We start from the raw sequence: 60,948 nt of genomic DNA, 5'->3' as shown, positions 1-60,948 counted from the left end.
CCTCGCCTGGTGTTGTGCTTACCTTGCCTATAACACCTTGCATTTGGTGCCCGAAACCCAGGAGGAGATTTGAGCCCCCACCCTGGTGGGGAGGCTCTCTCCTCTCCCTCGCCTGACCTGGACCTGCCTTTCCGAACGCTACTTCTGAAGCCGTGGTGAGTTTCCCCGATTCCGCGCCTCCCTCCAGAAAGCCCTGCCCTAATCGTGGCCACGTCAGCGTGGACCCCACCTGTCACCAGGTGACCTCCATGACTCCAAGAGGCTGGGAGATGTCCTAACCTCTATGGCAGTCGACACAGTGGTGGACGAGGGGATGCCTTCCTCCAGCCCTCGGGTTGCCTGGCAACGAATCATGGGGACCTCCCAATCCAAATTTGACCCTAAAACATCCCTAGGGTGTTTTAGGCCTGTTGGCCAATCTTAAAACCCTGGAACTGGACCAGGACCTGTGAAAGCGACATTATTGTACTGTCGCTTGGCCATAATACCGATTAGACAATCAGTCCCAATGGCCTCCAGAAGGCACGTTTAATTATCAGATTCTCATGGACCTAAATAACCTCAGCAGACACCAAGGCAGATGGGCCAAGGTCCCTTATGTTCAGGATTTCTGAACGGGCACCCTCATGTACCCGTCCCCGTCCCTACTCCAATCCCAACTCCTGACAAAGTTATTAGCAGTAAATGTGAAACTTCAATCAAAGGTTACTGAAGGTCAAATAAGCTCATGCTATTTATTAAAATTTGTTAGCAAAGAGATGACTAAACTGATGGTTAATTGTCTGTCTCAAAGTTTTAATGGGTAATTGCTGAGATAGCTTTCAAAGTCCTTGGTAACCTGAAAGTTTAAAGTTTTGCTTGGATAACAAATAAAATTAAATTTGTTGGACATATAGGTCTTTTTCCAGATAAGATAAAGTGCTAAAGCATTGAGTGCTGGATGTAGGTTTGTGCTTTTGACTTCTTACCGCAAAGAAACTAAGAATATTTAAATCTGTTGGTAAACATGGTTTGTGCTTAACTGATTCATAATTTGGCATCTAAAGAATTCTGTTATAACTGTTAACAATTGATTAATAACTAACTGGAGGTTAATAACTAAAAGTGTTTCTAAGAGTACAAAATTCTGCTAACTGTAAAACTGATGGAAATAAAGCAACTCTGTATGTAGGAAAGTAGAAGATATGTAAGAAAGATTTAAGGAATGGGAGTACATTTTGTTGAAAGTAAAAGAAGGTAATTTTGTCCTAAGTGAGATGGTTGTTTGGAAGGAAATGACTTGAGATAAAACCTCAATGCAAAGGAAAGTTGTAGAAGGTTCATGAAGGGAAATCATTCAGGAACCCAATGAAAACCTGGCCATGTTTCTTAACCGACTTACTGAGGCGCTGACTCAATACACTCACCTAGACCTGGCTTCTCCAGCAGGGGTGACTGTTTTAGCTACCCACTTTATTTCTCAGTCAGCCGCCAACTTTCGGAAAAAATTAAAGAAAGCGGAGGAGGGCCCTCAAACTCCCATTTCTGATCTGGCAAAAATGGCATTTAAAGTCCTTAAGTCCCGAGAGGAGGCAGCAGAACTTAAGCGCCAAGCCAGACTCCAACAGAAGGTCCAACTGCAGACCCAAGCCCTGGTAGCAGCCCTGAGGCCGGCATGTTCTGGGGGTCAACAGAAGGGAGCACCTAACTGCGTCCCTCTGGGGGCCTGTTTCAAGTGCAGAGCCGAGGGACACTGGGCCCGTCAATGCCCCAATCCAAAAGCACCTACTAGGCCATACCCTCAATGCCGCATCATGGGCCACTGGAAACCGGACTGCCCCAGCCTCGGGGGATTCTTGGCGCCTCCACTTGGGGGAGACCCTGAGACGGTAAGTCCTGCCTTCCAACGTCTTGGATTGGAGGATGACTGACGGAGTCCAGACTTGGACACCCCTTTCACCCATGCTGAGCCCAGGGTGACATTCCAGGTAGTGGGTAAGTCCATTTCCTTTCTGTTGGACACGGGGGCTACCTATTCTGTCCTGCCTTCCTACTCGGGTCCTACTCGTCCCTCCCCAGTTGCAGTTATGGGAATTGATGGTACTTCCTCCACTCCAAAGGTCACCCCAGCCCTAATGTACAGCCAGGGTGGGTTCCCCTTCTCACACTCCTTCCTCATCATCCCTTCCTGCCCTGTTACCCTACTAGGCAGGGACATCCTCCATAAACTTCAGGCCACCATTCGTCTCTCTCCCTCTCCCTAGACTTCTGCTCACCTCATCCTCCCTCTACCCCCTTCTGACTCGTCCTCTATCCCGGACTGTCTCACCTCCGTAGACCCGCAGGTATGGGACATTTCCAGACCTATACTAGCAACCCATCAGCTAAGACTTAAGCCCATCATCGACCACCTCCGGCAGCAGGGTCTCCTTATCCTCATTAACTCTCCAAGCAAATAGATGTCACCGCCCAGGGATGGCAGCCCTGCCTCAGGGCCCTAGCAGCAGCCTCTTCTCTTACAAAAGAGGCCCTCAAACTTACCTTAGGACAGCCCATCATGGTCTTCTCCCCCCATCGACTGATGGACTTAGTCAGCCACAAAACCTTGGCACAACTCACTCCTTCCCGTCTCCAACTCCACCACCTGCTGTACATAGAAACCCCTAGGTCACAGTCTCTGTCTCTCCTCACCTAAATCCCGCCACTCTCTTGCTGACACCTTCGTCTACCCCAACTCCTTCCCACTCCTGCTCTCAACTCCTGGAAGAACTCTCTCCCTCCCAGCCAGGACTTTCGGACCAGCCGCTGCCTGACCCCGATCGCACTCTGTTCGTGGATGGGGCTTCCTCATAGTGCCAGATGGACGGCCACACGCGGCCTATGCAGTGGTCACCCTGGACGCAGTCATAGAAGCACCCCCCCTTCCCATTGGGACTACTTCTCAAAAGGCAGAACTCATGGCTCTCACCAGGACCCTTCACTTATCTGAGGGCCAACAGGTCACTATTTCTACTGACTCCAAATATACTTTCCTTATTACCCACACTCACTCTGTCCTCTGGCGAGAAAGGGGATTTCTCATGACCAAGGGAACCCCCATAGTCAACGGGCTTCTTATTGCCAAACTCCTCGAGGCTCTCAATTACCCTACCTAGGTGGCTATTGTCCACTGCCATGGTCATCAGGCCTCCAAGGACCCCATCTCTTTGGGGAACAACAAGGCCAACTCTATTGCCCGACAGATGGCCTTAAACTCTTCCCCAGCCCCTCTCCTGTTTCTCAACACTACACACAGTCCCTTGTACACTGATGAGGAGACTCGGGCCCTCAAAACATTAGGTGGCAGGTTAGGAGACAAGGGATGGTATTATGTCCAGGACAAAATTGCCCTCCAGAACGGCCTAATCCACACCCTCATTACTGACATCCACCAGTCTCTCCACATCGGTTCAAAGGCCCTATACCAATTTCTCCGACCTCTCTTTCACCACTCCCTCCTCCAAAAGTCCATTAAGGAGGTACACCAGGCCTGCAGAACCTGTTCTGTGGTCAACGCCCAAGGCGGCCTCCACAGACCGGGGACCCACCCACTGTCTCCGCAGGCATCAGCCAGGCGAGGACTGACAACTTGACTTCACTCACATGCCTGGACACAAAATCTTCAGATACCTACTAACTCTCGTGGACACCTTCACAGGCTGGATCGAGGCATTCCCCACCACTATCAAAGCAGCAGACATGGTCGCCACGGTTCCCATTGAGCACATCATCCCGAGATGTGGACTCCCTCGAACCCTACAATCGGACAATGGACTGGCCTTCATCTCCAGCATCACACAACAAATCTCTGAGAGTCTCAACATCACCTGGAACCTCCATAACCCCTATCACCCCCAATCCTCGGGTAAGGTCGAGAGGGCCAATGGCCTCCTCAAAGAACAACTCACCAAACTCACTCTTGAAACCCGCCCCCTTGGCCAACCCTTCTCCCACTATCACTCACCCGCCTTAGGGCCTCTCCTTGGGGCCTGTCAGGACTCAGCCCCTTTGAGCTCCTGAGTGGCAGGCCCTTCCTACTCAATCACAACCTGCCTGCCTCTCCTCCACCCCTCCTATCTTATCTGCCCTATCTGACCCTCTTACAAGCCCTCCTATGGGCTCAGGCAGATGCAACCATCCCTGCCCCCCGACAGCCCTGGTGGAGACTTCCCCCAGGCCCTAAATCCTGGGGACCAAGTTCTCCTACGAGAACTTCACCCAAAGTCCTTACAGCCCAGGTGGACCGGCCCCCATACTGTTATTCTTACAACTCCCACCGTGGCAAAACTTCTGGAACACCACCCATGACTACACATCTCCAGCATAAGGCAAACTCCAGCACAGGATGGCTGGACTTCCCAGGTCCTGGGGCCTATGCGGTTGTGGATTTCCTGCACTTCTTCTCCTTACTCTCCCCGTCCTCCTAACCCTCCCTAGCTACTCATCCATCACACCCAGGTTCAGGTGGCGCTTCTTCCTAGTGGAAACTTGGACCCATGGGGACACCACACGATTTAGTCAGCTGGTCACCACAGATTGCCAGCTTGGAAAGTGCCAGCCCTAGCAGAAATGGCCGTCCTCTCCACCCCCCTTATGAGACGGAAAAGGGCTGTTCTTCCCCTGGTTATTGGTGTCTCCTTGGTGTCTTCCCTAGTGGCCACCGGGCTGGGCGCCGGGGCCCTAGTTCACTCCATAGACGCTACCCGAGATTTATCCAAATAGCTCTGAAAAGCCGTGGCGGCCTTAGCTGAGTCCTTGACATCCCTACAATGACAGATTACCTCAGTGGCCCAGGTAGCCCTACAAAACCGGTGAGCCCTGGACCTGCTCACCGCAGACAAGGGAGGAATCTGTGTATTCCTCAATGAAGAATGCTGCTATTACATCAATGAATCCAGTATAGTCGAAACCAGTATCAACGCCCTGGCAAAAATCCGCGACTCCCTCTGTGGCCAGCACAGCCCTGAAACAACCCCCTCTCGATGGTGGCTCTCTCCCTTAATGACCCGGCTCCTCCTGATCCTAAGTCCTCTCATTCTCCTTTGCCTCTCATTACTAATCGCCCCTTGTGTTCTTCACTTCATTCAGGATCACATCCATGAGGTTTCCAGGGTCACTGTCAACCAACTCCTGCATCCCTATACCCGCCTACCGGCATCCGAAGGACCATAAAACGATGAACCTTCGCCAGCAGGAAGTAGCCAGATCTGAATCGCCGCCTCTATTACACCAAAAAGGTCTGAATGTTGGGTTGGTGGCTCTGGGAATGCAGGAGAAATAATAGAAATGACTGCCAGGCTGCCATCTTCCAGGCCCTCCGCCCCCGCCCTTTCCTAACCCTTGACTCTCCCGCCATAAGGATGTATGCCCAGGTCACGTCTCCACAAGTAACCCAATACCTATGCAAGAAACTGGAACATCAGGACCCCCCCAACCCTCCAATCCCCGAATACCATACCATATATGGCTGTGAACCTATTCCCTGTCTTAACCAAGATAAAAGACCCACTCGACCCCCTACCGGCGCAACGTCCCTGACTCCTCTCCAGAGTCGTGGAACCTCGCCCGAGGGCACCTTTAATAAATCTTGCCTTGTGCCTACCTTGCCTGGTGTCATGTTTATCTCACCTATAAAACCTTACAATCTCAGCCTGCTACTTCTCGGCCATCTTCTCTGTTTCTATTTTTTAAACAGCTTCAGAAAAATAGGTATTATTTCTTCTTTGAATGTTTGGTAGAATTCCCCAGAGAATCCATCAGGCCCCAGACTCTTGTTTTTTGGGAGGCTTTGATCACTGCTTCAATCTCTGGATTCCATTAGGCGATGCTGTTTTGGTCCCTGAGGCTTTCAGCTCTGGTCAGTGGGGTGAATATGGCTGCACCTTGCTCTCTAGCCCTGGATCTGAAAATTCACACTCCCCACTCTTTAGTGAGCCTGCACAGAAAAGCAATCAATCAGTCTGGTCTCCCCGGTTTCCCTATGAACTCTGTGTACACGCAGCCTGTAACCAAGCGTTTTTATATCAGGAACATGACTGAGTCTCAAAACTAAAACTTGATGGACTCCTGCAGCAGGGACCAGTGCGGTTCCACCCAGGGGAGGTGGGGGTCTGCCTGGGCTTCTGCTGCTTACTGGGCCCCTGCTCAGAGAGTGGTTCGCTGAATAGTGCAGCGGTTCCCGCTTAATGGCAACACGGAGCAGAAAGCCAGCACCTAGACTCTCAGCATGCAGCCGGCTTCCCCGCTCTGATACCTGGGAACTTTGCACACTCAGACACCCCTGTTCTTTCTGTGACCCTGGGGATCCTGAGACCATGCTGTCCCACCTCGGATTCTGCCCAACTCCGACACCTCAGTACCTTTAATCCAGGGACCTCCCACACTGGAAATTTCCTAAAGTCCCAATTTCGTGCTCTGCTGTTAATAATACTTGGCAGCTGCCTCCTGAAGCAACTGTCTCCACTCTGCTGTATCCTCCGATAGTTCACCCTGGATTTATGTCTCCGCACCTCCTACCTCCCAAACAGTGGTCGCTTTCCTACTTGTAGACTTGCGGCATTTCTTTCTTCACATCTCCCATTGATTCCTATGTGTTCAGAATGGTTTGATAACTATCTAGCTGATTCCAGGGGCCAAATGAAATTCGGGTCTCCTACTCCTCCATCATTCTAACTCTTCCCTAAATTCCTGAATTTTCTGACCTTTCTCTTCGGATGCCCTGAAGACACATCACCTACCATCCCATCTCTGACCATGAGGTCACGTTGAGGTGCAGGACCCTGGGCTTCTACCCTGCTGAGATCACCCTGACCTGGCAGCGTGATGAGAAGGACCTGACCCAGGACACAAAGCTTGTGGAGACCAGGCCTACAGGAGATGGAACCTTCCAGAAGTGTGTAGCTGTTGTGGTGCCTTCTGGACAGGAGCAGAGATACACATGCCATGTACAGCATGAGGGGCTCCCCGAGCACATTACCTTGAGATGGGGTAAGGAGGGAAACCTGGGCACAGAGCCTCCTGTCAGGGACATCAGGAGCTGTTGTGGAGATCTTCAGTAGGGTCTGGGCTGAGACCTAGGGGTCAAGACTCTCACCTTATCCTCTCTTCCCAGAGTCCCCTCCATAGCCCCCCATTCCCATCGTGGGCATCGTGCTGGTCTGACTGTTGTTGTGGTCACGGGTACTGTGGTGGTTGGAGCTGTCATGTGGAGGAAGGAGAGCTCAGGTAGGGAAGGGAGGTGCTCTGAGTTTTCTTGTCCTTCTGCAGTGTCTCAAGCTAGGGTGGAAGTCTGTCCTGCCTTGTGTATGGGCAGTGCCTTCTGCACACATGTGCCCATCCACCGTGTGCTCATTGCTACATTCACTGTAGTAAAGCACATGTGAGAGGAAGGGACATATTAATCACCCTGATGAATGTGGTGACGGACCCAATTCCCAGAAGTCACAGGTTAGAGAGCCAGGTCCTTGCTGAGGACACACTTCAGGAAGAGGGTTAGTCTCACCCTGCTGTCTCTTTCCTTCAAGTACCTGATCCTGCCCAAAGTCTGTAGTGACCGTTCTGGAAACTTTCCTGTGGTCCAGGCTATCTATTTCATCTAGAATCTAGGTCCCTGCCTCCTGCATGTCATCTCATGGGATGTTTTCTTTCACCAGGTGGAAAAGGAAGGAGTTAAGCTCAGGCTGAAAGTACGTATGGTGGGGGTGATCCATTGGCCATGTGCCAAATAGTCGGAGTCTGTGGGTCTGGGGAGAGGCCCGTGTGTTCTGAGAAGCCCCACAAGTGAGCCTGGTGCTCAGCTGGATCTGGAGCCGCTGAGGTCAGAGAGGAGAGCAGGCCAGGGTGGGAGGGGCATTAAAATCACATTTACTATGTTTTTTTCCCTCGTAAAGTTAGAGGGAGGACGTTTGTTGTCACGAGGTGTGATGTGTGAGATTTACGGCATTGTTTCATCACAGGGTGTCATCAGGGGGAGGGTTAGGGAGCGCTTCACAGCTGGGATGACGAGCATCTCTGAACACTTGCTCTCTGCAGCTGTTCCTCTGAGCAAAGCCTGGAACCCAGCCCTGCTCGAACTTGGACAGGAGGTAGTGCACACACACATGTATGCACGTGCATCTTCTGTGGACTTAATGTGTTTCTGGGGGACGGTCATGGAACAGGCTGGGCTGTGCAGCTCGGAGCACACCTGTAGTGGCCGGTCCAGCTACGTCTCACCCGGGAACCCTGGCCTCTGCCGCGGGTACAGAGATCACTGCTCACACCGCTGACTCGGTTGGGTCAGGACACTGGCCACTGTGGCCGCTCGTGGGCCTGGGAGACACATGCCACTCATGCCCCTGTCACATGCATCATGCACAGTGGCAGCCTCTCTCTATCCCCGGGTTGTGAGTCAGGTCCAGCGTGTGCTCCCCTGTCTGGTGGAGCCTCATGCTGGGTCCTGTGGAAGGATGTGGGGGAAACAGGTCTTCCTCTGCTGTGGAGAGAGGTGGTCTCTTCCAAAGCCCTGACCACGGAATTCTCATGTTGGAAGGCAACTGGAGTGCTGGCAGTGAGGAATGGAGAAAGGAGGACTAACTATCCTTCTCGGAGCACAGATCTGAGGCTGCAGGTTGACCTGGTGCTCTGCAGGCGCTCAGGTTGGCCGAGGGAACAAGTGGGTAATAACTGACAGCTGTCCTCTCGTTCCCCTGACACTATGTGATCAGTCCCAGCTGTCGTCCACTGCAGTTCTCGCTCACAAACACGGGCAGTGGCGAGGTGGGCTGATGGCCTGATGGCTCGGGGCAGATTTGCCCTCCTTTGTTCTTGCAAGGACGGGAAGCCCCCGGTCTGCAAGACATGAGTTCTTTCTGTGTACTGATGTCTCGTGTGACTGTGTCTATTTCCCCGTGTGTGGCAATGTTCTGGGGAGAGACTCTCTAGCATCTGTCAGCGTTTATGTGACCGCTGCCCAACTTGAACAACAGTACCAGGGATATGGGAACCTGAGAGCTGAAGCCGTGGTAGGTTAAGTATGATGTTCTCGGTGGTGTGTGGCATCCATGACTTCATGCTGGGCCCCCTGTCTCCTTTCTCAATAGGACCCTGAACAGCTGGTCGCAGATGGACTGACATGATAGACAGGCTTCTGTTCTGCTTATCCTTTGCTCCTGGACGACAGCTGGGTCTGATCATGAGATGAGACGCAGGTTACTTGCTTACTCTAACTCTCAATTTCTCTTTGTGAAGCGGAGAGGGTTTCTTCCCCCAACGGACCAGCTCTCTGATTCCCGTCACCACATGGGTGTCCTCTGATTTGTTCATTTCAAACCTGACCCTGTTGACCTGGGGTGAGCATGGGAAGCACAGGTGGGAGGACTCATCCTGCATGTTGCCCTCAGCTCACGGGCAAGTCTCAACTCTCAGGTTCCCAAATGCCCGGCACTGTTGTTCAAGTTGGCTACAAAGTTGGGGGTACCCCGGACATTCAATAGTTTGCTAGAAGGACTCCTAGGTCTCAGGAGAACTCCATGCTGACTATTATGGTTTATTATAAGGACACGCACGAGCAGCCAGATGAAGAGGCTCAGGAGTGTGGGAGTGTGCAGGTCCCGGTGCGGGAGCCTCTGTCCCTGGGGACTCAGAATGTGCCCCCCTTGGAGCATGTGGACGTGTTCACCATTTCAGAAGCTCTGTGAACCCCACTGTGGAGCAGTCTTTGTGGAAGCTTCATGACATAGGCACGCTTAATTCAGTCACTGGATGTTGGGGACGGAGGTCATTCCCCAGATCCTCTCCATAGAGGTCAGGGAGTGAGGCTGATAGCTCCAACTCTTTAGTCATGTCTTGGGCCTCCTGGTCACCAGCCCCAACCTGAACTGTCTGAGACACTCAGCCAAGTCATCTCATTAGAGTACCAGCGACAGTCTTATCACTCAGGAGATCCCAAGGGCTGGGGAGCTGGGTGCCAGGAACTGGGGACAAAGACCACATATTTTTCTTATCCCACAGCCAACACTGTGGTCTTAGAGCACAGATCCCTTGTAGCAGAGTCTGGGATGACGGAGCGAAGAGACGGTGTCATTTCTTTCTCACACTTCTTCTGAGGCGCTAATGTACTATGGATTTCCCTCATTATATATCGAATTTATCTCCTCTTTTACCCTCAGTTACTATTTCTACTTCACTGCATTTATACCTCACTTTCTGCCATTGGAAGGGACATTTTGTGTGGCTGCTGTGTTGGTCCAAACTGTGGCAGCAACACAAGTCTGACAGTCCCCTCCACCCCAGTCCACTCTTGATCATAGAGGGGAGGGAAACACAGGGACGGAACTGGTGGGTAAGGGACCACCAAGGGATGTAGCTGTGCTCGTCGACAGCCCCCGCTTTGTCGGATGGGGTGAAGGCACAGCCCTCCCCTTGAGGCCCTGTGGAATGCCCACATCAGGGTTTCACAAAGTACTTACAGTGTCTTAGGATCCTTCCCATTTCTGGCACTCACACTTGCATCCCTGTCCTGAGACTCTGCATCGGGTAGGATGAGAGAATGTTGAGGTGAACCATAGTCATACTGAGGTGCTCTCCCTTGGGAAGGACTGTAGAGTCACACTGGCACCTGTCCCCTCCCCCTCCTCCTCAGATTCCCCAGGAAAAAGTGTGTGGTGGGGACTGTCCTGTAGCTCCCCTCATGCTGGGTGGGAGCGCACACTTGTGAAGGGGTGTAAACCAGCACTTCATGCCTCTGTGGCTCCGACATCCATTTTCCACAATGTTTCTGTTGCCTGTTCCCAGTCTCCATGAAGCTGCTACTCTGTCAGCATGTGTGTATGCCCGTTGTGGGACGTAATTGTTTGTCGTGTGTTTGTGGTGTGAGGAACTGTGACCGAGCATTCTTCGCTGGTTTAGTAGTACTTTTTTCCCACATGTGCATCAAGAGCCGTGTACGAGAATGTCTCTGCAGTACTGTGTATGATGGCCCCAATGCGAAACAGCATAGATGTGTATGACAGGAAAAAACATACATAAGTTGTAGCTTATCCGTACAATGGGATACCGTGCAGTCCTGAGGAAGACTGGACTGGGGTTACACCCTACAGTGTGGAGGAATCTCACGGACACGGTGCCGAGTGAATAAAGCCACACACAGCAGTATGACCCTTTGTATGCGAAGTTGAAGACCAGGACTAATTTATAATGTCAGAAGTCGGAGAGTGGTTACCTTTTGTGGTGACGTATTGACTGGGGATTTCTGTGAAGCTCAGCGTGTTCTGCATCTTGCTCTGGGGGTAGTGCGTGGAGGTGTGCACATGTAAAATCTCCTGAGCTGTCTTCACAGGACCAGTCCTTTCTGTGCATTTTATTTTTTTAGATTTTTAATTGAAGCATAGCTATGCTCTGTTTTTTGCTTGTTTGTTTTAATAGGAATCTGAGTATTTGCATCTACCGCTGAATGAGCAAAGCCCAATCCAGAATATGCATTCCTGTCAAGGCCCTTTCATCGCCCCTTGGGGTTACCCTTATGGCTCTGACTTGCCAGCTATGTTCAAGGATTTCCACCTGGGGGGGTCAACATCCTAGCTCTCTGTGGTGTTTGGTTGGCAACCAGAACAGTTCTTTTTGGTATTTTGGGCCACAGAGGTTGCAAGTGGATTGTAGAATTTCAGCCTTTCCCTGAATTGCCACAGCCCCCTCTGTCCCCTTTTTCCCCGACCTAGGTGGCTACCCCAAGAAAGGAGACCAGGAAACCCATGAATCCGTTCCAATCCACTTCCAAACTCAGAAGGTGGTTCTTGTGATGGGCATCAACATGTCCTCCTTTGATGCATGCCTCAAATTCCCATAATGAGCAAGGGCCCAGCCCCTGTGTGACTATTAATTTAATAGACCATGCTCCCATTGTCCTTCTGCCTGACCATGTGGCCTGGCTGTTGGCCACTGGCCATAAGTTGGTATTTCCAAAACACGGGGCTTTTCCCATTGTTCCATTTTTTCACTGCTATGCATCAACATAAACATTAGAACTACACTATGAACAAAAGACAAAATAATCCTGAGCCTGATACAGCCATGGGGTTTTGGATAATGTTGGAAAAACACTCTAATGGAGAGGACAGTGCCCAGAAAGATTCCATTAAAAAGTGGTAACAGATAAAAAATACCTTTACACACTTCTTAAAAAACAGTATGACAAAATTAATAGCACATCCTATATAGTCTTCTGTAACCTTGACTTTAAGAACACAGAAGTGAACAGCTCAGTGAGCTGACTTGAGGGCAGTGATCTAACAGTTTTCCTGTAGTAAAAGCTGTTTTTATTTTTTTTAAAGATTTTATTTATTTATTTGACAGACAGAGATCACAAGTAGGCAGAGAGGCAGGCAGAGAGAGAGGGGGAAGCGGGCTCCCTGCTGAGCCGAAAGTCTGATGCAGGGCTCAACCCCAGGACTCTGGGATCATGACCTGAGCCAAAGGCAGAGGCTTTAACTCAGTGAGCCACCCAGGTGCCCCAGTAAAAACTGTTTTTAAAAAACTAGTATTGGAATCCTTAATACAATGATTTTAATCATTAGTGGCTTCACTTTCAGCTGGACCCCTCGTAAGTTTTTTAATTCTTCGTTTTGCTGCAGGACCTTTCAGTTTTGCAAAACTTTGCTATGTACCTGCTGCTTTGGGTGTCCTTCTTCATAAAGGAAGTCCACTGTCAACTCATGCCCGTTTTCTCTCTTGATTTTTTTTTTTTAAGATTTTATTTATTTGAGGGGCACCTGGGTTGCTCAGTGGGTTAAGCCTGTGCCTTTGGCTCAGGTGATGATCTCAGGGTCCTGGGGTTGAGCCCTGCATCGGGCTCTATGTTCAGTGGGGAGCCTTCTTCCCCCCTTCTCTGCCTGCCTCTCTGCCTACTTGTGATCTCTGTCTGTCAAATAAATAAATAAAATCTTTTAAAAAATTTTATTTCTTTGAGAGAGAGAGCCTACACAAGCAGAGGGGAGGGGCAGAGGGAGAGGGAGAAGCAGGCTACCTACCAAGCAGGGAGCAAGATGTGGGACTTGATGCCAGGTCTCTGAGATCATGACCTGAGATGAAGGCAGCCACTTAACTGACTGAGCCACCCAAGCACCCCTATCTCAATCTTTCTAAGGACATCCATTTGTAGTTGTCTTTCAAAAGTTTCTAGCAGAGGGCTCTCACAGCTAGAATACAGTATCCATTCTCTTTACTGCATGTGTATCCGGGCATTGAATAAATAAAAACTATGGACTTCAAATCGTCTCCCTCATAGGAATTTTCCCACAGGAAGAAATGGTAGCGTGCTGTATCCTTGGGAATCCTCCTTAGCAAGTCTTTCAGTCCTGTCTTTGTTGTGTTAGCCAAAATTATGATTTCATCTCTTGTATCTATTTCCAATTGCAAATAGTTGAGCTGTCTGTTACTTAATGTTTACAAAGCTTGAAAAGCTTCTCGAGAAATAGAAAATGCTACTCCTTGTAGTGTTTGAAGATTCATGTCCACAAGGCACATCAGATTAATTTTAATCTGTTGTGATTCTTCCTCAGCTGCGGTCAGTGGGGCAGGAGAAGATTGTGACAGATTGTGTTTTTTGTATCCGTGTAATGATGCATCTTCCTGTACTGTTCCAAACACTTCATCTGTAATGTGGCCCCCTCCAAACTCCCTTTTCAGAGTTGCACTTGTTCCTGCCTACAACATTGTTTGATGATCACAAGAATGTTCTGGAGACCAGACAGTGAATATCCAGTCATATCTCTGGGCATTCTGAGAGTCTAACCTGAACAATATGTAGCTCGGCTGTCTGTCCTCCAGGAAAGGTAAAACAAAGGAATCATAATCCTTACCCCAGGAACCGGAAGGCAGACTACAGAATCCAATCACAAGTGTCTCATTTTCAATAGATATTATTAGAAGTCTGTACTTTCCATTTCTCCTCTGGCAAAGGTATCTTTAACATCTTCACTGGCTTGGAGGCGGATCTGATGGGACGTGGCAGCCGTGGGCTCCCGGCTCTGGCGCCAAGTCTCTGCAGAGACACTTTGGCCCAAGTGGTATGAGTGTCACCCGGGTGCCAGGAGCAGCAGAGACTGCCGAGGGTCAGGTGTCCTGCGTCAGAGGAGTCATGATATCTGTACCTTCAGCTTGCAACTTCCCCAGGGTGTTGTTCAGGGAGACGCTGCTTTGGGAAATATCCCCAGTGTTCTCCTTTATGTGTCAGTAAAACCCTTCCTTTCCCTATTCTTTGGTTTCATTGAGTCTTTTGCCTTGAGCCCATCAAGAGGCAAACCCAGTTTTCAGAAACAAAACTGCCAACCTGACAACCTCACTTGGCATTTCCCTTTTTTAAAATTTAATTTAACTTTATTTATTTATTTGAGAGCGAGAGAGCCCAAGCAGGGGAAGCACAGGCAAAGGGAGAGGGAGAAGCATTCTCCCCGTGGAGCTGAAAGTCCATGCAGGCTCCATCCCAGGACCCTGGGACCATGATCCTTGGGTCATGACCTCAGCCAAAGGCTGACTATTAACTGACTGAACCCCCAGGCGCCCCTCCAGCACAATGTGTAATAGAAGCCGTGAGTAAACATTATTTTCGTATTGCGGATCTTAGGAGGAAAACAATCAGTCTTTCACCATTAGGTAAGATGTTAGCTTAAGGGTTTTCATAAATGCCTTTAATCAGACTGAGGAAAGTCCCTCTATTAGTAGCTGAGTTTTTTTTTATCATGAGAAGGTGTCCTATTTTGTCAAATGCTTCTTATCCATCTGTTGAGATAAGCATGTGGCTTTTGTTTTCTAATATATTAGTATATCTAGTATATTAATATGATGTTTTACCTTGATTGATATGGATGTTTAATCAATCTTGCATTCCCAGAATAAATTTCATTAGGTTTGTTTAACTCTATATGTTGCTAGATTTGATTTGCTACATTTTGCTGAGATCTTTATGTGTATGTGTGTGTACATTGATGAGAGATATTGGTCTGTAGTTGTCCTGTGATATCTTTGTCTGTTTTGGTATCTATAATCTTAGCCTCATAGAATGAGTTGGGTTCCCTCCTCTTTTTGGGGGGGCAGGGTTTGTAAAGAATTGTTATTAATTCTTTCAGTATATGATATAATTTGCAAGTGAAGCCATTTGGAACTGGGCTTTTATGTGGAATAGTTTTTGACAATTGACTCTATCTTCTACCTTATTATAGGTACATTCAGATGGTCTATTTCTTCTTCAGTCAGCTTTAGTCATTTGTGTCTTTCTGTAATTTTTTCTATTTTATAGAAGCAAGTTGATATTTTGGCATATAATTGTGCATCATAATCTCCTAATTCTCTTTATTTCTCTGTGGTCAGTCCTAATATAACCTCTTTCACTGCTGATCCCAGTATGTGGGTCATTTCTCTTTCTCTCTCTCTCTCTCTCTCTCTTTTAATGAGTGTAGTTAAAGATTTGTCAGTTTGGTTGATCTTTCAAAGGATCACATTTGATTCAGTTAGTTTCCTATATTGTTATTTTATTCTCTTTTCTCTATTTCATTAACTTCTGCTCTAATCTTTATTTTTTCCTTCCTTTTGCCTGCTTTTGGTTTTGTTCGCTGCTCTTTCTCCTTTGACTTAAAGTGGAAGTTCAGTAATTGTTTGGAGAGGTTTCTTTTTCATACAGGCAGTTCCAACTATATATTTCTTTTTTTTTTTTTTTAAGATTTTATTTATTTATTTGACAGAGAGAGATCACAAGTAGACAGAGAGGCAGGCAGAGAGAGAGAGAGAAGCAGGCTCCCTGATGAGCAGAGAGCCTGATGCGGGACTCGATCCCAGGACCCTGAGATCATGACCCGAGCTGAAGGCAGTGGCTTAACCCACTGAGCCACCCAGGCGCCCCCAACTATATATTTCCTCTCGGCACTGCTTTAGTTGGACCCCCTTGGTGTTGGTATGCTCTGTCTTCATTTCTATTAATCTCGAAGTATTTTCTGATTCCATTTTGGTATCTTTGACCCTTTGATTATGTAGGAATGTGTTAATTCTGCATATTGTGAGTTTCCCAAATTTATTCCAGTTATTTATTTCTGGTGTCATGCCACTGTGATATTTGCATTATTTTTACCCCTTTAAATTCATTGAGTTTTTTTTTTTTAATGGCCTAGCATATGGCTTATCTTCTAGAAAGCTCCATGTGCATTTGAAATGAATGTATATTCTGTTCATTGCTGGAATGTTCTTTACATGTCAGACTTACACTGTTGTTTTATAGTATGGTTCAATTCTTCATCTTCATTATCTCTGCATAGTTGTCCTATCCATTATTGAATGTGATATATTGAGTTATATTATTGTCATATTGTCTGTTTCTCAGTTTCTGTCAGTTTTGCTACAAGCAGTTGTGTGTTGAGTTATTATGTGAATATATGTTTAGACTTGTTTCACTTTCAGATGACTTGACCATTTTATTATTACAAAATAATCCTGTTTATCTTACTAGCATTTTTATTTTTTATTTTTTAGAAAAAGATTTTATTTATTAGACAGCTAGAGACACAGTGAGAGAGTGAACATAAGCAGGGGGAGAGGGAGAAGCAGGCTTCCTACTGATCTGGGAGCCTGATGCAGGGGCTCAATGGACCATGACCTGAGCCAAAGGCAGACTCTTAACAACTGAGTCACCCAGGTGCCCCCTTACTATAAAGTCCCTTTTAGCACATGAGTGTATCCACTCCAGCTTTCTTATGATTGTTTGCCTGAGGTAACTTTTTCCATCCCTTTGAGTTTAATCTGTTTGTAACTGAGATCAAGTGCGTCTGCTGTAGACAGCATAGGTGGATCTTGTTTTGTGTTCAGGTGAACAATCAGCACTTTGACTTATTTAAGCCACTCACTTGCAATGTTAATATTGACACTGTTGGTTTATGTCACTGTTCTTTTGCTTTTTGTTTTCCATGACTCACTCATTTCTCTCTCTCTCTCTTTTTAAAGATTTTATTTCTATAGGGGAGAGAGAGAGAGTGCCCAGGAGCAGGGGAGCAGCGGAGGGATGGGGAAGAGAAGCAAGACTTCCTGGCTGAACAGGGAGCCAGGAGCTGGGCTTGATCCCATGACCCTGGGATCATGACATGAGCAGGAGGCAGGTGTTTAACAAGCTGAGCCACCTGGGTGCCCCTCCACTCCTTTCTTTTTTACTGACAGCTTCTTATTCAGTGAATAAACTGTAATATTTTCATTCTTTAATCATTAATCACTTTATTTTGTAGTTAATTTCTTAAGATGTTCTTTTGCTTTTGCCAAATTTTCTACATTTTAAATTTTGTGATTTTTTTCCTGTGGGTCTCGCCCCCACTGACCTGATCTCTGCTGAAGGCTCTAATCATCATGTATATGCTGTCACCTCCCAAATCTGTTTCTCTAATCCGGATATTTCTCCTCCCCTGTGCTCTGTATCCAACTGCTAACCTCACTGCATTTCTAATAGTTGTCTCAGATTCCACATGCCCAAACTGGTTTCTGTGATGCTGCTTCCCCCAATGTCCTGCTTCCAGAATCTTCCCCATATCCAAGGAAAGCACTCCCCATTTCTACTTGCAGTCTGAAATACTGGATGCCCTCCTTGATTCCTCCTCCTCACCACCCAGATTTGGTGGTTAGGAAATGCTGCAAAGTCCATCTGTAAATATCCGACACCCAACCATTTCCTATATCTTCCCTCCTCACACCCCAGACGTACAGCCCACATCCCCCTCCTGGGACACAGCACTGGTTTCCTACAGTTTGCCTACTGGTGGCTCACCACGCTCCTCTCGATTCTCACAGCAGCAAACAGGTGCTGCTTAGAAAGTCAATCCCATTCATCTGTTCATTCTTGTAACTCCACACCTCACTCAGAGAAAACTCAAAAGCCTTCTAATACCCTCAGACCTGATGAGGTCACCTTCTCAGTGAGGCTCCCCTGATCCGTGGAGTAAAGGAGCCATCGTCCCTGTCTCAGCACAGGTGCTCTCTGGGTCTCCTTCCTCACAGCTCCTGCCAACTTCCAACTTAAACACTTCCCTTATTACTACATTTACACAATACACAGTTCACGTCTGAATGACCCTGGTGCACGGTGCATGGTAACCTGTGTGCGAACTTCTTTACAGTAGGTACTATCCATGCATTTTCTCTTCTTTGTGATTTCTGACTAATTTTTGCAGCTTCATTCATTGTTAGAAGACTGTTTTCTACATGTAACATAAACATGTGTTAAGTGACTCTTCACATTATCAATGAGGCTTCCAGCAACAGTAGGCTATTAGTTATGCTTTGAGGGAGTCAAAAGCTATATTTGCATTCCTGACTTCATGGGGTAGGGGTCACTGCCCCAGTCCCCACATTGTTCGTCATGTGCAATCTGCCCCTTACACTAGAACATACTCTCCATAAGATCAGCACATTTTCTTTCTTCTTAGTCTCACTCAGGTGCCCAGATGTAAACATAGCATTTCCCGCATGTAGCACACAATTATCAGTTGAATGAATGAGCAGCTAGAGGACTCCCTCTTCTAGATGCCCCTGAGGCACAGCTGTTCTGTGGAAGCTCCCATCCCCGTATGTCCACCTCCCCATCAGTGCTGCCTCTCTCTTCTCACAGGGCTCCCCTCCCCTCCCTCTCTCTGCTCAGCCCCTCCTCCCACACCATCTCTCCTGCACAGCACAGCACACAGAATTCTCTCTCCAGAAACACTGTACTCAGGCTTTTGGGTCCTTTTCTCCAACCACAAAGAGATCTACATTAGACTCTGCTTTATAAATCCACGAACTTGGATCCAAGCCAGCACTAGGATCACTGAACTAAGGGTAGGGGAGAGAGGGCAGAGCAGCTGGAGAGAGAAACTAACTGATGTTTATTAAGGCTGAGAAACATTCAGATTCCTCCTCCTTCTCCAGAATCCAAAGAATAATCTAGAAAACAAGTCTAGAGTGAGGGGAAGAGATGGATGAATCTGAAAGTCTCTGTAGTACAGAGACTCCTGTGTGTCAGGGACAACCTAGGCCTATGGGAACATATACCAAAGGCCACCCACTGCTCTAACTGATGAGGTCACCCAAGGGAGAATGGACAAGAACTCGTACACAAGAGCAAGAACAGGCCTGATGCTCTAGAGATACAGTGAAAAAAACCCATCCCCAAATGGAGGCTATGACCCAAGCCAGGCCTGATGCGAGGCTGATGCAGTCACAGGAAGCTCTTGTTGCACAAAGTGGCAGGTGACCTCCATGTTCCTATGATCACAGGTCCTAGTAGATAAGCTTCCACAGAAGGGGCAAGAACATGGAGCAGAGAGATGACCCAGCTGAGGGGTGAGCACATCACGCCTATGATGCACTAAGCACACACTGGGCACCGACCCCATCGCTGCTCAGCTTCTCACAGCCTACTCCTACCCCTACCTGCAAACAGACTCAACACAGCAAACACAGATTCTGGAAGGTTCTCAGAGTTTCCATTTATTTGCTATCTCAATTTTAGAAATCTCCTTTTATTACCTCATCAACCCCACATGCGAAGAATTAGGAAACACAACTTATATCTGGATTCTCATTTTCAACAGGGAAGTTAGTCATTTGTACTCAGCCCAACATGAAATAAGGACATGGATGGAGATGGTCCAACCCTGCCTCTGCTGGAACAGGAAAGCACATCAGAGAAGAGAATTCAGATCAGAATAGGGAGGGGTCTGGTGGGCAGGATGGGCAAATCTCTTCACGTCCTCATGTTATGTTCATAAGAACACAGACACATTCTGACACCTTCTGCACAAAGTCAGGGGTTGTTGGTGTCACAAGTGAGGGTGTGAAGAGATCTTCCATCTCTTAGTCCCCACAAGGCAGCTGGTCTCACACTGTGAAAAAAAATCATGTACAAAATGAGATCAGTCCCATAAGTGGGGACATTCTCAACAGACCCCTCATGCTCAAAGTGTCCCTAGTGCCCCAACCCTTCCCCACATCAGGGACTCTGGAGTCTCACCTTTAGGAGCCATGAGAGACACATCAGAGCCCTGGGCACTGTCATCACCTAGGGGAGAACAAACAGGACATGGTCAGAGCCCACAGGAGAGGAGACTAAAGGAGGAGTTATAGGGTGAGTGAGCTCCCCATGGGGTCCTGTCTATGCTATCCCAGGGTCTCAGGGATCACCCCCTCCACACTTACCTGCAGCATGATAGTAGCCTGGTCCTTTTCTTCCTGTGGGAAAAAAATATGTCAAAGGCTGGAGGCATGGCTGGGCCCTAAGATCCTAGAAGAAGTTCCCAATCCTGGTTCTAAATGAAGTTTGCATAATTCTGGCTGAACACCCAGGACATGATCAGGAAACAGGACGAATGAGGTGTGGTGTCCCTGGGCCACCTAACTTGCTGGAGGTCTGTTCTCAGCAGGGACCTTCCTCTCTGCTGGGAATCAGGTCCCCATCACCAGAATTACCAAGATGAAAATGTGTCCTCCTTCATTTTCACAAGTGTTTGCTACCAAGTGAGTGTAGTAATCAGCTCCAGAGTGGACACATCCATGTGCAAGGATGGTACTTTCCAGTAACAAGACAGGACATTCTCCTACCTAGGAAACCCCCCAGAGGGACAAGAGACCTCAGATCCCCCCACTCCATTCCGTACCTGAGCGCTTCTTCCTCCAGATGACAGCGCCAATCACCACAGTGACCGCCAGGAGCACCAGGCCAGCAATGATCCATGTGATGGGGATGGTAGGAGGAGGTGGCTCTGGAAAGAGAAGGGACGGTGAGGAGTCCAGGCCTCTGGTTTGAATTCTGACCCTGCTGAAGTTCTTGAGAAGGATTTTACTTTGCCCGAGAAGAGGTTCTACCCGAAAACCCTCCTTACTCCATCTCAAGGTGATGGGCTCAGGCAGCCCCTCATGCTGCACATGGCATGTGTATCTCAGCTCCTCTCCAGAGGGCACCACCACAGCCGCCCACTTCTGGAAGGTTCCATTCCCTGTAGGCCTGGTCTCCACAAGCTCTGTGTCCTGGGTCAGGTCCTCACCATCATGGTGCCAGGTCAGGGTGATCTCCGCAGGGTAGAAGTCCAAGGCCCAGCACCTCAGCGTGACAGCACGGTCAGAGATAGGGTGGTGGGTCACGCGTGTGTTGGGTGGTTCTGAGGAAGAGAATCAGAAAAACCACACTTGGGCTTATCTTTATGGGCCACTGAAGGAACAGTCATGTGACCACCCTGAGGTGGACCAGGTATTGGTTCGGATGGAAGAAGCACAAAACCGAGTCACCAACCCAGCCTTTGGGAATTTCTAATCCTGGAAAGTTCTAGAATCAGGCAGAGAGCCCAGGGTAAGAGGCTGCAGGTCTAAGGGGAGTGCGCACTAGTGGTCCTGACTGCGGTGGAGAGTGAATGACTCAAAAAAACCCAGTCAGACCTCCAAAGATGTTTGTATTGGAGAAAAAGGCCTTGAGAGGTTAAGTCACGGTTCTCAAGGTGGCTGCCAGGGTCAAAGGGAACCGGGTTATTGCAGGGATGGTCTCCACCTGCCTCCTGGGAGAGACTGGATTCCTCCATTGTCCTTTAGAGAAAAGCGGCCCTCTGGCTGAGTCACTCTCTAGCAGGAACTTGAACACCCAGGCGGACCTCCCTCTCCCCACCCGTGGGAGGTCGGTGTTTTGCCACTGAGTCCACTTTCCCTTCCTGGTGGGAAGCCAGCCCCAGGGGAGGGGAGATCAGGGAGGCCCCGCGGCCCCTAGTACCTGCGCGCAGCAGCGTCTGGTTCCCCATCTCCAGGTACCTTTGGAGCCACTCCACGCACCTGCCCTCCAGGTAGCTCCTCCAGCGCTCTGCATCACCCGCCGCCTCTAACTTGCGCCGGGAGATCTGCGCTGCCGTGTCCGCCGCGGTCCAGGAGCTCAGGTCCTCGTTCAGGGCGAGATAATCCGCGCCGTCGTAGGAGTATTGACGGTACCCGCGGAGGAGGCGCCCGTCGGGCCCCACGTCACAGCCGTACATGTTCTGGATGGTGTGAGACCCTGGCCCCGCCCCGACAGGCAGGGGGTTAAACAGAAAGTAAAACCGCCTAAAAGTTCCCGCGGGTTCTTTCGGCTTAAGGATAGGGGACAGGGGTGGGGGTGCGGGAGGGTCCCTCACACTCGGGTGACGCTCAGACCCGGATATCGGAGAATGAGGGTCGTGACCTGGCCTTGGGCCCTGTCGCTCACCGGCCTCGCTCTGGTTGTAGTAGCCCCGCAGGGTGTTCAGGCTCAGTCGGTAAGTCTGTGCGGCGTCCTTGAGGTTCCGGGTCTGCCGGTCCCAATACTCCGGCCCCTCCTGCTCCACCCACCGCGCCCGCGGCTCCAGCCTCCGACTGGCAGAGTCGCTGTCGAACCGCACGAACTGCGTGTCGTCCACGTAGCCGACGGCGATGAAGCGGGGCTCCCCGCGGCCGGGCCGGGACACCGCGGTGTAGAAATACCTCAGGGAGTGGGAGCCTGCGGGCGCGGAGGGGCTGAGAACCCGCCCGACCCTCCTCCCGGCGCGGGGCCCGGGGCCCAGGTGGAGGCGTCCGGGAGGGCAAGGGGAGGGGGCACCAAGTGGGGGAGAGCAGGGCGCAGGCGGGGAGGGACGGGGGAGCACAGGCCCGGGCGGGCCGGGGCGGCTGGGTGTCTGGGGCGGGGGCGGCGGAGAGGCGCCTTCCCCGGGGGTCCCCTCGTTCCCGCCTCGCAGAGGCCCTTTCCTCCCGCCCTGCACTCACCCGCCCAGCTCTCGGCCACGGCCAGGGCGCCGGACAGCAGCAGGAGGAGGTTTCCGGGCATCACAACCTGATTGTTCAGGGTCTGCAGAGTCGGTGAGCCGCAGCTAAACTCGGAGACGGTGAGAAGACTTCATAATCCGGGACCGTGGTGCCGCTGATTGGCTTCTCCAGAAACCTGTCACCCAATGGGAGTGGTAACCGGTATCGCGTCAGGAGTATCCCGGCAGGAGAACCTCACACAGGTTGGGAGAGGGGGACGTGAACCCTACAGAGATCCGGACTCCCCAACACTGAGCTTCCCCACCCGGGACAGAGGCCTGAGGCCTGAGAGGCGACCCAGGGACCTGAGCCTTTGCCCGAATCCCTCACCTACTGCACAGAGCGCTCTTTGTCCCCCTGTCCCCCTGAGCCGTGGCCCAGGAGCTGTATGAGTCAGTGATTCTCAAACATTCTGTTCACAGGGTATCAACACAGTCTCACAGGATCATTTTGTGTCTGTGGGTTATCTCTATCAGTATTTACTGTAGTAGGGATAAAACAGGTTCAAAAATTCATTAGTTCATTTAGAATCATATTAATACTGTATGGCATGAAAATAAAAATATTGTTTTTATGCAAAATATTTCTACAAATAAAAACCATAGCGAGAAAAGAGATGTTCTAGCATTTTACATTTTTGCAAGTCTATGTTGCATTAATATCCACAGGCCATCTGGCACAGGAAACAGACCTTGTACTAATGCATGATTTTTTAAAAAGTAATGTGCTGAATGGCCAAAATTAACAAGACACTAAACAACATGTGTTGGAGAGGATATGGAAAAAGGGGAACCCTCTGACACTGTTGGTGGGAATGCAAGTTGGTGCAGCCACTTTGGAAAACAGTGTGGACATTCCTTAAGAAATTAAAAATAGAGCTTTCCTATGACCCTGCAATTGCACTACTGGGTATTTACCCCAAAGATACAGATGTCGTGAAAAGAAGGGCCATCTGTACCCTAATGTTCATAGCAGCAATGGCCACAGTGTCCAAGCTGTGGAAAGAACCAAGATGCCCTTCAACGGACGAATGGATAAGGAAGATGTGGTCCATGTATACAATGGAGTATTATGCCTCCATCAGAAAGGATGAATACCCAACTTTTGTATCAACATGGATGGGAGAAGATTATGCTGAGGGAAATTAGTCAGGCAGAGAGAGTCAATTATCATATGGTTTCGCTTATCTGTAGAGCATAAGGAATAACACGGAGGACATGGGGAGATGGAGAGGAGAAGTGAGTTGGGGGAAATTGGAGGGAGAGACTGTGGACTCTGAGAAACAAACTGAGGGTTTTGGAGGGGAGAGGAGTGGGAGGTTGGGTGAGCCTGGTGATGTGTACTATGGAGGGCACGTATTGCATGGAGCACTGGGTGTGGTACGTAAACAATGAATTCTGGAACACTGAAAAGAAATAAAAAAAATAAAAAATTTTAAAAAGTAATGTGTTGTTTAAGTTATGTACATGTACCAGTGTTGATGAGATTGATATTGAATTATCAAAAAGTCATATTTTGGGGGCTCTTGGTGACTCAGTGGGTTAAACTTCTGCCTTAGGCTTGGGTCATGATCTCAGGGTCTTGGGATGGAGCCCTGCATTAGGCTCTCTACTCAGCAGGGAGCCTGCTTCCCACCCCCGCCCCCCGCCTGCTTCTCTGCCTACTTGTGATCCTTCTCTCTCTGTCAAATTAATAAATAAAATCTAAAAAAACAATATGCCTTTTTAAAGAGATTTTATTTATTTATTTGACAGAGAGATAGAGAGCACAAGTAGGCATAGCAGCAGGCAGAGGAAGAGGGAGAAGCTCTCTGGTGAGCAGAGAATCTGATGTGGGGCTCTATCCCAGGACACTGGGATCATGACCTGAGCCAAAGGCAGACATTTAACTGACTGAGCTGCCCAGGCACCCCCATATTTGTTTTAATATTACCACAGATCCCAATAGAAAAGTTTGTCAGTAATGGGAGGCTGTCAAGTTTATTGGTACATCACAAGTTTCTGATTTTCTCTTGAAAGCTTACATTTGATCAAGGCAACAGGTACTCTCAACTGTCCTATGTGAGTTGATTTTCATGAAAGCTTATGTTCATGTTCATTTTCCAGAAACTGGATATGTACTATCTGAATACTAACTATGAGCCACCTATGGCAACTTCCAGAAACTGTCTTGCTAAATGTCCTAGTCTAAATAATCCAAGTTTTTGTGTCATTCATTTGTCAGGTAAAAAAGGAATTCTGTTAAAAAAGGGGGGGGCGGCCAGTTCATTTTACGCAAATTATTTTCCTTGGGGTTTATGCATGCAGAAGGGCTGTACACCCCACATCGTTATATATGACATGTTTGAATGTGGATTTGAGAATGATTAATAAAGATAATATTTTTAATGCTTCAATCAGAGTGTTTTAATGTGATTCTAGTTTTGTTTTGTCCTACTTTTGTTTTGAGGTATTTTACTTGCACGTAGGCATTACCTCCCTAGAGAAAGAATCCCAGGATTTCCCCTTGTGTGGGTTTTCATCTTGCTTCTTCATGGTGCCAGCTGAGGTTCTCAGGACAATGAAACCAACCTGGAGGGATGGGTGTGGATTCTTCTGCCATTTTTCTAGATCTTTGAGTTGTACATCAAATCTGCGGCTGCTCACTTCACTCAGGTTTAACCTGCGCATAAGGTTCACAGCAATGTTTCCAGCTCGGTGGTCATCAGTGATTTCAAATTCCCAATGTAACCCTGCTTCGTCATCACAGTTAGAAACGGGATGATGACTTTGGAGCATGGCCTAATAAGATCTGCCTTTGCTTCTCTTCTAGGCATTAATACTCTTGAGAGCATCTGCTGCGACATTCATGGGACCATTATGGTGGCTTGGAAAAATGGTGGAAAGAGTGGTTTTGTTTTTTTATGGAAGTGAGTAGTGATGAAGAATAACAATTGCCCTGTGGACCCATCACCTCCATTCTTGCTAAGTTTTACCTCAGTGCGAATGTCAACACAGTGAAAAGGCAAATAATGTCTAAGTGATTTTATGAAAATAGTGTTAACTTCATGGATTCTGTGCAAGGGCCTCAGTGACATCAGGTGTTTCCCAGACCACACTTTGAGAACGGCTGCTCTGAAAACCGTGGGAGAGTCTCCCGCTGGTCCTGCCCTGGCCTCCTCCTCACTCAGCAGAATCCCTCTCCCTGATCTACACTTCCTGCTCTGAAAACTCAGCTATGACTCTAGCCCCTGAGTGCATCTAGAAGAGACCTCACCTCCTGGAAATGAGATAGCAGAGAGGGTCCCCAGTCTGGAAAGGAAGGTGGAGGGACAGGGATTTCCCTTTTGTAACTGGGGACAGTTTGTACCTGTAGGCACGAGATTCATGCATAACCGACTTTAATTTTGTGACACATCGGCTTCATATGTATTCACATCCCAGACAGAAATCCGATGTCGTCTGTAAGAGAAATCATGTTGGTCTTTTCACTCTACATGTGTCTGATATGTTTGACTCAAGACCCACAAAGCATGAAGCACAGCACCTACCAATACAACAGTCTGTGCGGAAGGAATTGTTCTGTATCTGCGCTGTCCAGTATGGTGGCCACGAGATGCGTGTGGCTCTTGAGATGCAGGTGGCACTTGAAATAGGGCTGGTGTGCTGAGCAGTTGCATTTTTAATTGTTTTAAATGAATAGGAGTTTAAGTAGCCATGGGTGGCTCATAGCTACTATTCAGACAGTACATATCTAGAACGCTCTTAGTTGTCAGGATCCTCCTCAAAGAAGAGACTGTGTGACTCATGGGTGTATGTGTATTAAATTTACCTTTAAATGGAAGTCGTAGATTTGTCTATGTGGATCTGAAACATATGCCTAAAATACAGCATGAAAGTGTAATTACCATGCATTGAGACAGCTGAAGTGTACAGACATGAACCAAAACGTGATTATCACATCTAGGTCATGAGTGCTCAAGATGCCCATCCCTGGAGCTCACTGTTGTCTCTATTGCTTTGGATGTCTTGGTGTTGGTTGAGTTCACCTGGTGAACATAGGAGGTTCATAAGTCCTCACTGAGCCCAGGTGAAAGGGTATATTGGCTACAGCATGTACCTTGTAGGCTCTGTACATACTTGTAAACGTCATAAGACAGAAGACAGACATCTTAGATTCCACCACCTTATCATCCTTTACCTCTTGCTCCTCCCCACACTTTTGCCCAAGTTCAGACAATTCTCCGTGTTTCCCTTCAACCTTGTGAAACCCTCTGCTCCTCATTTCTACCGAGGTGAAAATATACACGAAATGTTTACAACCGTAGGATGAAGAAATTCTCTAAGCACAGTCTAGTGTCGAAAACCTATAGGAAAAGTATGAAATATCTGCATGTCAATCACACTCTCACAAAGATACAAACTCATGTCCATGAGCAAATTAAAAGACACAAAAACAATTGTGACAGACAAAAGGGTAACATGGTTCAATGCTCTTCAGCCCAAGACCACCGGAGCAGTTGTGGGGCATTCAAGTTGGATCTATCACCTGTTGCAGTGAGAGAGAACGCACATCTTTGGGGGCCACAGGGCAACTTAATATGAAGGTGTTGGAACCTATGGGACATGGACTTTGAATGGGAGTTTTTGAGAGGACCCATGGAATTTGGGGCCCACTCCCGACTGCGTGTTGTCAGGAGGTGTGGGCAATCCCATGGTTGAGCATCTCAGTGAGTCCGCTCTCCAGCAGGCCAGACCAGAGCGAGGAGAGAGCAGTCATGGTGAAGAAGCAGTGATTGCTCACATTGGCTGACACAGGGAGATCCGTGTTATTATGTTGGTTCTTCAGCGCCTTATTTTGTCTGTATGGACACAGAGTGATGTCGTGGTTTCAGAATGTCCTTGTCTGATGCTGATGTTCTGTGAGGCTCATGTCCCACAGGAGAGGAATATGGCCAAGTGGTGAACATTTGGCAGCTTCTGACCACACTGAGCCCAAAGGTCAGTGTCAGACCAGACCCCAATGTTGGGGGCTGCTGGCTCTTCTCTGTTAAATTTCAGATTTTAAAATAGCTGCACCCCATTCAAAACATAATCATAGAATTGGTGTTTTCATTTCCTTTGGGTAAACACCCAAAAGTGGAATTGTTGGATTATATGGTGAAATATTATGTTGTACGTCTGAAATGAAAGGAACCCTGTGTATCAAGTGTGCTCAAATATTAAAAAAAGAAAGAGAAGGAAAAAGAGAAATAAAAAATATTAGAAAAGAATTTGGAAAGGAGGAAGTGAAATATCAAACAAATTTGTACAAATTTGTAAACAAATTTATAAAAACAAAATGTATTTGTAATAAATAAAAAACAAACATGAGAATGTGGAATAAGTAATGTGAATAAAACTTAAAATCGATGAACTTGGCAAAGATGAAAGTAAGGGATGAGAGCATCCATCAGAAGGTTGGGAAAACACCGTCATAAAGGTTGATGAGAGTGAACACTGGGGTACAATTTTTTATAGGTGCTTTAGAAAAATGTCTCCATAAATGCTATGTACTTATATTGTGACACAGATATTTTCTTCGAGCAGTTTGTCCTAAGTAGAAAATCACACATGTTCTCAAGGATGTTTCTTGACTTGTGGTTTATAAAAACAAAGAAGGGAACTTATCTAAGCACTATAATCAATATGATGAAGGTAAGTATAAAGAATGGGACAATTAACATGTCTCAGGGATTATCATCATGTGATTTGCACAGAGGGTCACAGTTCATCATGAAAGCAAACCCAGGAGGCACCGCCTAGGGAATCCCTTTGTACAGACAGGGAAAGGGAGACTCAGAGACAAGGAGGTGGTGGAGTCAGGGTTCAGCCCAGAAGGTTTGCTCCCAGAGACCTTGTTGACTTTTTCATTGTCCCCTGTCCATCAGGGGGTGGGTATTATGTGCACTCCATGCAAGTGAGCTGTTACAATGTTCCAGAATGTTCTGTGATGGGAGGCTGCTGGGCTCCGAGCCTAGGAGGACATTAAGGATCAATGTAACTCACCTGCTCAAATCACACTAAAGTCCATCATCCAGTGGACATCTCAAGGCTTCCAGGGGCTCAGGATCAGCTGGCCTCTGGAGCTATAGCTCAGAGCAAGAGTGACACTCTGGTGACAGGACATAGGCAGTGTCATGTGGGAGATGGGCATGGAGCAGAAATGACAGAGGAAAACGTTAAGTCGCTTCTGAGATGAGTGCTGTGTGGAGAAAGGTCATGATATCATGAAAGCAGAAACCAGGAGACCTAGCAAGGCCCTTACCACTAGGATCAGTCACATCTACAGGATGCAACAGGCATATGGATGTGAAACAAAAACACATCTACACACAGTGCTGTATGATCATAGTATAGGAAAGAGCTCTGGGAAACTAACAATACGACAACAGAAACGAATAATTGAGGGGATACACTGGATGATTATAGTTGTCCTTCCCCAAAATCATACAATCAGGAGGGTGATGGCAGCAGGAGAGAAGACCTGTTTGTTTCTTAATCAAGTGATTCCCAAAAGTTAATAATAATTGTTTTTAAAAGGAGGGTGAATAGGAAACGATGGAAAACAATTTCAGGAAAGTTTCTCCGAGTTCACAGGGATAAGCACACATGTTGAGAGACCCACCCAAATTCTCACCTAGAGCAGAGGAGAGGAGACCCACACCAGGACACGTCACCGTGAAATGTCAGAAAGAGGGTGGGAGGGCAGACACGCTGAAGACTCCAAGAGGCAACAACACAGGCCTGGGGACTTGAAGACATGATGCAAGGCCCCGAAATCCCGAGGTCAACTCTGTCCGGCACAGAATCTCTGTCACATCACCATGTGCCTCAGGGCGAGGGCAGCCTAAAATCTCAGATGTGAGAGTTTCTGTTCTACTTTCCGTGACAACTTCCACAGGACACCAGGAGACAGGGTGGGACAAATGATGGAGAAAACCAACAAGGGGAGCACATGGGATTCCTGGCCACAGGGAACCAGAAGGAGAGAGGCCAAGGGCCCCCAGGAGGAGCTGCAGAGATTCTGGGTGTCAGCCCTGCCCCAGGGGCACAGGCATCCTGTCCCTGCAGGGCACGACTGAGGGCTGCAGGCCAGGCAGCTGCACAGACATGAAGAAGGGAGAAGATTGGGTGGACTTGAATATGTTCATGAAGGTTTACCCAGGGGGATCTAGGGGAGGAATTAAAGGAGCACAACAGAAAAAATAAATGAAGGGATAAGACATTTATTTACTCCAGGGAAAATAAAGTTGATTCAGGAAAGGGCACAATCATAGTCTAGAAAATATTCAGTTGTGACTAATATGTCCTAATAATGCAAGCACTGCACACTGAGCTCATCAAAATCATCAAATTATATGGGGCAGATGGGAGAGTGTGAAAGAGGAGCAAGTTCAGTAAAGTTGCATAAACTGGAAGACCAGAGAAGGAGTCTGAGAAGCAGGGAGTCTGAGAAGCAATAATCAGAGAATCAGCTAGAAGAACTAATGCAGGTGGTCTCTGAGATACAGGAAATGGGGACATGGAAGCTTGAGGACATCTCCCTTGATATAAAGTATTGCAGAAGGACTTGACTTTTAAATCTCTGTGTCTATCCATTTGCTGCAAAGACAACATCGGGGGTGAGATGATGGGTCAGGATGAGTTCTGCACGGAGGCCATAGAGATGGGACAGTAGTTGGAGGAGTCATGGGATCAAGTGTTGTTTTTATGGGATGATTTTACTTTGGTTTATTTAGTTTTGCTTTGTGTGGCTGCATGGGAGTCATCCCAGCATGTTTGTAGGAGGAATGGCTGAGCCAGGAGGGAGGGGAAGTACATGATGCAAGTGAGTGAGGGGCCAGGTGTGGCCACATGGAGGGACAGCCTGAGACAGGAGGGCCCCTCCCCCATCACTGCTTAGTAGCTGAGGACACAGGTGCAGACCTGGGATGGGGTAGAAGGGAGTGTGCAGTATTCTGTGAGTCCTTCTTTTATGAGTAAGGGAAAAATGAGCTCATCACCTCAGAGAGGGGAGCAGGGAGGGAGTGGAGGAGGAAGTGAGAGGCAGCCCCCTCAGGAGGGTGACAGGAGCTGAGTGGGGAAATGGCATCTGGAGAGAGCAGGGCTGGGGCCCCTGAGCTCTGTGCTCTTCACCTTAGAGAGAGAGACTTCCAGCAGCAGGAGGATAGATAAGAGACCAGAAGCAAATGCAACAGAACGGCTCAGGTGTGAGAATCATATTCTGTTCACTTTGTCTTTTATCACTTTTCCCATTTTATAATTTTTCTGCAGTGAATATAGATGACATCATATATATTGTACATCATACATACACATCAAAACCAGAATGTGAAGGCTTTATTTACACTTCCAAAGGGAAGGAGATAGTAGGAAAGTCAGCCTCTCAGGGCACAGAGCTCGAACGGCTGGGCCTGCCTCTCTGTGCTCTGGGCAGGGGACTCACAGAGCCTTTGCTCCATGTCTCAGGACCCTGCTCTGTGGGGGGCCAGGCAGGGCCTTTCCCTTCTTTTTAGAGTCTGCTCATTGTTTTATTTAATAGTAGCATGCCAGTTTTAATGCTTTCAGTCTGGTGGGTTTTCTACTTTACATGGCATTTCAAGCTATTTCAGTGGGAGGATTTGCCCATACAATATAACCCCCCTGTTTCAGAAATAGAAGTTCAAAGGCAAAATAGTTCAGTGAAAAAATGATTGGTCCCAAAGTAGAAGATCAAAACCTGATTCTCCAGTCATGGTCTGAGGATGATCTATCAGGTGTTAGGGATTTTAAAGAAGTGTATTTTTTGAAAACATTTTTCACGTGTGTACAAGAGAATTCCAGAGATACAGATACACAAAAGAAGTCACATGGTAACCCCTCATCCACCCCTCACCCAAGTTCTTTACCCCTAACCCAGCACAGTCAGCCATTTGTCATGTCTCTTACCAGAAAAATACACCTGTGTCCTGATGTGCACTGTTATATCAGGAAACAAGCTCAGGCCACAGCCTGGGAGAAAATATTTGCAAATCACATATCTGATGAAGGACTTGCTGTAGACCACTCATAAAACCCTTACAAAGGGGACCAATAAGAAAAGCACTTGTTTAAAAAGTGAGCAAAAATGGGGGTCGGGCTGGCAGGTGGGAGGGGCCCTAGAACCTCGGGGGAGGAGCTTGAGCATCAGCCCCTAGCCTGGTTCTGCCAACATCCGTGTCCATTTCTGGGCTCTGGTTATTGTCATTCAGCCGGCCGGCGGTTCCCTGCACCACCCCGGAGACCAGCGCTCGCGGGCCGGGCAGGAGCAGCCCTCCCTGGAGTGGCCGCGGGGAATGGAAGCGGAGAACGGGCACAGCTCTTCCCTTCAGCCGCTCAAGCTGTTATACATTCCGGTGTCCACGAATGATGGCTGGAGCTCCTGATAGCGCCGAGGGGGAAGGAACAGCAAATGCAGCAGAAGTTCCACTCCCCGCTCCTGCTGGAGCCCGATGGAGCCATGATGGGTCTCAAGAGGTAACTTGGATGGGATCTTGGGAGAGAAAAAAAAAACAAAAACAAAAAAAACCGTGAATGCAAATCCCGTGTGGAGATCAGTAGTAATGTGTGAATATTGTGTCATTAGCTGTGACAAATGCACGACGGTGAGATTGGGGTTAACAACAGAACAACTGAGTGTGGGGTCCACAGGCACTCCGCACCAACGTTGTCACTTCTCTGTAAATCCCCAACTATTCTAAGATAAAAGAGTGTCGTTTGTAAAATAGCCCTCAGAGAGGGAGTAAGTCCAGGAAGATCAAGGATCTACTTTTCAGTTTTCCTGGGCTTGTCATCCAGGGTCTGGAGAAAGGGTTGTGGGCAGGACAGATGTAAACTCAGACATGGGACAGGACTTCCAGCGCTCTCTCCTCGGATCCCTGCCCCACCCCTGCACCTGGCCCCAGGGCTGCTCCGAAGGCACCTCCTCCCCTCTTGACACAGCCTGCCTATCCTCCCTCTGGACCTAACTCAGCTCAGCATCGTGCGCCCCCTGGCGGTGCAGCATGGGAGCGCGGCAGCACCTCCCTGTGGCCACAGGGCTGAAGACAGAAGACCTGAGCACCCTTTGGGTTTCTCTCCAGGTCTCGCCCCCACCCAGGGACTCCTTGGGCTCCCAGCAGGGCACAGGGCTGTGCCCACAAGGAGAATAGCCCACACAGTGCCAATTCCTCAGTCTGAATTGTCTCCCAAAATACACGCTGGCACAGGTACTTTGCCTTCATTGAATGAACATGGACTCTGGCCTCATGGAGGACAGATCTTCAGGCATAACAGCTGGCTCCCAGGTCCGCAGTGGAGCCCACACACATACTGGGTGCCCTCAGTCTCCTCCAGGGACGTCGACCCCGGAGTCCTTGTCACTTGTTCCTGCTGCTGCTTTTTCAAAAATGGGTCGTCCTCCAAGGAACCCGCTCTGGAGTCTCAGTCCCTAAGAGCAGGAGAAGGAGGGAAGGAGGAGGGGATGAGCTCCCTGGGTGATGGCCTGGATCCTGGGGATGCTCCTGGAGGAGTGAGCACAGGAAGGAAGTAGTGACATTAGGGGGTGGAGGCCAACAAGAGTGCAGGAGGAGGAACCAGGGATGAGAGGGTCAGAGGAAGAGTTCATCTTAGGGCACTGTTGTGGGAGGAGGATGAGTTCTGTCTGGAAGAGGCACAGGGGTTTCTGGCTGGGGCTCTGGGGCATCAGGGGCCTGAGAGGAGGCGAGAGCAAGGCCCATGCACCCTGAAGGGCCAGCCCTGGTTTCTGATTCTGGAGTTTCCAGATTCCCACTCCCTGGACTATGGTTTTACAGATGCCTACCATCCACCCATTTCACAGCCTCTGCCACCTGGGAACATTCTCTGCTTGTGAAGACAGTGGAAACCCTGCTCCAGGAAGAGCAGCCCCAGGGCCTCCAACAGGGAAGGGCCAGCAGCTGGAGCCATGGAGATGCGATCCTGGAGCGTGGGGGCAGCACATGGGATGGAGGCTGGACAGGGCCATGGTACAAGGAGATCAACCAGGACTCAGGGCCCAGGCTTCTGTCTCACATTTCCCCTGGGGATCCAGATGTGTCCCCTCCTGTCTCCCCAGGCCTGCAGGACCCAGGCGTCTGAGCACCATGCCCAAGATGGCCAAGGGGGGAAGCTCCTGGTGCAGGGTCAGACCCCGCCTTTTGGAACCTGGTAGGTGGCCCCCTTCCCCTGCCTGGAGAGCCCAGGACCCTGGTGTGTGGCCTCTTCTACTCCTTGCTGGCCCTTGGACACAGGGACCTGCTGTCTGCCTCCCTCAGGCCTGGCTCCCTGCCCCTGCAAGCTGCGAAATGACAACCTCTGCTCTTGTTGCTTCTGCAGATCCCACATTCTCATTTCTGTACATGGTTACTCAGGTGAAGAGAATTCTGACGTCCCTCGTGATCGCTTCACTCAGCCATGATGACACATACTTTTGAAGTGTGCAACGAATCTCCACATATTTAGGGATTTTCCAGATATCTTCATGTTATGGATTTTTATTTACAGTCACAGAGTATAGCCTGTAATTTTGCTGCCTTTCCATTTATAGAGAGTCATTTTATGGTCAGTCTGTGGTCTATTTTGGCTCATGGTATGGCTTAATTCCTCTAATCCTTATTTGTTCCATTAATGAGAGAGGAGCATGGGTGTCTAAATATGATAATTTGTCTCTTATACCACATGTGTTAGAAATCCTAATTAGGTTCTTCTCCATTCATTACCTTGGTCTTGCTGTGATGCTGACCTGTTATCTTCACAGAAAGTCCTTCTGTGTCTCTAGTGATGCTCCTGGTGTGAAAGCCTATTTTGCTTCAGAATAATGCAACATTCTAGATCCCTTATGCTTTTTATTCCCATGGGATATTCTTTAACCCTTTAACTTCTGACTTATTTTGGTTTCTTATTTCAAGTTTTCTACTCTGCATTGCGTTGGTTTATCTTCACCAACCCGATAATCCAAACTTTTTTCTGGGAATTTTAGTTGGTTTTTATTTAATATGATTTCCAGACATGGTTGGATTTGCATCTATCATTTTATTTGTTTCTGAACTGTCCCTTCTATTTTCCATTCTCTTGCCTCTTTTTGTACCCCTGTTGGTTTCAAGCAATTTTTTGTTTGTTTGTTTATGGTCTGATTCTTCTAGTGGCTCTTTAGCTATATTTATTTCCATTAATTTTTATTTAAGATGTAGGAATTGAAATCTGAATCTTTGGGGTGCCTGGATGGCTCAGCTGATTAAGCAGATTGTTGATTCCAGAGCCTGAGGCGGGGCCTGATCCCGGGACCCTGAGATCATGATCTGAGCAGAAGGCAGAGGCTTAAACCACTAAAGCACCCAGGTGCCCCTCTTTTACTTCTGGTGTTAATAGAGCCGCTCAGCTCGTCAGGGGACAGTTGCCTGGCAGAGCTGTTCTGTCAGGTCACGGTGCACCTGTGTCTCCATACTAAAAGCGCACGTGGTGTACGAGCACCTGGTTCGGCGTATTTCTTGGCCTCTCTGCGCAGGCGCTGACACATCTTTCCAGGACATCGAGCTGTGTTTGCAGTGACTAAGTCTTCAGCTGCTTGTACCCAGGAGAACTGTAGGGCTCTGGAGGCCTCTTTTCCTTTCCTACTATCTCTGCCCCTCTCCTGGAAAATGTCAGGCAGTCCTGCTGATCTGTTTCTCCTAAACTCTGACCTCAAAGTCCTTCCAACTGCACCCCTGCCCCCGCTCCACAGCACCTGCTTGGTGCACAGTGCGTGTGCTGCCAGTACACTGTGTCTGGGCTCTGGTGTCTGTGAGAGTTTCTGTTGCGGAGTAACCAAGTGTAACACGATTCAGCAGCTCCAAGTGACATCATCATGGCAATAAATTCCGGAGGGTCTGACATGTGACGATAGGGGAGCCGGCCAGCTCCCGCCGAGGCTGCTCATTAGGTTGCAGTCAGTATGGGACTAGACTCCCCGTGATGCACAGATATGACGGTGGGGAGGGTCTGTGCTCCCGTTCCCACGTGTGGCTGTGGCAGGAGCGTCAGTCCCTCGCTGGCTTTCAGGGGAAGCCTCAGCTCCTCCCTCTGTGGGGCTCTCCACAGTGAGGGTCTTTCTCACATGGCCCCTGGCTTCTCCCAAACCCACGATCTGAGAGAGGGAGAAACAAGAGGAGAGAGCAGAGCACCACCGTCCCTTTGAGACTTAATCTCTGATGTCACACAGCTTCAGGTCCCCCTTACTCTGTCCTTGAGAAGGGAGTCACTGAGCCCAGTCCACACACAAGAGGAGGAAAATTGGTTCTACTGCTTCATGGGAGGAGAGTCAGTGAATACGTGAACATTTTCAAACCACCACGCCCTGTGCACAAGGTGTCCTGAACTCTTGTTGAAGATTGTCTTCTCCTTGATTCTCACGCAGACGCGGCTGAGCCTTGCTGTGTGCGCTCTTGCTGCTCTTCTGGGGTGAGTGACTCAGATCTGTATGCTCAAGGGTTTTGCACCAAATTGGAGGAATTTTGACACAAGATTTCCTGATTTAGCTGCTCTTTTTTTTCTCCTTCTCATTTTTTGGACTCTATTTGTCTTTTTTAATTCTCCTGTGGATTATGGAGTTTATGCCTGAGTTTTCGCGTCTGAGAGACCACCAAGGAGCCAACATCGATGTAATCACATGAGGGTTTATTTGACAAGCTTAAGCTTGGGCCCAAGTATACCCGACACAGTGGAGTAGGGACTTGGACCCTGAGGTGACATGCTTAAGCTTGGACCCAAGAATACCCGATGCAGTGGAGTAGGGACTTGGACCCCGAACCAGATTACAGTCAGAGTTTTTAAAGAGAGAGTAGGGGTGGATTTGGCAGTAAGTGATTGGGCCACGATCGCATCCCTATGTTCTTGTGATTTATTACAGTGTTAAGCTGTCCTATTTCTGACATGATTTATTACAATGTCAAGCTATCCTACTCCTGACATGAATCATTACATCATTAAGCTATCCTATTTCTAATTGGTTTTTGGTGTTTTGTTTTTAAAACTTCTGGTCAGTCTTCTGGAGCCAGGGGTCATTTACTGGTCACGGAGGCCTAAGATGGCTGCCAGGGCCAAGATGGCTGTACTTATGTCAAGGCTAGACCTGGCTAGACCTGAGGTGGGTTCAGTCTTGTTTTTCTTGGCCTCCACACTTAGTTTCTCTTTAATCATTCTTCCGTGTCTTTTGGATTGGGTAGGTTTTTTTAAAAAATTAATTTCTATTTCTATTCAACCTCATTGAGTCTTCATTCTGCCTTCCCAGGCATTCAATGCTGTTTACCTGTTGAACTTCACTATATACAGATATATATAAAGTAAGTATATAATATAATATATATATTTCTTAGTTTATTCTGCTTCTTTCTTCAGATTTTCTTTCTGTTCGCCATTTAATAACAAGATTTTCTCACATTCCTTCAACACGTATTCATTCAGTTCTTTGAACATAGATCCTGAAGCTGCCTGGGAGCCTGCGGTGCTGACCCCACATCTGGGTGCTCTGGGAATACAGTTCTGTTGACTTTCTCATTAGAGTCACACATTTGTTTCTTTGAATGCCTGCTAATGTGTCCTTTAAAAGTGGATTGTGCATTTTATGTTTTAGCGAATCTGGAATCCATTTTATTTTTCTGAAGATTGTTCTTTTTTTAGAAGTGTTTAACCCTCAGGGACCCCACTATGACCTGAGCCCCTGCAGGGCTTGCCAAGGGATCAGCCTTGACTGAATGGAGAAGCCTGAGTTGGGGGTGGGAATGAGAAAGAAAGAGACAGAAAGGATGGGATCCAGAAGGTCACAGCCAATGCTGCTAAGAGGACATTTGTTGGTTTAGAGCAGTTTCATAGGACTCAAGCACAATACAGTCAGGTGGGAGGCACCCTGATCATTACATTTACAGTTCAATAGAACAACCAGTATAAGGGTCAGTAAGTTTTCGTTCAGTGCTGATACACTACACTGTATCAGATCAGCTAGCTTAAGGGCAAATCTGCTTTTCTGCACCTGCTCCCTGCTGAGTGGCTTTCCCGCTTCTGCAAGCTGCTCTTCTGACAGCTCTTCAGGGCTGAACCCTGGGGGGTGGAGCTGGTCTCTGACCTGGCCCTAGGACCCCAAGGACCCTGTCAGCTTCCTGTCTGGTGACCACAGTTTCCCCCTTTTTCATTTTTTTATTTAATTTTTTTACTTTTTTATTATTTTTTTTAAAGATTTTATTTATTCATTTGACAGACAGATATGACAAGTTGGCAGAGAGAGGCAGGCAGAGAGAGAGAGGAGGAAGCAGGCTCCCCGCGGAGCAGAGAGCCCGATGTGGGGCTCGATCCCAGGACACTGGGATCATGACCTGAGCCAAAGGCAGAGGCTTTAACCCACTGAGCCACCCAGGCGCCCTGCCCTTTTTCATTTTTTAAATGAAGCTCATGGAGGCCGGATTGGAGGGGCAGGAGGGATAGGAATCCCGCTCGGGTGCAGACTGGCAACAGACATGCAAACAAAAGTCAGGGTGGCAGCAATGGAATAAAGCAAGGAAGTAAGACCATTTGAGTTCAATAAATTTTGTGTATTATCAAATACTTGTTTGGCAAGTTCGCAGGGCTTGAGTAAGGGCCTGGTAAGTCTATCAGCACATGCAGTGGACACTTGACAGGCAACAAGCGCTATCATGGCTAATAAAAGCATTTTGGGTTCACTCTTAACTTTCTGAACCTCCAACACTTCCTGTGCTTGCACTGTGAGGGTCTTTAATTGCCTCAAGTTGGGATCGTTGTTTGGCGGGTTGTTTTCACACAAGAAGGCCATCGTGGAGGAGCAGGTATCAGGGGTGTAATCCTCAGACTCCAGAGTGGCATTGGGACAGATCCAGAAATTCCTCTCGAGTGTGATCCACTGCAGGTACGTGGTATGCACTTGGGGAGCCAGATGGGCCCATCAGCGTTCCTAGGAAAAAAACACACATGCCCTCATCCCCAAATTAAAACAGGATCAGGACCGGACCACTGATTCGTTAAAGGGTATGTTGGGTCCCCCCAAAATTGGGTACCCCAATAATGGGTCCGTGATTAAAGGAGCGAGACTGATACAAAGCAAAGGTCAAGCAAAGCTTTATTTCACGCCAAGCATCAGGAATCAGACCGACCATCAAACAGACCAGTCGGGCCCGCCCCTCCAGAGAGGACGATGACTCCCTGCTTTCCAGACTAACTTTTATAGAGCAAAGGCCATGTGGTTGGGCTTGGCCACACACAGGTGGCCAATGAGACTGTAAAACACACACAGGAAACTCCACAGTGATGCTAGGCGACAAATTGAATTACAATTTACCCTAGTAGACATTTGAACCAGCCTATTACACCTTGGTTAGGATTGGCGCCAAAAGGCTCCCAAAGGGCCGGGGCCCATACTCCTTGGTAGCTAGTAGACAGTATGTGCCCCCAATGATTGAATACCTCCACCTGGCCTGACCCACCCGTGTACTTGGACTTTGTTACCTGGTACTGGTTTCCTGGACTTGCTTTTAAATAAGTTCCCCTGGTGGGGGGCAAGGTCAATTTAAGTTTTACAACAAAATGGCAGTTCAACCGGGTGGGGCTGCTCTGGCTTAATAGGCCCTTACAGGTCCTTCCATCGCACTGCAGCATAATGCTTTCCTGGGTGAAGACCACAGATGGTCAGCTGCAGAGTCACCATCAGCAGAAAGATGTAAAAAATTTTAAAGTTTGTAAAGCTTGATTAAGGCAAGAATGTGGGGAGGTTAGGAATTCCCTTTTTGTTTTTCGTAGTTGAGTTTTTAAAGTCTGATGTGTGCGTTTCACAATGCCTTGGCCCTGCGGATTACACGGAATACCTGTGCTGTGAGAAATACCGTAGACAACACAAAAGTGAGGAAAGGCTTTACCAGTATGTGCAGGTCCTTTATCAGCTTTCAGCAAATGTGGAATGCCTGAGATCCAGAAACAAGAGAGACAATGCGCTGTAACATGTTTTCTTGTTTCACCAGTACAAGCGGTAGCTACAAGAAAACCAAAGTAAGAGTCAATAGTAACATGTACACAAGGCAATATTCTTTTTTTTTTTTTTTTTTTTTATTTATTTGACAGAGAGAGATCACAAGTAGGCAGAGAGGCAGGCAGAGAGAGAGGAAGAAGCAGGCTCCCCACTGAGCAGAGAGCCCGATGCGGGGCTCGATCCCAGGACCCTGCGATCATGACCTGAGCCGAAGGCAGCGGCTTAACCCGCTGAGCCACCCAGGCGCCCCACAAGGCAATATTCTGAACTCAGGAGCAAGGGATTAATATAAGATGGGTGATTCCTGTAAATATGTCCCCCGTGTCCCACCCAGGAGTGGGGGGGGGGCGGCTGGTTGCCAGGTGTCAGCTTCTACTTTGTCCTTAGCTTGCCTCTGTTCCTGATAGGGAAAAACTGTACTCTGAGATGGCTGGCTAAGCCAGGGAGGGAATTCCAGTCTCTGTCTCAAAGCCCTTCCGGATTCTTTTTTCCTACCCTGTTTCCTGCTTGTGCCAAAAGTACCAAGTATGTGGAAGTAGAAGGGTACAAAGCTCCCTCCCTGCTTGTGCTCGAAGCTCAGACTTTTGGAGAACAACCCTGTCTGAGCCCATGGTGTTAAATAAACCTCCCATCCTCTAAAGTCACCGAGTGCCGCTTGGTTCTTCTGCCAGGATCCGCCAACATTCCCTCACCATTCCCCGCTGAACATATTTGACCCTTAATTCTTTTTTTTTTTTAAATTTCTTTTCAGCGTAACAGAATTCATTGTTTTTTGCACCACACCCAGTGCTCCATGCAATCCGTGCCCTAATACCCACCACCTGGCTCTGCCAACCTCCCACCCCCCACCCCTTCAAAACCCTCAGATTGTTTTTCAGAGTCCATAGTCTCTCATGGTTCATCTCCCCTTCCAATTTCCCTCAACTCCCTTCTCCTCTCCATTCTCCCATGACCTCCATGTTATTTGTTGACCCTTAATTCTTTTGTAAGGGCCTATTCAGCCAGAGCTGCCCCACCCCGGTTGAACTGCCATTTTGTGGTAAAACTTAAATTGACCTTGCCTCCCCAACCCGGGGGAACGTATTTAAAAGCCTCTCTGTAGGGGCGGCCCCAACCGGTCTGTTTGACGGTAGGTTTGATTCCTGATGCTTGGCGCGAAATAAAAGCTTTGTTTGACCTTCGCTTTGTATCAGTCTCGCTCCTTTAATCATGGACCCATTATTGGGGTACCCAATTTTGGGGGGACCCAACACTTTAAGGTTGTTGAAGGTGGAAGGTCTCATCTACTGTAACTTCTTCCTGCTGAATAGTGGTGTAGAGTTGTCCCTACCTACTCGAGTCAACATTGGGCAGTTGGGGAATGTGTAGGGGAGTTTAGGGGAGTTACAAAAGACAGAGCAGTGGAATTCAATGCTGTCAACATGCGAACCTCCCTGAGGAAAAAGGACCATCTGTTCACTGGAAGTCATGGCAGTGAGGGAGTCTTGACACCAGGCAGGGAGACACCGGAAATGACAAAAAAAGGTTAATACTGCAACAAAAAAGAGAAGTTTGAGCAAAAGACCTTCAATAGTCAACCTCTGATATTTTTTCTCCAGTCCAGGAGTTTAAAGTGAGCACTAAAGGAAAGAGATCATTTAGAAACCCAGACATTTTGTGATAATCTGGAACACATGCATACTATTTTGTTTTTGTGATAGCACAACTTCCAGCTTGTGTAGCAGTGAAAACATCTGCATCTTCGATTTTGTAAAGCTGCTTTACACGTCTGTATTACCATAGCATTGAGTAGAGAAATGCCACTTCCAGGGTCATTTAGGGCTGACCATGTATATAGTAAGAGCTTCTATGTTCCAAACAACATTCTTTAGTCCTAAAGAGGGAACAAAGGTGGAAGCTAGGTGATTATAACAATGTAACAAAAAATGTATCCACCGTTCTTTTAATTAAATTTAGAAGGCCAGCTGGGTTGGTATATTGGCATTATTTATTTATTTATTTTAAGATTTTATTTACTTAACAGAGACACATCCAGAGAGGGAACACAGCAGGGGGAGTGGGAGAGGACAAGCAGGCTTCCCACCCAGCAGGCAGCCTCAATCCCAGGACCCTGGCATCATGACTTGAACCTAAGGCAGACACTTAATGACAGAGCCACCCAGGCACCTGGTATATTGGCTTTAATAATGCTTCTGTGTATTTGGCAAACCCTAAGGTGCAGTAACCTATCCACCTTGGAGGAAGCCAGAGCCAGTGGTCAGTTTCACATATCCAGTGGGTTCCATTTGGAGCTGGCCATCTGATGCCAGGGAGCCTTACCCAATCAGTAGCAAACCGGTCAGTAGCCCATGGCACTATTATTTGGGAACATGTTTAAACTGTCATTTGTATTTTTAATAGGGGCATCTTATATCTGGTTGACTAGAGTAAGCAAGATCAATAACCTCTGAACAGTTATGCTCTATAGACAAGTATGAAGGTCAGGTTCAGGAATAAGGTAGATGGGTTTAAAGTCTGACAGATTTCAAGTATTATTTTAGGCATATCTATAAATATAGCCTGATATTTAATAAGTCAGCCTCCTATTGATGGCCTGTGGTCTCTAAGATATTTTGGACCTGATGTGAAGTCATTACAGCCAGGGAATGTCTCATTGTGAGCTCTGAGGCTCCTTGTACCAGGAGGGCTCTTTTATGCTTAGGTAAAGCCTTTACTTGTAACTGTATCTCAACACAGGTGACTTCTAGGATGAATATGACCAAGGGGTGAAACCATTAAGAAGCCCTTTGAGTGGTCCAGCCTTAACAATATCCTAACTACAAAGGATCATGGGCAAGTGGGAGAAAACTTGTCTCAGGAGATAAGGGCATCTGGACATCCCCAAGTACATCATCCAATCCAACCATTAAGGAGGTGGGACCATCCATCACCTCCACAAGTCTGCAGTTAACCCTATGGAGTGGGGTACAAGGTGCTGGTTTAGTTATATAAGGTTGGGGGAATTAACCCCATTTTCCAGTTGTTTAATACTGCACCCATGAGGTTTTGTTATTGTCCCCACAGGATAAGGGAAGAAAATTGTCTAAATGAGGTATTGTGCACCTTCTCTGAGGTTATCTCAAGTTATCTAGCTTAGGTAAACAATAAACATTTAAAGATAATCAAATCTAGAATTGAACATCCACAAAGGCAGGTTATTTAAACAATTATTCTCTCTAAAATAGCCTTCATTTCCAAAGAGACAAGTCAGGACTCATTTATTTGAAAAACAAGTCCACCTTTAACAAACTTGGACTAATCATTTATGTAAGCTCAGCAAGAATAGTGAGTGATCATACAGATCTTTTAGAATCTGCTCTGCTAGAACTTTACAAAGCCTTGGTAAAATAACCCATGTTTCCAATGGTGTCCTGCTAGAAGGAGAAGAAATTCTTATTGAACATATGCAAATGATCAGGACTGGCATGGAAGAAGGAATACTTACTGAGACCTTTTGAGTTTCAGAGGGTTCAGATAAAGAGAAAAGTGGTAAAATGGGTATTTTTACATTTCTGTAAGTCACAGGTTTCTTAAGAAAAAGTTTCCTTAGTCTGCAAGACCAAGCATTAGAGAACCAGCAATGTTTCAAACAAGAGTCATAACACTTCAGTTTTTTAGTTTATTTAGTCCCATGTTACTAATTCTGTTTTAGTTTGATACAACTCTTAGTTAGTTCCAGAAGTTCTTACTCATTTCAATTCTGATCTTAAATATTGAATACCTGTGTTTGTCCTGAAAGTCCTTTATATGAATCTCCCTGAAGATGAAACTCATCTTACAAGACAATTAGAACAATTATAAGTGACAAAAACTCAAAAATAGGCATTATTAATGATCTGACGGGAGACTTCACTATGATACTATTAGACAAGGAAACTCTGTTATTCTGTGACACATAAACTTCAATAGCTAGAACCAGAAGGTAACATACCAAGCAAGCAAGCCTAATTAGCCAACTAGATTTTGTTCATGATTTAAATCTTGGGGAAGTTTGTTAAAACCTTAGGAAGTTGTGTTTTTATTTTGTTTTGTTTTGTTTTTAAGATTTTACTTATTTATCTGACCCAGAGAGAGCCATCACAAGTCGACAGAGGGGCAGGCAGACAGAGAGGGGGAAGCAGGCTCTCCACTGAACAGAGAGCCCAACGCAAGGTTCCATCCCAGGAACCTGAGATCATGACCTGAACTGAAGGAAGAGGCTTAACCCCACTGAGCCACCCAGGTGCCCCAAACCTTAGGAAGGGTTTTTTTTTTTTTTTTTAAGATTTTATTTTATTTATTTGACAGAAAGAGAGATCACAAGTAGTCAGAGAGGCAGGCAGAGAGAGGGAAGCAGGCTCTCTGCCAAGCAGAGAGCCTGATGCGGGGCTCAATCCCAGGACCCTGAGCCCATGACCCAAGCTGAAGGCAGAGGCCTAACCCACTTAGCCACCCAGGTGCCCCAAACCTTAGGAAGTTTTAAAGCACAGGCCTAAATAGGATTAGGGACATTAAAGACCTAATAAAGGCAAGACACAGAAACTGGTTTTTCTAGGCAGGCAGGGAAAAAACCAACTATTTGCATTTTCTTATCAAGAGCAGACCAACAATTCAAGAAATAAAGTTTTGTCCTTTTTTTTTTTTTAAGATTTTATTTATTTACTTGAGAGTGAGGAAGAGAGAGCATGAGAAGGGAGAGGGTCAGAGGGAGAAGCAGACTCCCTGCTGAGCAGGGAGGCCAACAGGGGACTCAATCCAGGGGATGCCAGGATCATGACCTGAGCCAAAGGTAGTCGCTTAACCAACTGAGCCACCCAGGCACCTGAAATCTTTGTCCTTTAAAGAGAAAGCAGACTTGGGACACCTGGGTGGCTCTGTGGGTTAAGCCTCTGCCTTCAGCTCGGGTCATGATCTCAGGGTCCTGGGATCGAGCCCCGCATCGGGCTCTCTGCTCAAAGGGGAGCCTGCTTCCCCCTCTCTCTCTGCCTGCCTCTGCCTACTTGTCATCTCTGTCAAATAAATAAATAAAATCTTAAAAAAAAAAAAAGAGAGAGCAGACTTTAACTCTTAAACCAATGTACTTTTAAAATCCATTTCAATCTTAGTCCATCCTGCCTACCATTAAAATTCTTTTCCAAAGATTTCCCATCACAAACCTTTTACACATTTTCTTTGCATTTTGATTGTCCCAAGCCATTATTTTTTTTTTTAACCAACAACCCTCTCATTTAGGACAAAATTACCTTCTTTTACCTTCAACAATTATGTATTCCCATTTCTTATATCTTTCCTGCATATCACCTTCTTTTCCACATAGAGTTGTTTCCCTTATTTCTGTTAGTCTTAGTTACACTGACCAGAATTTTACACTCTTAAAAACCTTAATTTCAAGTGAAGACTAAGGAATAACCAATTTTGAACTGTTACACCACAATTCTTTAGATGGCATATATGAATCAGTTAAGCACAAAACATATTTACCAACAGATTTAAATATCCTTAGTTCCTTGCAATAAATCAAAAGCACAAACCTACATCCAGTAGTCAATACTTTAGCACTTTATCCTATTTGGAAAAGACCTAGAGGTCCAACTTATTTCATTTATCATCCAAGCAAAACTTCAAAGTTTCAGGTTACCAAGGACTTTGAAAGCTATCTTAACAATTACCCATGAAAACTTTGACACAATTAACCATCAGTTTAGTCATTTTTTTAATTAAAGATTTTATTTATTTATTTGACAGAGACAGAGAGAGAGCACAAGCAGTGAGCAGCAGCAGAGGGAGAGGGAGAAGGAGGCTTCCTGAGGACCAGGGAGCCTGATGCGGGGCTCTATCCCAGGACTTGGGGACCATGACCTAAGCTGAAGGCAGAGTCTTAATCAACTGAGCCACCCAGGCCCCCAGTCATCTTTTTGCTAACAATTTCTAACAGAGATAATATGAGCTTGTTTGACCTTCAGCAAACTTCAATAGAGTGTAAGGACTACTTAGCCAGAGGGAGCCATTTTGTTGTTTATGCAGTAAACATAGATTGAACCTGCCCCTTCCCCCCAAGAGGAAAGTGCTTAGAAAGAGAACTGGTGAAATACGGCCAAATAGCCCCAATAAAGGAGCACAGATACCAGGACATGTCAGGCTGGGCAAAAATAATGGAGCCCAGATACAAGGACGTGTCCGGCCAGGTGGAAACATCCAATCAGTGAAAGCGCACATATTACCTCCCTACCCGCCAAGGATGAGCCAAGCCAAGTGGAGACATCCAATCAGGAAAGCACCTCCCTAACCACTCAAGAATGTGGGCCCTGCCTTTTGGGCGCCAATTCTGAGCAGAGTAATAGGCTAGTTCAAATAACTACTATAGGGTGAATTGTAATTCAATTGGCCACCTGTGTGTGGCCAGGCTCAACCACATGGCCTTTGCTCTATAAACGTTAGTCTGTGAGGCTGGAAGAGGTCGCCTCTTTGCAAGAGATGGCCCTGGCCGGTCAGTTTAATTCTCGATGCTTGGTGTGAAATAAAGCTTTGCTTGACCTTCACTTTGTATCAGTCTCGTCCTTTTGTCCACGGACCCTTTCAAGAGAAAGTTTTACGTTTAGTGCTGATAACTTTAAAGACTTGTGTATCTTAGTTAAACCAACAAAAGTAACTTAGTTTAAATACTGATTTTATGTTCCACCTGGGCCCACCCCACTTTCAGTGTTTACCTGAGACACGGGTGGGGAAATCTGGAGTGGGGGGTGTTAGGTCCAGGGGGGCCCTTCTTGCTCCCTGATAGTGAAGAGAGGAGGAGCCTTGGTGCAGGGGGCACCAGGGATGCTGTAGAAGCCAGTCACGCAGGCCGCACCCAAGTTGGTGCAGGAACAGGGGAGGGAGAGACACAGGAGACAAAGTCCTGCCAGAGGCGGAGACAGGGTTCCTATTCTAGAGCTCATCAGCTCCAAGGTCTTGTTTCCTGCCAACAAGGGGCAAGGGGTTAGGCAGTCCTCATCAGGCCAGAAGACAGGGAATTTCCCTGAAACAAAGGGAGTTTCGGCAGCTGCTCGGGACTATTCCTTAAAGTCTCTGACCCAAGGGAGGCTGACCACAGCTGGCTCCAGTTATAGCCATTAACGAGGGAAATAAGGGAGGAAGAAGCCCCCACGTCTATTAGGGAGATTAACTGTGCCCTTCTCAGGAAACCAGGGGTGAACTTCCTGGACAAATTTAAGAAAGTTCTCTGAGCATCACTAACTTCTGTTCCACGAGACTTTAACATAGATTTAAGCGCTTGTACAAAAAGTACCCAATTTTTGGCCCATAATTTTTTACTCCCAACGCATGATTGCTGCTCCACTTACCAGTTCCAAATGCTGAGACATCTCTACTCTGAGGAGTTCCGCACCTGCTGTGGCGTATGCCCATCCCAGTACTCAGGTCCCTGCAGGGGTGACACTTGCCAAGGAACCAGCCTTGACTGAAAGGCGGGAATGAGAAAGAGACAGAAAGAATGCATGGGGAGGGTCACAGCCAATGCTGCTAAGAGGACCTTTATTTGTTTATAGCCCTTTCATAGGATTCAAGCACAATACAGTCACATGGGAGGTACCTAGCTCATTGCATTTACAATTCAATACAACAACCAACATAACAGACTCCCACCAATCAGTTTCCATTCAGCGCTGACACACTACATTTTATCAGACCAACTAGCTTAAGGGCAAATCTGCTTTTCTGGGCCTGCTCCCTGCTGAGTGACTTCCCAGCTTCTCCAACCTGAGGTTAAGGCTTCCATTCACCACTGAACCGTGGGGGGTTGGGCTGGTCTCTGACTTGGTCCTAGCAAGGAGACCTGTCAGCTTGCTGTCTGGTCACCACAGTGCTGACAGCTGTTCTTTGTGCCCCGTTTTTACATCCAGTGGCTGCATTTTCAGCCTTGGTCCTGAGTGAGCTGCCCTCTGTCTGTGTGATTAGCAGCCAATTAAGGATGTGTAGTTTCTACTCAGATTTTGACACTCACCTTCTCAGGTTACTTTGTTCCTGAGATTTCCCCGAAAATTTTAAGTGCCCTGCCAACCATGAAGTCTGACTGTGGAGGCCGAGAAAAATCAAGGCCATCCCACCTCAGGTTTAGCCTTAGCATTAAGTACAGCCATCTTAGCTCCGGCAGCCATCTCAGACCCCTGTGCCCAAGGGGTCTTTTCCCCATCCTGCTTTAGTAACCCCCACCCTGCTTTGGTTTCAGGAAGCCCCACCTTGCTTTAGTAACAGAAACCCAAAAATACCCTTGCCTTAACTAAGCTCGGGGTCCAAGTCCCTACTCCGCTGTGTCCGGTATACTTGGGCCCAAGATTAAGCTTGTCGAATAAACCCTCGTGTGATTGCATCAGTGCTTGGCTCCTTGGTGGTCTCTCAGACGCGAAAACTCGGGCACAACACTGACGTTTAATGCATTCATCGGGTATTGAGGAAGGAAAGGATAAGGTATAGGCAGGGAGAGGCAGGGGCCCCTGGCTGGGACACTATTCCTGGCTGGAAGATGCCCTAAGCCAGAGTCAACAAGAGATAAGGAAACAGAGCCCTGGCCTCCAAAGGGGTCGAATGGTCAGCAGTATTTTTCTTTGGCAGCTACAGTGTATCACAGAAAATGACCAAACCTCAAAGAAGTAAGTAATTAATGGTTTCTCAATGGTCCTTACTCAAGCCAAGACAGCACAAGAATGTCAAGGCCACGAGCTTCCCAGTCAGTTCTCAAGAAGAGACTGCCACTGAAAGCCCAGGTGGTGGGTATTAAGGAGGGCACGTATTGCATGGAGCACTGGGTGTGCTGCAAAAACAATGAATTCTGTTACACTGAAAAGAAAAAAAAAAAAAAAAGCCCTCAGTGGCAGCCCATTCCGGACCCCTCTCACTCTAGAGAGCTCTCTCTTTCCTTTCTGTTCTCACCTTCACTAATAAACTTTCACTTCGCTTCACTCTTTTGCATCTGCGAGATTCATTCTTCCACTCCCTGAGACAAGAACCTTATAATCTTGTAACATGTATTGGCCAGGAAAAGCATCCAACTTCATCCATCAGAAGGTGAGTAATACAGGGACGCCTGGGTGGCTCAGTGGATTAAAGCCTCTGCCTCTGGCTCAGGTCATGATCTCAGGGTCCTGGGATCAAGCCCCGCATCAGGCTTTCTGCTCAGCAGGGAGCCTGCTTCCTCCCCTCTCTCTCTGCCTACTTGTGATCTGTCTGTCAAATAAAAATCTTAAAAAAAAAAAAAAGAAAAAAACTTTTAATAAAAAAAAAAAAAAGATGGTGAGTAATGCAGACTGTCTTTATGTTCTGGGAGACTTATCTCCCCCACTGAGCCCTCTTCTCTAATAAAACACAGGGTACCTGTCGGCCAGGTAAGAGGGACTAGTACAGCCTCATCTTAAGACTCAGGTGACAGGCTTCTGGGAAGGACTCAGTCAATCCCCCTTCTTGTTGGAAGGGAATATTGGCTCCGTCTTAACCAGCTCACTTATCCTCTATTTCATGCCTTTTCCCAAATGGCTTCTCCTGTTCTCTTGGAGCTCTATGCTTATACCAGGGCCTCGTCTACTGATGGGTCATCATGATGAAGTTCTAGAACATAGGTGAGGTTCAGTGGGGTGAGGTCCAGAGCCGATGACCAAGGAAGAATTCTTGAGACATCTTTGGTGAAAAATGGTGGTTTATTAATGCATGGGGACAGGATCTGTGGGCAGAAAGAGCTGCTGCCCTGGGTTGTGAGGGGTAGCAGTTCCTGTACCAGGGGGGTGGGGGAAGTAAGGAAAAGGGAGGTTTTGATAGAACTTTCATATGCTAAAGAAGACCTCCAAGATGCCAGATACCAGAGGCCTTGCCATTGCCAAGGTCGTTTTGCCCTCTAGCAAGGTATTAACATTAAGATGGGTGGGAGATTCCTAAAGAATGTCACCTATGTCCCACCCAGGAGTGTGTGTGTGTGAAGCGGGTGGTGGGGGGGTGGGGGGGAGGTGGTGTGGGTAGGTTGCTGGGTGTGAGCTTTTGCTTTGTCCTCAGCCAGCCTTCTGTTCCCTCATCATTCCCCCCTGAACAATTTGACCCTTAGATCTTTAAGGTTGTTGGAGGTGGAAGGTCTCAGCTTCTGTAACATCTTCCTGCTGAACAGGGCATAGAGTTGTCCCTACCTACTTGGGTCAACACTGGTCAGTTGGGGAATGTGTAGGGGGGTTACAGAGGCAGCTGGATCCAGGGGAGACTGCTCAGGTGATCTTCCCAAGTGGAAAGGATCATCTGTGGGAGTTATGGCAGCGAAGGAGTCGATGCCAGGTGAGACGACATGGGAGAAAACAGCAAAACATGGTTTTTTGTTACACTAACAACAACAACAACAAAAAAAATGGAGCTCAAATTAAATTATTTGCTAGTTGACAAAAAACTCTTTTCCAGTCCTGGAGTTTAATCAGTTATTAAAGGAAAGAGGGACTGTTTAAAATGCCAGCTTGAGAATGTTAGAACCCAAGAAATATTTTGTAATAATCTGGAACATAAACTTAGTATTTTGCCATTCTATTTTGTAAAGCTGTTTTACACATTTGTATTACCATAGCATTTTAATAGAGAAATATTACTTCAAGGGTCATTTAGGACTAACCGTGTACTTTGTAAGAGCTTCCTTCCATGTGCCAAACATCCTCCAGTTCCAAAGGGGAAACAAGAGTGAATGTTAGTTGGTCACCAATGAGACAGAAAGAGTTGACCACTGTTGTAAGTTTTGGAAGGTTGGCCATGCAAAACCCAGAGTACAGTGACCAATCCAGCCTAGGGGAAACCATGAGCACAAGTTAGAGTCATATAACCATTGGGTCCTGTTAGGAGACAGTCCTCCAATTCCGGGTCTCTGTAACTGCAGTCAAGATATCAAGGGCAATTCAGTTTTGGAGGGCTGTCTTTTACTGTGTAATAAAAGGCAGTCCATTGTTACTTTGTAGGGAATCCAAACCTAGGGACAATTTTCTTTCATGAAGTTTGTCACCTGCATGGCCTTTTTGCCCAAATCAGTGGCATGGTATAAACCCTGTATTTCTTTCATTTTTTCCTAAGGTCATATCTTCTGACATCCTTTGAAGTGAATTACAGCTATCTCCTTTGGTAGGTGTACAGCCTTAAGGAGAGTAATAATTTTAGGCCTGTATTTGATTGTGGAGTTATGGCTTGATAATAATCCCCTTTTTCCCAAATTACTCCATGGACATGTAGGACTAGGAAAGCATATTTGGAGTCAGTATTAATATTAATTTTTAAGGCTTTGGCAATTGCAAAGTGATAGTGAGCACTATGGCATACCCAGCTTTTCTTATTTTTTTTTTTTATGAAAACTATTATCATCAGTAAACCAAATGTCACTTGTATTTTTAATAGGAGCATCTTAAATCTGGCCAACTAGAATAAGCAAGATCAATCAACTCTGAAAAGTTTTGCTCTATAGAGAAAGAAATACAATGGTCAGATTCAGCCATACGGGTAAATAGGTTTAAAGTTTGACAAGATTTAAGTATTATTTCTGGCATATCTGTAAGTGTAGCCCAGTATTTAATAAGTTGGCCTCCATCATCTATTGGTGGCCTCTGGTTTCTAAGACATTTTGGACCTGATGTGAAGTCATTACAGTCAGGGACTGTCCCGTAGCGAGCTTTGAGGCTCTTTTTAAGAGGAGGGCTGTTCTATGCTTAGCCAAAGCCTTTGTTTTCAACTATACCTCAACAGAGGTGGCTTCTAGGATAAATATGAATAAGGGATGAAACCATTAAGAAACGCTTTGAGTGAGCCAGCCTTAACGATATCCTGATTACAAAGGATCACTGGCAAGTGAGAGAAAACTTGCCAAGAGATAAGGGGAGTCCCATCTGCATCATCCAATCCAATCATAAAGAAAGTGCGGTCGTCCATTATCTCCACAAGTCCACAGTTAATCCTATGGAGTGGGGTATGCTGGCTTTTAGGCAATTATCCTAGCCCCACAGAATTGGTCAAGGTGATAGTTGAGTTATACAATTGTTGGGGAATTGATCCCACTTTCAGCTGTTTAAATTGTTATGTGCCCATGGGGTTCTGTTATTATCGCCACAGAATAATCAGCAGAAGAGTCTATATATGAGTTACTGCGGGAATTTCTCTTAAGTTTACCTCTAGTTGTCTAGCTTAGGTAAACAACAAACATTTAAAGACAATCAAACCTAGAACTTAACATCCACAAAGGTGTGTTATTGAAACATAATTTTGCTCTCTAAAATAACCCGCATTTCCAAAAATGGCCAAATCAGGACTAATTTATTTGAAAAACAAGTCCAGTTTGAACAGCTTGGGCCTAATTATTTATGTAAGCTCAGCAAGAACAGTGAGTGGTCATATAGATCTTTTAGAATCTACTTTGCTGGAACTTCTTATAAGTAATCTCTAGGTTGAACTTTTAGTAGCCTCTCTAGGCCAGAAGCCAAGCCACATACTTGCCAGCATACATGCCTGCAATACCTGTCGATTTGGGCAAATTCCTCTTCCTGAGGACTCCAAAGTATCCTGAGATTCCTGCACCTGCCAGGAAGTGACATTCTTTACTCACCTGGTGTGGCTGCTGGGAACTCTGTAAGCAAGGTACCAGGCCAACAGTTCCAAAGGGCTATAGGGCTCCAAGTTTCATAAAGTCCACCTTAGTTCCTTAAAGCTGTCTGGTCATATCTGAGTCTATGCATGTCTTTCTCAAATAAGACATTCCAGTAAAAGCCTTGGTAAAATAACCCATGTTTCCAATGGTGTCCTGTTACAAGGAGAACAGATTCTTATTGAACCTATGCAAATGACTGCTTGCCATGGAAGAATACTTACTGAGACCATTTGAGTTTCAGAGGGTTCAGATAGAAAAGTTGAATGCTTTGATTTGTTTACAAGTGAATATTTTTACATTTCTGTAAGTCACAGATAACTTAAGTAAAATTTTCCTTAGTGTGGAAGAGCAAACATTAGAGAACCAGCAATGTTTAAAATAAGACACAAGATTAAGAGACACAACACTACAATCTTTTAATTCATTTAGTCCCATGTTACTAGTTACTAGTTCTGGCTTTTGAATGCAGCTTTAGTTAGTTCTGGAAGTTCTTACTCATTTCAGTTATGATCTTAAAGATATTGAATACCTGTGTTCTCCTGAAAGTCCTTTTTATGAATCTCCTTTAAGATAAAACTCATTTTAGAGTGCCTGGGTGGCTCAGTGGGTTAAAGCCTCTGCCTTTGGCTCAGGTCATGATCCCATGGTTCTGGGATGGAGCCCTGAATCCGGCTCTCTGCTCAGAGGGGAGCCCGCTTCCCTCTCTCACTCTCTGCCTACGTGTGATCTCTGTCTGTCAAATAAATAAATAAAATCTTAAAAAAAGATAAAACTCATTTTACAAGACTTAGAGCAATTGTAAGTCACAAAAAACTCAGAAATGGACATTGTTAATGATCTGACTTGAGAGTTCACTATGATACTGTAGACAAGGAAACTCAAGTTTTCCTGCAACCCATTGACACATAATGCTTCAATAATTACAATATTAAGTGATGATCTATCAAAACATTAAAACTTTAGGAAATTCATAGAATCTCTAGAATAGTTATAGCATTTACCCAAATGTAACCTAAGGTTTATCTTTGTTGAGCAGTACTTCCTGAGTAACTTAGCATACCAAGGAAAAGCATAATGAGTTAGAGATTTCATTTACAATTTAAATCTTGTCAACATTTGCTAAAATCTTATAAAATTTTAAAGCACATGCCTAAATATAATTAGGGATGTTAAAGGCCTGATACAGGCAAAATGTGGGAAATGGTTTTTCTGGACAGGCAAAGAGTAAAAAACTGTTTACATTTTCTTAACAGCAGATCAACTCATTTAAGATAACTTTGTCTTTTTGAACAGAGAGAATTTCAGTTTTATACCAATGTACCTTTAAAATCCATTCATTTCAATCTTAATCTGTCCTGACCATACCTCTTTTTCTGAAGATCTCCCTTCACAAACCTATTTTCTTTTACATTTAGATTTTGTCCCAAGCCATTTCTTTCCAAACAACCATCTCACTGAAAACAAAATTACCTTTTATCTTTAACAAAATGCATTCTCATTCCTTATCATTTTACGTATCTCCTACTTTTCCACATACAGACCTGTTTCCCTTATTTCCACAGTCTTGTTACCCTTAGCAGAATTTTGTGCTCTTAGAAACACCTTAATCTCTAGTCAGTTAAGTATTAACCAATTGTAAACTGTTACAACAGAATTCTTTAGATGGCAAATTTATGAATCAGTTAAGCACAAAACATGTTTACCAACAGATTTAAATATTCTTATTTTCTTTGCTGTAAGAAGTCAAAAGCACAAACCTACATCCAGTAAGTAATTAATGACTTAGCCTTTTATCCTATTTGAAAAGACCTAGATGTCCAACAAATTTAATTCCATTTATCATCCAAGCAAAACTTTATAAACTTTTGGGTTAGCAAAGAGTTTGAAAGCTGGATTTACAATTACCCATGAAAACTTTGAGATGATTAATCATTAGTTTAGTTATCATTTTGCTAACAAATTGCAACAGAAGTAACACGAGGTTATTTGACCTTCAGTAAACCTGGATAGAATAAACGCTTCACATTTACTGCTGTAACTTTCAAAGACATGTCTATCTTAATTAAACCAATAAACTTAACTTAGTTTAAATATTGACTTATGTTCTACCTGGCCCACCCTATTTTCAGTGTTTACCTGAGACACAGGTGGGGAAATCTGGAATGGGGGGTGTTAGGTCCAGGGGGTGCTCTTCTTGCTCCTTGACCGTGAAGAGGGAAGGACCCTGGGTGCATGGTCCAGAGGCCAGTCATGCAGGCCACACCCTCGTTGGTGCAGAAACACGAGAAGGGGAAACAGAAGAACAAAGCGCCGCCAGAAGGCAGAGAAAGGATTCCCGGTTTTAGAGCTCATCAGCCCCAACAGAGGAGCAGACGCCATGCTTTCCCACGAACAAGGGGGAGGGGTCAGGCAGTCCATGTTGGGTCAGAGAAAACAGGGAATTTCCCCAAAACCAAGGGAGTTTTGGCAGCTGCTTGGGAATATTCATTCAAGTCTCCGTCTCGAGTTAGACTAACCACAGTTGGCTGCAGTTATAGCCATTAACATGGGAAATGAAGGAGGGAGAAGCCCCCACATCTATTAGGAACAGAGAGAGATAAAGTCAGAGTCCCCTTCGCTAGGGATGGCCTGTGTATCCTCCAGCAACCTGGGTTTACTAGGAGAAGGCTTATTTACATAATTATCGTCGAAGATGTTAAGAGGGAATTTACTGGCTGACTCATTCAGGCAAACACATTCTGTAAAAGACCCTTAGGCTGGGGTCCTGTTGTAGAGCAACGAAAGCCTAGGTATGAGCAAGGAAGGTATCCTAGGTCCATTTGCCCTGTTTCCAGCAGAGGAGATCTAACTGATAGATCCCACTGAGGCCACACAGTTACAGGAGCTCAGTTCTTTACTAAGTTTTGCAATCCAAATTATTTCCAGTGAGTTAAAAGCCAACCCAAGGTAGAGTCCTTGAGAACTGAAGAAGCCTACTGAGGCCATGCTCCCAGAAAAGTAAAGAAGGTCCATTACCAAATCCCCCTGATGCCTGGGTGGCGTCCGACACAGGGTATGTCAGAGGTTCCCTTGTGTCAAATGCAACTGGAGGCGTCCCTCAACAAGACATCACTATTGATCATGATCCTGCTTTCCCCAGGAAGGCATTCCTGCCGTAAAAGCCCTGGAGAGGTGCCAGCGCCCCTTCCCTTCCCAATCACATCCTAGGCTGCTGATGGGTTCTGGTGAATGGACCAAAACACTGAGTCATGTCATGCCATCATCTGTCCTGAAGATTGCAGACTGTTTTGCCGTTTTAACCCATAGAAATACTAGAAAAGTTTGGCAAGGGGAAATTACCCAATTTCATAGCTTTAAGTAGTTTGTAGAAGACACTGACAAGAAACAGTAAAGACTGAAATCCATCATGGTCTGTGCGACATTCCAACACATGCGGTCCTTACAGCCAGCTTTCCTAGGAAACGGTCCCTAGTTGCGTTTTAATTCAATCAGGTACTGGTTTTGGCCAGCTCCCAGTGGAGGTCCCATGGCCAGAAATGGCTAGACCAGGGATGTGGAGGGGATCACATTAGATCCATCAGGAGGAAACCTCACACGGGAGTCTTAAAAATTGGCAGCCGTTCTGGTGACTTAGATGGCTGTCCCGTGTCCAAGGGAGACAACTTTATATAAGAACAGGAATAAAGAGAGGGCATCAAGTTTCTGGGTCTTATTACAATTTGGGCCAGGGTACTAACTTCCAGCCAAAAGGAAGACATTTTCCTCCCCACAGAGTAGCCACAGGCTGGAGGATTGCAGCCTGAGCAATTGACACGCAAGTGTTCCAATAAGACCATACTCCTTGAAAAGTCCATGAAATGAGACTAAAGAAATGAGAGAAAGTACTCACCAATTTTGCACCAAAACTCAGAGTCCAAATGTAAACACTCACAGCCCCACGTTGGGTGCCAAATGATGAAGTTCTAGAACATAGGTGAGGTTCAGTGGGGTGAAGTCTGGAGCCGATGACCAAGAACTAATTCTTGAGACATCTTTGGTGCAAAATTGTGGTTTATTAAAAGCATGGGGACAGGACCTGTGGGCAGAAAGAGCTGCTTCCCTGGGTTGTGAGGGGTGGCAGGTCCTGTACCAGGGGGGTGGGGGAGGTAAGGAAAAGGGAGGTTTTGATAGAACTTTCATGTGCTAAAGAGGACCTCCAAGATACCAGATACCAGAGGCCTTGCCATTGCCAAGGTTGTTTTGCCCTCTAGCAAGGTATTAACATTAAGATGGGTGGGAGATTCCTAAAGAAGGTCACCTATTTCCCACCCAGGAGTGTGGGGGTGGGGGTAGTTTTCAAGGTGTCAGCTTTTGCTTTGCCCTCAGCCAACCTTCTGTTCCCTTATCAATCAGGTATGTAGGAGAACGGATGTTCAGGCACTTTACCGCCGAAAATAAACCAAAACATTTAATTGGGCTTTTGCTTCTCAGAGCCTTTAGTGCAAATGAAATGAATGAGGATTTCTTAGGAGGACTCTGGAGAGACATGTGACAGAATTCCCCCTGACCTATTTCAGGCCTCATCCAGGGAGCCCACAGGACTGGTCATCTGGCATTCTGAGCCTGTCCCTGGATATCATAAATGACCCTGTCATCTCCGAGGCACGTAAAAAGATGGAGACTGGTCCTGGAGGTCACACAGCACACAGAACACAGCTGCCCACAAATCCCTGGACACAAGTTTGCACCCTTGACTGTGGCTGAGCTACCTAAAGGATATTTCATTCGGTGATAGTCCAGGGGAGGGGCAGGGTTGGGTGCCAGGTGCAGGTCAGAGTGGCTATTTCTGCTGGCCTGACTTTACACATCCTATGGTGTTAGGCCAATCTTACTCTAGGATGGGTCACCAAGAGACACCTTGGTTAGGGGACAGAGAGCTGATATGCAGGGATGCCCTCATAGGCACCTCTCTATGTCAGGTAGGAGAAAGTAACAGATTCACGAGATGGGAAGTGGACCATTCTTGTGGGGACTCCTCTGGACTGTGCCCTGCAAATTTGGGTAATTCCCCCTTGCAAACATTTTCTAGTGTTTCCATGGGTCAAACACAGCGGGTACTTCAAGGAATGATAAAATAAGGTGTGACCTGCATAGCAAGGTAAGATCTCTTCTTCAGTTCCTAAGAACTCTCTCCCTTGAGCTGCCTTCTGACCCACTGGAACAATTTGGATTACAAAATTTAGGACAGGACTGATTGATAACATTGCATGGCCTTAGTGGGATCTATCGGTTAAACCTCTTCTGCAGAAAACAGGGCTCTACGTCAGGACCCTGACCTGACGGACCCTTGCAAAACGTGTTTGCCCCAATGTGTCTGGCTAGTCAACTGCCTCCTGACGTTTTGGATGATAATTATCTAAGTAGACCTCCTCAGAATAAACCCAGGTTGCTAGAGAAAACACAGGACCTCCCTGGCAAAAGGGACACTGACTCTCTCTCTCTCTCCATTCCTCCTAATGGATATGGGGCTTCTCCCTCATTTCCCAGGTTAATGGGTATCATTGGAACCCACTGTCTTTGGTTAGTCTACAGAAGGAGGGGGACTTTAGGAAATGTTCCCAAGCAGTTGCTGAAACTACCTTTCTTTCAGGGAAGTTCCCTTCTTCTCTGGCCTGACATGGACTGCCTACTTCCACTCTGATGGAAAAACAAACAAAAATCTGTGTCTGCTCATCTGTCTGAGCTGTCAGGCTTTAGAATGGGAACCTTCTTTCTGGGGACACCCTGCCTCTTCTTCCTCCCCTTCCTGCTTCTGCACCACCTGGGGTGCCGCCTGAACACACAACTCATTTCAGATTCCCCACCAGGCTCTCAGAAAAAAATTGACAATGGGGAACAAACCGGTTGACTTCTAAAGGAGAATCCAAGTGAAATATAATGGGTATTTAAAGTAATTTAACTTTGTTGGTTTAATTAAGATAAACATGTCTTTAAAGCTATCAGCATTAACTTTCTATTTAATTAATTTATTTTATTTTATTCTACCAAGATTTACTGAGGGTCAAATAAGCTTTCGTGATCTCTGTTATAATTTGTTAACAGAAAGCTAACTTAAAATTATGGTTAATTTTCTGCCTTGAAGTTTTCATGAATAATTGTTAAGATAGCTTTAAAAGTCTTTGCTTACCTGAAACTTTAAAGTTTTGCTTGGATGATATATTGTGATTAAATTCATTGGACATATAGGTCTTTTTCAAGCAGGATAAAGTACTAAAGCATTGATTACTGGGCATAGACTTGCGGTTTGGACTTCTTATTACAAAGAAACAAGAATATTTGAGTTTGTTGTTAAACATGTTTTGTGCTTAAGTGATTTATAAATTTGCTGTCTATAAACTTCTGGTATAACAGCTTACAATTGGTTACTACTTAATTTTCACTAAAGATGAAGGTTCTAACTGGTGTAAGGTGGTATCTCAATGTGGTTTTAATTTGAATCTCTCTGATAGCTAGTGATGATGAACACTTTTTCATGTGTCTGATAGCCATTTGTATGTCTTCATTGGAGAAGTGTCTGTTCATGTCTTCTGCCCATTTTTTGACATGATTATCTGTTTTGTGTGTGTTGAGTTTGAGAAGTTCTTTATAGATCCTTGATATCAGCCTTTTGTCTGTACTGTCATTTGCAAATATCTTCTCTGATTCTGTGGGTGCCTCTTTGTTTTGTTGACTGTTTCCTTTGCTGTGCAGAAGCTTTTGATCTTGATGAAGTCCCAAAAGTTCATTTTTGCTTTTGCTTCCTTTGCCTTTGGAGACATATCTTGAAAGAAATTGGTGTGGCTGATATTGAAGAGGTTACTGCCTGTGTTCTCCTCTATGATTCTGATGGATTCCTGTCTCACATTGAGGTCTTTTATCCATTTTGAGTTTATCTTTTTGTACAGTGTAAGAGAATGGTCAAGTTTTATTTTTCTACATATAGCTCTCCAATTTTCCCAGCACCATTTATGGAAGAGACTGTCTTTTTTCCACTGTATATTTTTTCCTGTTTTGTTGAAGATTATTTGACCGTAGAGTTGAGGGTCCATATCTGGGCTCTCTACTCTGTTCCGCTGGTCTATGTGTCTGTTTTTATGCCAGTACCATGCTGTCTTGGTGACCACAGCTTTGTAGTAAAGCTTGAAATCAGGTAACATGATGCCGCCAGTTTTGTTTTTCTTTTTCAACATTTCCTTAGCAATTCGGGGTGTCTTCTGATTCCATACACATTTTAGGATTATTTTCTCCAGCTCTTTGAGAAATACCGGTAAGACAGGAAACAACGTGTCTTGGGGAGGATGTGGAGAAAGGGGAACCCTCTTACACTGTTGGTGGGAATGCAAGTTGGTGCAGCCACTTTGGAAAACAGTGTGGACATTCCTTAAGAAATTAAAAATAGAGATTCCCTATGACCCTGCAATTGCCTACTGGGTATTTACCCCAAAGATACAGATGTAGTGAAAAGAAGGGCCATCTGTACCCCCAATGTTCATAGCAGCAATGGCCACGGTCGCCAAACTGTGGAAAGAGCCAAGATGCCCTTCAATGGACAAATGGATAAGGAAGATGTGGTCCATATACACTATGGAGTATTATGCCTCTATCAGAAAGGATGAATACCCCACATTTGTATCAACATGGATGGGACTGGAAGAGATTCTGCTGCCTGAAATAAGTCAAGCAGAGTCAATTATCATACAGTTTCACTTATTTGTGGAGCATAAGAAATAACATGGAAGACATGGGGAGATGGAGAGGAGAAGGGAGTTGAGGGAAATTGGAGGGAGGGATGAACAATGAGAGACTATGGACTCTGAAAAACAACCTGAGGGTTTTGGAGGGGCGTGGGGTGGGAGGTTAGGGGAGCCTGGTGTTGGGTATTATGGAGGGGACATATTGCATGGAGCACTGGGTGTGGTGCATAAACAACAAATTCTGTTACACTGAAAAGAAATTAAATTTTTAATTTCTTGAGGAATCTCCACACTGTTTTCCAAAGTGGCTGCACCAACTTGCATTCTCACCAACAGTGTTAGAGGGTTCCCCTTTCTCCACATCCTCTCCAACACATGTTGTTTCCTGTCTTGCTAATTTTGGCCATTCTAACTGATTAAAGGTGGTATCTCAATGTGGTTTTAATTTGAATCTCCCTGATGTCTAGTGATGATGAACATCTATGACCCTGCAATTGCACTACTGGGTATTTACCCCAAAGATACTGATGTAGTGAAAAGAAGGGCCATCTGTACCCCAATGTTTATAGCAGCAATGGCCACGGTCGCCAAACTGTGGAAAGAACCAACATGCCCTTCAACAGACGAATGGATAAGGAAGATGTGGTCCATATACACTATGGAGTATTATACCTCTATCAGAAAGGATGAATACCCAATTTTTGTAGCAACGTGGACGGGACTGGAAGAGATTATGCTGAGTGAAATAAGTCA

The 60,948-nt window shown here is 46.4% G+C and overlaps 1 protein-coding gene and 1 pseudogene across 1 annotated transcript; both read right to left on the bottom strand.

Moving 5' to 3' along the window:
• Window positions 1-12,558: 12,558 nt before the first annotated feature.
• Window positions 12,559-14,343, bottom strand: LOC116860924 (annotated as a pseudogene).
• Window positions 14,344-20,610: 6,267 nt separating this feature from the next.
• Window positions 20,611-22,831, bottom strand: LOC116860960 (DLA class I histocompatibility antigen, A9/A9 alpha chain-like). Its single transcript, XM_032847334.1, has 5 exons — window positions 22,750-22,831; window positions 22,217-22,486; window positions 21,752-22,027; window positions 20,877-21,152; window positions 20,611-20,756 (listed from the first exon to the last, which is right to left on the bottom strand). The coding sequence occupies exons 1-5, from the start codon at window positions 22,808-22,810 to the stop codon at window positions 20,626-20,628; spliced, it is 1,014 nt and encodes a 337-aa protein (XP_032703225.1). The 5' UTR covers window positions 22,811-22,831; the 3' UTR covers window positions 20,611-20,625.
• Between the last annotated feature and the right edge of the window lie 38,117 nt (window positions 22,832-60,948).

This window comes from Lontra canadensis, unplaced genomic scaffold, assembly GCF_010015895.1.
Source record: "Lontra canadensis isolate GAN:19392208 unplaced genomic scaffold, GSC_riverotter_1.0 scaffold186, whole genome shotgun sequence".
Taxonomy (NCBI): Eukaryota; Metazoa; Chordata; class Mammalia; order Carnivora; family Mustelidae; genus Lontra; species Lontra canadensis.
The sequence above is the reverse complement of the archived record's forward strand: the minus strand, read 5'-3'. Positions and strand labels throughout refer to the sequence as shown.

What these genes read in the sequence shown, in the direction of transcription:
- LOC116860960 (XM_032847334.1), bottom strand. Translation starts at nt 22,810, where the DNA reads ATGCCCGGAAACCTCCTCCTGCTGCTGTCCGGCGCCCTGGCCGTGGCC. An exon ending in CGTGGCCGAGAGCTGGGCGG is followed by an intron (nt 22,487 to 22,749) that starts GTGAGTGCAGGG and finishes CCGCGCCCGCAG; the next exon opens with GCTCCCACTCCCTGAGGTAT. An exon ending in CTACAACCAGAGCGAGGCCG is followed by an intron (nt 22,028 to 22,216) that starts GTGAGCGACAGG and finishes GGGCGGGGCCAG; the next exon opens with GGTCTCACACCATCCAGAAC.